Source organism: Pleurodeles waltl, chromosome 6, assembly GCF_031143425.1.
Source record: "Pleurodeles waltl isolate 20211129_DDA chromosome 6, aPleWal1.hap1.20221129, whole genome shotgun sequence".
Taxonomy (NCBI): domain Eukaryota; kingdom Metazoa; phylum Chordata; class Amphibia; order Caudata; family Salamandridae; genus Pleurodeles; species Pleurodeles waltl.
Window position 1 is genome coordinate 661959003 of NC_090445.1, and position 72089 is coordinate 662031091.

Genomic DNA, 72089 nt, shown 5'->3' on the forward strand with positions numbered 1-72089 from the left:
GTGGTGGTAAGAAAGGCTTGGCATGATGCGATTAAGTTGTTTGGGTGATGGGAGAGATTTTCAGTAATGACACTCCAATTGCCCCAGCTGACTCAACTCAAGGGATTCCGACAATGGGATATGATAACCAAGCTAGGGGGTGTGATGAAGGGAGTGACCTTGAAGTCCTTTATCATGTTGCAGGTGGTTTGACCTCTACCATAATTCAATTTTAGGTACCTCCAGTTGTGTCACACCCTGACGCCTTTCAGGCTGCCAGACTTCAATCCACTTAAGGCTAAAATACTGGTGGATGATCTCTGAGATCATATAATCTCTCAAATTATTATGTCACTAGTGATTAAAACTCTTGATTCTTTCCCCCAGTTATAGGATTAATGTGGAAGGCTGACATGGAGCCTCTCACAGACTATGACTGGAGAGAGACCTTTGCCTCATCAAGAGATGCTGTGGTGGCGGAACAATTCCAACTTATTCGCACTGTGTTCACTGCACATACTTCATGAGATACAGTTACGGAGAACTAGGAGTTGGTGGCCTTTTCACGCTGCCAGTGTTGCTTAGAGGAGGGAGGGGACCTGCTACATAAGGTGTGGGATAGTATGGTCCTGGTCCCTTTCTAGGAGTAGGTTCTTTCAATAATTAGTGACATCTTTGCATGCTGGATCCCATGGGACTGAGGGCTGACCTTTTTACTCATAGAGGTGGATCTAGATAGTAGCAGATATAGGGTGGACGTTTTGTGGATTGCTCTCCTGGTTGCAAACAGGAATATTGCTCAAAGTTGGAAAAGTAAATGGATCCCTTCATGAGTATGGAAGGCCAAATATATATGGGAATGGGTTGCCCACACAAATCTTTGAGGAGATGAGGAGACTGGGTCCAATTTAGAGGAATTCTGAATGAACCCTGCAGGTGCTCACTGTGGAATTTGGACAAGGAAATGTGATCCTTTTTGGCCAACTGTTAATTATTATTATGTATGTAAGAACTGCAGAGGGGTGGGAAAGACACAGGGAGAGCATTGATAGATGCAAGGTTGCAGATTGCATACTCATTGGGATGGGAAATGTGTTTGTCTTTGATGTACGTTCTGGAGAAAACTAAAAAAAAATTATTTAAAAAAAGACAAAAACATTCGACATATGCTTACATGAAGATTTTAATTGATTAAATTAACTAAAACTGTTCAGATACATCGCATGGCGAACATAGAGGTCGATGGGTGTAATGAAAAAGAGAAGGAGAACTTTTGCTAGAGTGGGAGAGACTGAATAAGAGGGGAATAGAAAGTGAGCTGGGTGAAAGACAAAGAAGGGCTGATTCAAAGTCTATTGATTTTCTGTTGGCTGCTACAATTGATTTGCCCTCCTCTGCCAAACCAATAGTGGAATGTCACCACATTTTTAGTTTTCAGCCTTAGCAACAAACATTTCTTCACCAAAGTGCCTCCATTTGCCATGGGAGAATCCACTTCATAGAGAGAACATCTGGCAGATAATTGACCATTGACTGTTGCTGAAGGCTGAATGTCCACCACCAAATGCTGGCACTGAAATTGACCCTCAAAGTATGGGTTAATTACTCACTTGTCTGTTCTTCCTAACAAGCCTAGGTGGGGACCGTACGGGTTCATGGACACCTGGCTAACTTCCCCTGGCAGTGTTTCGCCACCAAACTTGGTGGTGTACTACTGACCCTAGATTTGCTATTTAAGTTGACTAAAACCTTGGTGGAGTCAGAGGAGCCTCTGTTGGTGGATATTTTTACATCTATGAAACATTAAATAGGGTTGTCAGACCTTAAGATGGCAGAGGACAAGATGTGAAAGGTAAAGAATGTGTGACAGAAGAAACAGTGGAGAAGAGCGAGAAAGTCAAAGACAGAGACAGGAACATGAGAAGTTGGGAATGGGCATTGACACCTACTAGGGGACACCAGGTAACTTGTGTTACTGCTAGCTTTCCTTTTGGTACTCCTGACACAGCATTTGCAACCTCTGGTCTAAACTGATTGTTGAGGCAGTGACACGAAAATAAGGTAAAAGGGACTCTGATGAGCCCTATTTACTTTCTGTATTTCCACTGCTTGCCTTTCCACTAGTCTCTCAGCAGTAAATAGGAAGTTATTGTGGGAGTAAGTAAGGGAGAAGGGTACAATCCTGTGATATGATCAGTGGTCAAGTAGTTTGTGATGTCACATTCTCCATCTCTGGCGTTTTGGTGAATCGAAGTTAAAGAAACATAGTTGTATAGAGGTGAGGGGTAAAAAGTGAGCTTCTGTGTGAAAAACAGCATTTGATAGTAGAATAGAGTCAAAGAAATAGGGAGAGGCCTAGTAACAGCAAACAGTGACACAGTAAAGAGAGTGACTGCACAATAGTAGAGGATGCTTAATTATTGAAATGATCCGGAGAAGGACAGTAATCCAGTCTGTGCCTGAAACAGATCTGCTGTGGTTGAGCTGGTGAGCGCTCCTGTGCTTTACAGTTTGCATCTGAGGATCATCTGGTCCTTGGTGAGGATCCAAAGCAGGCCCAGGTCGTATGACAGGTGACTAAACTTATGGGATTTGTACTGCAGCTGGCTCCAAGATGTTCCAATCGGGTTGCTTGAGGTTATCCCATTTCTACAATAAAGTTGGGAGGAATTTTAGTTCAGATTTTCAGCTGACACAAATTCTGATTTCAAAACATTGAAAGCTGCAAGAGAAAGTATTATTGTACTTATCTTTAAGATTGTTACTGACCACTTTACTACAGTAAAGAGAAGTGACCAATCAAATAGCATTTGTATGGTGCACAGTAAGGGCTTAAACATGTGAAGGCACTTGGGCTTCAGTGCCCTTAAAATGCAGTGTACGGAAGCTGCTGTCAGCTATGAGTATGCATGGTCAGGCCGGGTATCGCACATTAAAACTTACTCGCCCCACACTGCCATGCGAGCCAAGGTGCTGACAGTTCGCCCTATGCCTGAATCACAAACTGTTGTCTATGAATTCATAAAACATATTCTTGAATTTAAAGAATTACACCTGTGTGGTTTGTGCCTACTCTCTTTCTTTATGCCCAAAATAATTCACCCTCTCTTTCCATGTGTGCCAAGGACCCCACCATGTCAGTCCCTCCCATTTCCCTCCTGATGTTTATGTTGGAGGATTCCTTGTAGATGCCATTGAAAGGTGCAATGTAAATGTCGTTTTGAACAGCCATCTTTGGAGTTGCCCGTCACAACACAACTCAAAGAGAAAATTGGAAGAACAAAGAGCCAATGAAGAGAAATGGTTCACGGATAATAGAAAGGAAGCCATGGAACAGAAGTAAGATTGAATGTGGCTCAATAATCTGCTTGAACCTTGGGGCCAGCAGCAGTCCTATGTTCCATTTTCCATTGGAGTACCAATATTAGTTTTAGTATCGAATTGTTCGATAGATTAATGGAATTATAAAAAGTAACTAGATATAGCCTCATAATCTTGGTGACAAAATAAAGACCAATAGGTGCAATTAGAGATCGCTCCCTTTGATGAAGTAAGTCTGTGTTGTTTTACACAATAAGAGACTTGTGAAAAACAGGAACGTGGAAGTGAAGTTCCCGGAAGAGCGAGGGCTTCATGATTCCTTTTCCAGCTGCAGAGGCTCAGTTTATTTAATCAATCACACTCTAGATCTACTGCGTTTCCAGTAATTAACATACCAAAGTTTTATTAGGGACTCTCCAGTAACCTAGACAGACGTCCAGTGTGCGTGTTGATTTATTCAAATGTATCAAAGGATACCCCTACTAATAATTTAAGGAGAGACCAGGTATTTTGCATTGTTCCAGATTTCCTCCTGCCGGAGCGCATTTCCCACTGCTTCGATGGGACGAGGTCGGGAAACTGCGACACGTGTAATACCACTCTACGGCATTTGTTTTTCTTTCCCTCTGATTCCCTTTGATTTCTTTCACAGTGTGTGACAATAAGGGGCTTCATCCCCTCGCCCAGACCAGGGGCCAGCTGCCCTTAAAGTTTAAGGTAAGAGAGAATAAAAGTCCTTTTTTCTTAACAGATGCAGTGGATATAATAAATAATATTCTTAGGCACTGCGTCCACAACAATGAATAATTGCATGGTTGTGATACCACTATTGACATGCGTTTTGGCACTTTGTTCGCAGTGGTTTGCTATGGTTATGTGATAGATGTGTTCACGTATTTATAGCCTTTGTGCATGCCAAGTTTTAATTTTTCTTCCTCCTGTTTTTTTTTACTTAGGACTACCAGATTTGAGTAGACACTCAGGTAGGCCCTGAGTGTATTATATATGAGCCTTTCACCATTCATTTAGGAGAGGCTTTCTCTTCACACTACAATTAGGAGGGATCCCAGGCCCTGAAGAATACCCCAGACCAGTAAAGGCTAGATGTGTGGGCAGAAACATGTTGGCCGTTAGGATCAGAACGACATTAAGAGTCATTATATTCAATATTGTCCCTATTTTTTTATTTTTTTACCAGCAAACCATTAGTAAAGGTGTGATCCACATTTGTGATCTGCTAGGTAATTTTATTCGTACAACTGGATCCCTGTATTTTCCAGAAAAACATTATTCCAGCACTCCCTCTGGGTTCATTTAACCACAAGGTTAAGTCCGCCCAAGTGGTATTGTCCTACCCGGGTGGGGAAAGGTGACCAAATGATGAAGCATGACACTATAATGTGTGTGAGACCACCTATTCTGTAAGGTGGAGCCCCTGAGATAGGTCCCCAATACACGGTTATCACAATCATGTGTTATTTTTACTGGATCACGGAAAAGAGTGGTCCTCTCACAGGTTGCACAGGTCCTGTGGGTCTGTTCTTTGGCTCCCCCTCATACGTTTTGTGTACATGATCCTTATTTTGTACCCAATGGCAGCTTTGAAGTGTCAGAAACGTCTGAGGTTCTTCCCCTACAGAGCTGTCTGGAATTTCCTGCCTCTCTGCCCTGGTCCCCGTCTGTCTGCAGTAACAATGGGCTAGTTGGAAGTTCCTTGTGTGTGAGCTGGGGCACTGTCCTTAAAGTCATCTCCTGTATGGTCCATTCTGCCTACACCCAGTACTATTGTGTGACTGTGTGGGAGGAATACACAAAGACCAACTACCAACTATACTTAATCATGGGACCTAGGAAACAGGCTGGAGGCACCACGCGCCTGATTTATACTTTTTTAGCCCCACATTTGCATCATTTTTTGATGCAAAAGCGGTGCAAACTTACAAAATATAATTGAATTTTGTAAGTTTGCGCCACTTTTGCGTCAAAAAAAGACGCAAATGCAATGCTAAAAAAGTATAAATTAGGCCCAAAATGTTTAGGACAAGAAAATGACAACTTTCTTAATGTGCCATTTTCAGAACTGTGACTTAAGATCTGACTTTATCATTAAAAAGGATTTTAAATTACCATTATCTAGACACCACGCATGACATTTGAAATTACGATTCCTTAAACACCACACATGAAATTCTACCTAAACTCATAAACATTGCATTTGGTGTAAGATTTATGTTACTGTACTTCTCTCCCAGGCAGGCACACTCTCCAGCCCTTTTTGGGACACTGACCAGGTTGGTTGTCAAAGCGAATGCTGAGTCTTTTGGTTCTAGCATGAAAATGACAACATTATGTGTATTGCAATGTAGCGTCTACATAGTGTTACATATCCCTGACAAGGCCACAAAGTGCTCAACGAGTTTACATTTTATTAATCTATTAATGAGTGATTACTATTATGACTATTACTTAAGAATGTAGATCCAGTATCTCCAACCAGTCAACCGCGAGCTACCAGTAGCTCCCAGATACTTTGAGCAGCTCACAGCCTTGAGTTCATTTTTAAATAAGCAAATGGTCATACATTTCTTTTAAAGTTAAGAGAAGGTTGTGTTTATTTTATATTATTATCATCAGGCTGTAGATAGCAGGCCCTGATAATGAGCAGTGCTCATTCAGATTTATGACCCAAGCTGGGACTGGGGCACAGAGGTGAACAACTGAGGCACTGAGGTATTTAATTCTTAAATAAAATTCCTTGTCAACTCAATATTAAAGTTGTGAACAAAATTATGTTTCTGAATGCTTTTAAAATGGAGAAAATGTAATACAAAGTTACCTTAGTGATTAGGTTAAGTCTTCATTTTAGTTTTCTTCCATTTCAAAGTTTTACAAACAAGATGCCTCTTTGTCCCAGTGACCAGAAGACACTGTGCTATAAGTATAACTACAATCTTTTTTTTAAAATGAAAGAAATTTAAAGTGCAGAAAAATGTTCCATGCTATGAATATTTTTGGAGAACATTTATCTGCATTTTAAATGTCTCTCATTTAAAAAAAAAAGATTCCTTGTTTGTGTTATACATGCACCAGTGCAACATATAGGGAAATGTATGTTCTGGATGAAAGTACACATGGCACAGGCTCTGTCACCCATACAAATATTTACTATTAATATTCACACATGTTCAGACATCCCCCAAAGACCACACTCGCACTCACCCACATGTCGAGCCTGCATAGTGCACAAGTCAAAGTATTTTGTTCAAATTAGAGTATCTGGTTCTTTGGACATTAGGCATAAAGTCAATCAAGCTGGGCATGGGGATGTATGGTAACAGTGCACGAGTTGTTTAGTCTTTAGTAGTTCCTAAGGGTTTTCACTGATCAGATGTAGCTCTCACTACAAAAAAAGGTTGGAGACCCCTGCTTTAGAGGAAGGGCTAGTCAGGGTAGCAGATTTGAAGCACAGTGGACCAATACAGAGGGGGATGGTCTCCCTGAGGAAGAGGATGGAAGAGATGAAAAGAAGGGTTGTGAAAGGCTGAGGATGCTGCATGTTCTGACTGGACTGTGTTTCATGTTAATGAGAGCAGACCAAACACTAGAGTCTGATGAGACTTGAGAATACATGGGGTAGCAGACTTTCATGGGCCTGAAGAACAAAGAAAGAACAACATACTTTCATGGAACAGAGGAACTAACTGAGGCAGCAGACGTTCATGGGCCTGAAGAACAAAGAATGGGCAGCAGACTTTAATGGGATGGAGAACTGACAAAGGCAGAAGACTTCCATGGGACTAACGAACAAAGATGGGGAAGCAGACTAATGAGGCAAAGGGCCTAACAGAGGCAGCAGGCTTCCATGGGACTGAAGAACAAAGAGGGGGCAGCAGACTTTAATGGGAAAGGGACTAACGGAGGCAGCAGATTTTGGGGCGTCAGGGACATGGGAATGAAAACGGTCATGGGAACGAAGAAAGCTGTGTAACAGACTTGTGACTGCAAACAACAGAATCAGCAGCAGAGTGGCATGCTAGCAGAGATGGACATCCGACTATCGAAGACTAAGAAAATCACAGGTGACCACACATGCTCATGGAACTTAAAAGAGCAGAGAGAGGGGACCTGACTGCCAATGCATTAAGGAATGCGTAGTGAACAACAGAATTTCAGGGGGACAAGGAATAGACAGGGCAGAGCAGACTTTCATTGTTTTGAAAAGAATGCAGAAAGGGCTTCAAGCACAGTGAGCATTTTATGGGACTCACAGGAACAAAGTGTACAGAAAGAAACATGCAAATACTAAGGTACAGACTGTCGGGGGACTGAGGAATACGCAACAGTAAGATATTATCAGGTGCTTAAACAGACATTTCATTTCACCCTCATGTGTAGGATGCCACCTGCTTTGGGTTTCCTTTCTCATAGAAATGGTCACCCGTCTTCTTCAAATTGCCCCAAAAATATTCTCTTCCTTTGAGTTTAATGGAATCTTTTCACCCACCAAAAACATTGACTTTACAATACTTGGAGAAAATGCTGAGATGTTTGACTGATAATACACGGATGGGGCAGCAAGTTGTCATCAGACTGAGGAACAAATATGGGCTGAAGAATTTAAGGACTGAGAGCAACACAAATACTTCTATGTGCGCAATTACATTAAGTCATTCCTCCTTGCTGGTGGTGATTTCAGCTTTAAAGCGTTAAAAGGCTGGTTACCCAGCATTATATATTTCATATGCCAGCAGATCACGCAATCCAATTTTCAAACAAAACCACAATAAAAACTTACCATAGTTGGATTATATATTGTTCTGATAACATTTTTATAAAGGGGGTACATTTTCCAAGAAGCAGTGACCTCCCTTTGTTATAAAACATGCATGATTGATGTGCCAAGCAGTGCACTGCCTTTACCGTAAAACAGGTGTTTGCTGTCTGTGCCACTTTCGCCACAAAGCCAAATTAAGACCTCAGCATTCCACCAGAGGTGGAATAGCTAGTAGAGAGATACAACAATACCATTAAACACATTTGCACAGAAGAAATTATGGAAGGTTGGAAGAATCGTGGAGGTAAATGCTGAAAGTCTAGTGGTGGCATCTGGTTTCTGCCTTATGGTAGACCTGGCACTGCAGTTGCTTCCCCTGGCCTCTAGAGGGGGCCATGAATGCACCAGCAGGAACAAAAGTAAACAGGGTCCTAGGGTCCCTTTATTTCTGCAGTTACCACACTTTCTTTTTCCTCTAACACCTCAAATAGGAGGCTGTTGAGGGTAAAGGACTGGAGAAGGAGTCAACCCTGTGATGCCATCACGAGACAAAGGGTGTATGACGTCCGTTCCACTAACCATGGCGTTTTGGCAAATCGACATTTATGTGAAGTACTGTTCTCTGCCTCTAGCTTTCATCAAGCGTCCACAGGTTTTTCTCTTTATTGGTATCTGGCAGACAAGTCAGAAATTGTGGAGACGCAGCCAAGAAGAAAAGGAAAAATAACGTCTAACTGAACTGCCGCTCTTGGATCCTGCTGACGTTTCACCACCAGTAGGTTATTTCCTGGCCTCACAACACCATGCAAATATATACCAAAGGAAAAACAGATTACAGTGCACCATGCAAATATACACCAAAAGGAAAAACAGATAGCAGTGCACCATGCAAATATACACCAAAAGGAAAAGCAGATAGCAGTGCACCATGCAAATATACACCAAAAGGAAAAACAGATAGCAGTGCACCATGCAAATATACACCGAACGGAAAAACAGATTGCAGTGCACCATGCAAATATACACTAAAAGGAAAAACAGATAGCGGTGCACCATGCAAATATACACCAAAAGGAAAAACAGATAGCAGTGCACCATGCAAATATATACCAAAGGAAAAACAGATTGCAGTGCACCATGCAAATATACACCAAAAGGAAAAACAGATAGCAGTGCACCATGCAAATATATACCAAAGGAAAAACCGATTACAGGGCACCATGCAAATATACACCAAAAGGAAAAACAGGTTACAGTCCACCATGCAAATATACACCAAAGGAAAAACAGATAGCAGTGCACCATGCAGATATACACCAAAAGGAAAAACAGATAGCAGTGCACCATGCAAATATATACCAAAGGAAAAACAGATTACAGGGCACCATGCAAATATATACCAAAGGAAAAACAGATTACAGGGCACCATGCAAATATACACCAAAAGGAAAAACAGGTAACAGTCCACCATGCAAATATACACCAAAGGAAAAACAGATAGCAGTGCACCATGCAAATATATACCAAAAGGAAAAACAGATAGCAGTGCACCATGCAAATTTATACCAAAGGAAAAACAGATTACAGGGCACCAAGCAAATATTCACCAAAAGGAAAAACAGATAGCAGTGAAGAAAAGGAGAGGCTCCTCCTTATTCAAAAATAAAAAGCTGGATGCAAAAGGACCCAACAATGTAAAATAATAATAATAATAATAGGAAATAAAAACACGCGGGTAGGTCCATCAGAATGGACAGCAGATTCAATTCTGTTTCCATTTCTCGTATGTGGTATGCAACCTTGGCTGTCGAGCCTGCCTCTGTGGTACCGCTCACAGAAATGTATTTTACAAATTGATACTTAATATGTGAGTCAGAGAGGAATGCTGTCTCAGTTAGATAAAGAGTGGAAGGCCAGGTACTGCCTTTTAGCAAGCAGCTTTTACATTGAGAGGCACATATTGATGGAACTGAACAGGAACGGCCAAGGATCCTATGGGCTCATTATATTTGTGCTTCTAACTTAATTTATTTATTGACCACACTTCTCTTGTTACAATCATTTGTGAGGGTTTAACAATTTGTAGAAAGGTGTGTGCGACTGGGACAGGATGCTGGTTACACTGCATCCCTGCAGAGCACCCGCAGGGACCCTGGTAAGTGACATAGTGGGGTGTGGTAGCAATGCACGTCTCAGGAGATGTGATGTCATCTTTCTGTGACGTTGTTTGTACCGCTGCACTACTGTACTGCCCATTTACTCCAAAGAATCGAGAGAGTGTTGTATCCAGATCAGCACTGACAATTCAAGCTCTAATTCTGAAGTAAATGACCAGCATGTGCAAACCTTCTTGCAGTGTCTGCACAAGGACTGAACCCAGCATTGCACTGCAGAGTCAACACTGAAGTGAGGCTCGGGTATGGATGCAGTGAGCCCCGCAGTACTGCACTGACATTTCAGCTTCTAGTTTCAAAGACACAGGTTCAAGAGAATAAACACTCGAAGTGAGAGCTTTTCGAGGCGAACAATCATCACAATAAGAGACCATAATAAATGTTTCCTGTTATACCTGCGATATGCATCCCCCACACTGTTGACTCCAAACACAGAGCCGTCGCTGCCCACTTCAATCATGGCGAGCTTGCCTTCCACTTGCTGCCACCTGGAGCCGCTGCAGGAACTTGGCGTTACGGAAAATCGGTAAAAGATGTCATCAGCCGAGTTCACTCCCCAGCAGTTATTAGTGTTACAGCTGTAGTACTTCAGCTTCCCTGCAATATTGTTCCAGGGAAGGGCCGACCCATCCTTAGCTGACACTGTTGCCTGATCAGGCAAGCAAAAAATGTCATCATTCATGTTAGCACCAGAGATAAACTGGGCTCCACCGGCATCAATCTGCTTTAGAAGCCCTGGAAATAAAATGAAGAACAAAAGATGTGAGGTCAACTGAAAATAATAGACAGAAAAACTCCCCCCCCCCACTAAACATTATGGGGCAGATGTAAGAGCCCCTAGCGCCCCCTTGTGAAACATTAGCAGCATTTTTTCTTACGCTAATGTGGCCCAGCGAGGCCAAAATCACCACACCAAATTTACAAAGTAGTGCAATGCATGCATTGCTCTACTTTGTAACCCTTTGCGCTACATTATGCCTGTCCCAGGCATAATGTATGCAAAGGTGGTGTTACCCCATGAGGGGGGGCGAAAAAATGGCGCAAAGAAATCAAAGGGATTTCTTTGTGTCATCTTATTTCAGCACTTTTAAAGCCTGCTCAGAGCAGGCGTTAAAAGGATGAACACCATTGTTTACAATGGGCCTCAATGGGCTTTGCAGGATTAGCGTCAACATTTTTTATGCTAATCATGCAAAGCTCAGAACTAGCATAAAAAATTCTGACGCTAGTTCCCTAACTACTGCCATGATGCGCCTTATCGTAGATACGGTGCACACATTGTGGCGTTAAGGGGGCGCTTAAGGACGCAAGAAAAGTGGACCGGAACTGGGTGCAGCACCTCTTTTGTTAAATCAGGCCCTGGCTGTATTCATCGGAATGGTTTTGAGATGAGTGATAGACAATGTTAGACTTGTCCACTGTTGCAGTGGCATACCTCTCCGCCAGAGAAAGAATGGACTGGCTGACTTACCTTCGCCCTCCATCCTTTGATGACATTTTCCTCTCTGAAGAAGTGTGCTTTGCTCCCTGTTGGCCCGTATGTGTGTAGATTTGCTACACAGAGCCCTTGTAACTGTTTCTGCACCCCCCAACCCAAATGCTCGGCATTTCATAATGAGTGTTCTAGCCCATTTTGCATGCAGTGCATGCCCTCTGGCCTGGCCATGTACTCCACACTCCTGGAATGAGTTGGCATGGAGTTCAGCCATGCCCAGCATTATCTGTCATATGTAAGGTCATGTGCAGTAAGTTGGGTGGGAGAAGAGGAGAAGTAAATGGTTCCCTTCCTGGTGCATTTTCGTGTTTTAAGATTTGAGTCATAACCATACTGTCTCTTCAATTGCCGATCTTTTGTTAAGATAAATTTCTACTTTTTTAACCAATGCTATTTGTCTTCTAATTACATTACCATACATTCTACTTAACAAAGTTTTTTCAGTGAAATTTTGGGGATTAATATAAATAGATTCTATCATTTGGCTGTAAGATTTTGTCACTGGGTGCACTGAGTGGTCCTTTGGTGGTGTTCAGTTTCACTCTGGACCTACAATATTTTTAATTAGTGGCTCTTTTATTGGATCTGCAAATATGGAATGGTCGAGACAGTCATGGTTCTCTGGATTCGACAGTGCCACCTATGGACCTTTGGAACCCACTCTGTTTTTTTTTTATGTAGGCTCTTCATTTTCTTGAAGTGTCTTTGCCCCGATGCACTCTTTCTGGAGTCTCTTCCTTTCAACATTTTTTCTAGTGATTCAATCAGATCTGCTGATATCATGATAAAAAAAATGCAATTTTTAAAGGCAGCATCTGACTCTCTGGCATCTCCATGTAATTTCTGGAGCTAAATAATGTTCTCTGTGAACCCTTTAATTCTATTCAAATTTTGTAACTTCGACACAAGATCCATGACTGTCCGCCGATCTTTTTCTAGCACATGTGCAGCAGAAGAAAAGCTCCCTTGTCCAATCAGATTTGTTTTGTTTTGTTTTTTAGATTTTTCTCTCTGCATCGGGGTCCGGAAATAATTTGGAAATTAGCTATCAATATATAGGTAAAAGTACCCTGTCAAACCAAACCCAGTAACGTTCTGTAAAACGAATATTTCTAAAACTACAGGAATGATTTACATAAAAACACAGACAGGGCATTTGCCCTGTAACGTCTTAACTCCATGCCAAAGTTGGTTTCATTCTATTCAGTAGTTTTGCCTGTAGCAAAATCATGTCTTACTTAAATTGAAAACTATTATTACTTTTCTGACCCACGACCCTTTAGTTTAGCCCCTTGGGAGACCTGCACAATACTTGATATAATACTAAGCTGAAAGAACGTATTTTCTGCAAAGTTGATGCAGATCTGTCAAACGCCCAAGGTTGCTAACCAAAATGTTTTGAATTCTCGCTAATTTTGTCCCACTCTCACAGATTTGCACACACTGGGCTGGCCACAAAGCCTAGCCATATGCCAAGCCCTATGGTCACTTCCACTGCTCGGCCCACATGCAGCTGTGGTTGGCTGCTCTGTGGGTTGGCTAGGCCATGACACAGCTCCTGTCGCTCACCGCTGAAGGGCAGTGACTGAGTGTACAGGTGATGGGTGTGCTCCAGCCCTGACACACTTTGATAAGTGATGTCAACAGTGATTGCCGCAGATGATGACATTTAGGATGTCATCTTTGACAGGAGTGAAGACGTTATGATTTGCACAGTAAGACACAAGGGGCCAATTTCAGTAGTTTTCATGTTGTTTTTTTACCATAATGTTTTCAACTGTGGTTTTGAGTGGGAATTAGTGTTTTTGTAAACCTTTGTTAGTATACATACATACACATCGATTCAGACACACATATATAATTTCTGATGGATACTTCTACCTGCAGATTCTTCCCCTGTAGAATTGTCCTGGGTACCAGATGGTTTCTGGAAACTTCAGAGCTACCATGTTACCAACAGGTGATGATGGCTTTATGTTAACACCAGAAATGAGAGCAGACGACCTCACCAAATCCTTGTAGTGCTCACCTCAGCCTAAAACATCAGTTCCCTTTATTCCGCGCCTTCAATGCAGATCAGGAGCCCATTCTTCAAAGCTGAAAGTTTTCTTTTTAAAGAAAACCAAATTGCAGTACAATGTTGGCACCCAAGCACTTGGGTTGTAAGCAGTGCAGGGACTGTGAGGGACAGATATCCCCACTCAAATTGTCTCTTGTGACTCACGACTCTGTGAATCAAAGAGTGTCAGGCCAAAGTTTTTTTAGCTAGCGTCAAAGACGGCAGGTGCATTCATAGTCAGTCTGATCCTCGCTCCAGGTCCCCTATATAGTCTTCGATTGCATTGCCCAGAACATCTTTGACCAGTAGGGCACTGCTCAGGTGGACTTGTTTAGTTTCTTGGGAAATACTCAATGCCCAAAGTACTGTGCTCTCCAGTATCCATTGAGAGGAGTCTTGGAGGAGGTGTTGCAGTTGAAGTATAACTTTCAGCTGTATTACATATCCCCCCATGTCCCTGATTCCTTCTTCTGAAGATTCGCCAAGACCGGGTCCAAGTCATTCTCATTGCCCAGATTGGCCAAGGAGGGTGTTTATGCAGACCATCTGCACTTCTCCCATTTGTCTTCCATTCAAGCTGCCATTCAAACTGCAGGCCTCCACCTCCATGCCTGGAGATTGAGTGTGGACATCTGAACCCCTCTCAGCTGCCACCGGAGGTGATGGATGTCATATTTTCAGCGTGTCACCCCTCGACCAAGTCTGCTTATTCGGGAAGATGTAATAAGTGGTGCTTGGTGCGTGGACAACAACGTGGACCCTTACAGGCTAAACTGTCCCAGGTCTTGCAGTCTGCACTTTATCTTGCTTAGCTGGGTTGTGCAGCAGACACTGTCAAGAGGTATTCGGCTGTGGTGTCAGCGTTCCTCTGACTTCCAGATAACTCTTAGTTGTTCATGTCTCCAACTGTGATATGTTTTTTAAATGGTATGATAAATCTGCATCCTCCAACCCACATTGTTGTGCCTTAATGGAACCTTAATTTAGTAATTTCTCATGGGGACTCCATGTGAGCCCCTGCATAGTTTTCCCTTAAGGATGTTGACTCTGAAAACAGTGTGTTTAGTGGATATTATATTGGCCAGACATGTGAGGGCACTAGAAGACCTTAGTTTCCGTCGACCATTCACCTTCTTATATCTAGACAGGTTGGTGTTGCGAACCAGGCCTGCTTTCCTGATAAAAGTGGTGACTCATTTCCATCTGAATCAGTCCATCATCCACCCCTTGTATGCCCTGTTCCAGCTCACTAAAGAGGAGGAAGTTGGATCCTAGGAGGGCGGTAAGCTTCTACCCAGTCCACACCAAAGACACATGACTGAATGGTTAGTTCTTTATGGAATACTTTGTGGCAAGAAAGGCAAAGCAATGCAGAAAATGACCCTTTCCCAGTGGATCGTCCTCTACATTAGTACCTGCTATCCTTTAGCCATATAGAAACCTCCAGAAGGGATCAGCGACCATTCCACCAGGGCTGAACCCACCACTTAAACTATTGCAAGAAGAGGGCCAATTGCAGAGATATGCAAGACAGCTATGTGGACATCTACACACCTTCTCCAAATACTAATGCCTAGATTAGGAAGTGCACACGGATTGTCACTTCACTAAACCTGTTTTACAGGATTGCCTTGTATAACCATTCATCATCTCTCATCCTAAAGTAAGTTATGGCTTTTTAATCTATTCTACAGGTAAGAAATCTGCATGTAGAAGTATCCATCAGAAGAAAAAGTTACTTACCATTGGTAATGATATTTCTGGTGGATACTCCAGCGCCCTGTAAATTCCTCACTTGTAGAGTTATCCCAGTTGCCAGACTGGATCCAGAACATTCAAAGCTCTCAAGCACAGTATGCTTCTGTGCAACCTCCATGCTCCACTTTCTTGTACATGTGCTTCTGCTTTTTATATATATAATGCCCAAATTATGCCCGATGGCACTTGAGCACTTTATGTGAGCACCAGTTGCATTACACAAGATCACACTCATTTATAAGAGACAGATAGATTAAGTGATGTGCCCAGGATCACAGAATGTTGAACCAAAGTTTGGTCTTGAACCTAGCTGTTTTCTTAGTTCTAAGTTGGCAGTCCTGGCCCTAACACCACATCATTTATAGTGGCCTGAAGAACAAGTAGGTTATTTAAAGGTGCAAAGATATCCATGCAAAGCTTATTGGAGCAGTAAGCATTGTGTAGAAAAGGATGGTGCCTGGCTGACTAATCACTACACAAGGAAGGAATCAGTCATTTACATGAGATGCTACAAAATGTCGATCAGTGCTCTGGAGTGTTTATCTTTGCTGATGGAATGGCACCATGAGCTTACACCAGAGCTACCAGCAGAAACAAAACTGATTCAAACCAAATAGCTGTGAACATTGAGAAGATTAAGTGCTTCATTTTATAAAGAAACTGAAAAACCACGAGGCACCAGAAAGAGATGGAATAATTAACTAGGCAATCTAGATGCTGTCTGATAGACAGTGGATCATCTTGCTCAGATCTTTAACACATGTATCCATCATCCGTGCTTCCCTAAAGCTTCAAAAGAAGCACGAGTTATCATATTTCCAAAGCCTGGGAAATCATTAAAAGACCCTGCAAACTACTGTGCAATAAGTCTAATATATGGCCTATCAAAGCTCTTCAAAAGGTTTATTCTTGCCGGTCTCTGCAACTTTGCATCTACAAAAAACCTTCTCTAAAAGAGAAGAGCATTCAAGAAATCATCATCGTCTCAGAGGGCTGGACATTATAAGTCATGGATTTAACGTCAAGAGATCAACTGCAGTCGTGTTTTTGGATGTAGCCAAAGCATTTGACAGAGTATGGCACTCAGGACCGATGTACAACTTCATTAAGCTCACGTTTCCAAGCTACCTGGTAAACCTGCTGACTAGCTACCTGGCAGAACACACCTTTCATGTGATGATATGAGAGGAGTGTTAAACAGTATGTCCTATTCTTCCTGGAGTTCCTCAGGGACGATCATTTCTTGGCCCATTTATCTTCAATCTATTTACATATGACATTTCCACAGACTTAAAGAAGACAGACTTTCTATTTACACTGTTGATGTTGCAGTCATCTTCTAGTCTTTCAGTGAAAAGGGAGTGGTTAAGAACCGAGAAACATACCTCATCAGAATCTCTGGAAGGTATAGCGAATGGCAGATGTTGTAATGAGCTTGTATTCAATTAGCTAATATAGTTTGTGTGTTGTTTATGTTTAACTGAGAAACTGTCTCCACCGTTCCTTATTAGAAAGCATGATATTTAAATTAATTTCTCTTTTGATTGCTTGGATAAAAGCAGATGCTGTGCTGCACTGATAAAGAGCTGTCAACTTTATCCTGGATTTTATTACCTTGCAAAAATTGGCAAAGATTCGTAGAGGTGTGTCTGTCATCACAGAGACACAAGAACAATAACAATACCATTCCTTTATATGGACTCATCTTCGATTTCAACATATGACTATGGTTGCATGTGTATACCTCCATGGAACCTTTTGGGGATAACAGTAGATCAAATGCCACCTTAAGCTGTTTTGGAATCACTTGAGAGCAAAGAGTTACCGGCTCAAGCACACTGTTTAATTGGCAAGAAGAACATTTACAAGCGTGTCACCTGCAGCATGATTGTGAGCACAGAGACCGGCTCGAGCATACCACTTCCTATGTGGCGTCAGCAGATGTGCATTTTCATGGGATGACTGTTCAAGAGCACGGAAGGACTGGTTTGAGTGTATCGTGCACTCTGATTGGTGGAAACTATGACCTACTCTATTGGATGTCGGACGGCAGAGGAATAAACTACAGTTCTATTGCAAAAATGATGGTCCTTGGACAAGATTTCCAGCATCTTGTTTTTTTTTTTAAAACAGATTGGCTGTACTGGGGAATAAGTCTATTGGACATCATTTTACAATTGTTTTTGGGCTGTAGCCGTTCCAGCTCATTTTCTTTAGCTTATATGTATCTGGGTGCCTGGATTCTGACGGTATTTTCTTCCTCTATTTCTTTGTGTAGTGAAATATACTACATCATGCAGTTTAAGCCTCCTATGACATTTTTACAGAATGAGGGAGACACTGCCATTCAATGGTCAAGATGGGAGGAAGAATTTGGATCACAAACTAAGATTGTATGTGGATTTGAGAGCACTGAATGCTAATATTGTAGTAGATTGCCACCCCTTACCTAATATCATTGAAGTGGCTTGTATGCTTGAAGGTGCTAAAACATTTTCCACATTAGATTTCAGATCTGGCTATCACCAGATTGAACTTACGGAAGACTTGAAAAGTTTAACTGCATTCCTTACATCGCATGTTACATCAATGTTTGATTGATTAATCAATCAATTAGCCAAGCAAAAATGTTCAGAGAGCATGGCAAATCACTCATGAGAGTCTTGAGAGGCTGGAGCTGTATGCTGCTGCATGGAGGAAAGATAATTCAAAGATCCAGGTCTTTAGTTCTCTTCTGAATTGCTCGAGTGATGGTGCGGTCCTGAAGTCCAGGGGGAGGTTGTTCCAAGCCTTGGCTGCCAGGTGCGAAAAGGAGCGTCCTCTTCTGTTGGCTCCATGGATCCGTGTGGTGTCTGCAAGGGAGAGGAAACCTGATCAGATGTGTCTGGTCGCTGGTGGAAGGGCAGGCGCTGTGGAAGTTAGGTCTTGTGGTGGAGGGATCTTCAGACAGTGAGAGGATGAACTATGTTTCATCGGTGTGAAAGATGATGTTGAGTTGATGTGATCTGACGGTGACAGCCACGAGGGGTCATGTAGGTGTTGGAAGGGTCAGGCTGAGGGATTGTCCTTGGGGGACTCCACAGATGATCTTCTTGGGCTCTGAGGTGAACGGTGGTAGACTAATCCTTTGGGTTCTGCTGGTGAGGTACAAGGCGACCCATTGAGAGTAATTCCTTGAATCCCAATGTGGTGGAGTCTGTTGATTAGGATGTGGTGGGAGACGGTGTCAAACGCGGCAGACAGGTCCAGAAGGATGAGGGCAGCTGTTTCCTCATGGTCAGGCAGGGCTCAGATGTCATCTGTGGCTGCATTCAGGGCTATCTCAGTGCTATAGGTAACTCAAAATCCAGATTGGGATCGGTCCAGGAGGCTTTGGTCTTCTAGGTGTTGGGTGAGTTGCTAGTTGATCACTTTCTTGAGGACTTTTGTCGGGCAGGGGAGCAGAGAGATGGGCCAGTAGTTCTTCAGTTTGGCTGTGTCTGTGATTTTTTTTTTCAGGAGGGGCCTCACTTCAGTGTGTTTCCAGCCCTCCAGGAAGGAGGTAGCGGTAATGGAGGTCTGTGTTCCAAAGGGCTACATTTTATGTTTTCAAGGATGTTGACAACTTTGTGAAGTTTTTCCAAGATTATATTTTGATGTTTCCAAAGTATGAACAAGAATATATAGAACATATTAATGGAGTATGTGGAGGGCTTGAAAAACATGGTCTGACTCTAAAGAGATCCAATGCAAATTGTTCCGCAATTCCATGGATTATTTAGGACATTCTTTGCCTGGTAACCAAGTTGTGCCCAAGAAATCTATTGTAGATACTATCGTCAGTGCTCCTGCACAGGAAAATAGCAAGCAAGTCCTCTCATTCACAAGGTTGTGTGAGTATTATAGCAAATTCATTAGGAATTTTGCCACCAAAACAAAACATTCAAGGGAATTGACAAGGAAAAATGTGGAATTTGTTGGTTTGAAAAACAGCAACATGCATTTCAGTAAGTTAAGAAAGATATTGTGAAAGCACCTCAGTTGAAGCCTTTCATTTAAACAAAGAATGTATCATTACTGTGGAAACTACCATATTTGTAGTTGATTGTGTGTTATCACAGAGACGTGGTAAAGAAGAGTGAAATGTAGCTTTAGCATCCAGGACCTGAAAGGAGGTATGCATGATTGGAAAAGAGTTGTGGGCTTGCATGTGGGCTCTTGAACATTTCGGAAACTATGTGTGGGGAAGTCGATTCACATCAAGGACAGATCACATACCACTGGTGAACATAGTGGGGTGTGGAACGCCACAGCACGCATTGCCAGATTAACTACAAGGCTACAAGTGTATTGTTTTAAAGCTGAATTTGTTTCTGGAAAGTGCAGCGTAATGACTGATTGCCTATCAAGACTACCCAGCCGGTAGGAGGATATGAATGTATGTGTGAGTAAAACAGATATGATTGCTACCATAAAAGATGTAGTTGCAGGGAAATTGTGATGCCATTACAGAGAAGAAGTGGGCAGGGAGTGAAACAAGGGATATGTAATGGCAACAGGTAAGGAATTGTGTAATGGAAAGTATCTCCAGAGTTATTACCATTTTGGAAGGTTTCACGAGAAATGAACGTGGAAGGTGGATAATTAGTCAAAGAAGTCAAGAAGCGTGTTCCTCCATTTGATATGCAAAAAGTGATTTTCTTTCTGGCTTGTGGGGAGAATAGTGCCATATCTACTATGAAGAGGCTTATCAGACCATGATGGCAGACAGGGAAGTAAGAGTGTGATCAATGTGTTAATGGTGAGAAAATCTTGAAGGTTACCCTTTCACCTTTGAAACCTGTTGCATAGCCAACATTCCTGTGGAGAAAAATATCCTTTGACATTTCTGATCCATTTTCTTCTTTACCTCAAGAAGCTAGGTTTGCGTTAGTGATGATAGATCATCACTCCAAGTGGCCAGAAGTAAAATTTGTTAAATCACCACTCAAGTAGTAATTGAGTTTAAGGAGGCTTTAGTTAGAGAAGGATGTCCTAATGTTTTAATTATGGATAGTGAAACTAAAGTTGAGAGAAGTGGAGAGTTTTCTCTAACAGTGTGCAATATAGTATGTCACTACCACATTATATGAACCTTTCAGAAATGGATTAGTAGAGAAAATCAACTGTGTTTTAAAGGATTATGTGGTTGAGGCACATAAGAGTGATTGTCAATGGAGGAATGTGTTAAGGGAAAATTGTGAATGTCCCATATTACACCTCATCATCTTGCAGACGTTAGTCTATTCTAGTTACTTAAAGGAAGAGATCCTATTTCCAAGTTGTTCCCATGGCGGTTCTGGAAAAGACGTGGTAATAGCAGATGAGAGTACAATGGGATAGTATGAGCAGGAGTGTGGAAGAGAAACAGAGGGAGACTAAAGAGTGGTATGGTGTCAAATGGAATGTTAAATAACCCATGTCTGTTGTGGAAGATTGGGTGAGGATTCACAAAGCTGGTATACTCCACAAAATGAACCCAAGTATGGCAAGGCGATGAAGGTCATTAAGGTGTTTACTAATAGCGTTGTTACACAAGATTCTAAAGTGTGGAATGTTAGAAGGGTTACTAAATGCAAAAATATGTCAAATTTTGATCAGATGGATTGTGTGCAGAGAGGTGATGAAAATGACAGATTTTTTCAAAAGGTTGACAAAATTGTATCAAAGGGGGGAGTTGTGAATGCTTCTGGTGATGAGAACAGTAGAGTGGACACTGGAGTTGAAGGACACAACAGCGTGTTGGTGGAAATGAAGTTTTGGGACAGCAAAATGAGGGTGAAGTGGCAAGTAAGCAGGGTAATGGCTGTAGTGAGCATGTGTGTGCTTCAGTGGCCTAGAGGCAAAGAACAGGAGTAGGAACATTCTCCCAACAAATATGGAGATTTCATCGATATCTGTTACGATATAACTTGTCAAAGTTATTTTCTGTCCTGTATTTTAAGGGGAAAGGTGTGATGTAATGAGCTTACATCCAATTAGCTATTGTTTATGTTTAACTGAGGAACTGTCGCCATGGTTCCCTATTAGAATGTCGAATGTTTATTCATTTCTCTTTTAGCTGCCTTGCTGAAAGCAAATGCTGTGCTGCACTGATAAAAGAGCTGTCAACTTTATCCTCGATTGTATTACTTTGCAACAGCAGATAAACCTCAACACCAGTAAAAACACATAAAACACATCAATATTATTCATGTGGCATTTTTCTGGAACGTACCCCATTTTTACTTTTTTTTGTGCTTTCTGACTTCTAGCAGTTTGTGACAGAAATGGATGTGAAACCAATGCTGGATACCAGGCAGCTAAAGATTTCTGAAAAGTAGGCAAACAAAGGGAATTCGCTTTACGATCGGGCTGCAGAAAAGCTCAGAAAGACATCAAAGAAAAGGAAAGGCCTTTCCTTTCCTTTGATGCCTCTCTGCCGTCCCCACCCCCAATTGGAAGAGAAATGCTTAGCATTTCTCACGATGGGGGCATCCTCTGATGAGATCAGCACGCAATTGCGCACTGACATCATCAGGTGTCACTAGGGGTGGTGGGGAGGCCGGGGGTGGAAGGGGAAGAGATTCCCCTTCCATCCCTGCCATGGGGGGATAGGTGGAAGGCTCATGGGGGGAGCGCTACCCATGGGCCAGGTGCAGGATGTAATGGTTATGTCCTTGGCTCCCAAGCGAAGGTGTTAAAAGTAATAGGCATGTAAAGGTGGATTGGTATTATACAGTGTTAAAGCCTGAAAACAGATATTTTCTTACATTCAATCTCACAATTTACTAGAGTAGGCACAGATTTTGATATTGTTTACACCCTTTTACAAATCCTTGGGGTAGACTTACAGTGTGAGAGTATTTGTTAGACACTTGTGTGAGCGTTTGTGTATTGTTTTGGCAAATGTAATTGTGTGCATTTGTAATTTTATGACTGCATGCTTGATTGTATTCTTGTGGAAAAACATGTGCTCAATGAACAGACCTAAGATGGTTATAGTGACAAGCTAATGACAAAGGCACTAAGCTTGATGGGTTCAAAGGGAAACTTAGGCCCATATTTATACTGTTTTAGTGCTGCATTTGTGGCAGTTTTTGATGCCAAAGCAGAGCAAACTTACAAAATACAATTATATTTTGTAAGTTCACTCCACTTTTGCGTCACAAAATGACTCAAATGCAGCACTAACAAAGTATAAATATTGGCCTTAATGTCAGTTGACATAGGTCTGATCTGTGTATTACCAAAAGGTACAACATAGGCAGTAGGTCTAATTTGTGAAAAAAACATGCTAAATGTATTTAAGGGTGGATTGGTATTACACTGTATTTGATTTACTTGTAAGCCCCTTGTAAAGTGGTATACCACATACTCAGGGCCTGTATGTTAAATGCTATTAGTGGTCCTGCAGCACTGATGGTAACACCCACAGGAGTAGCCTTTCAAACCTGTCTCAGGCCTGCTACTGCAGTACATGTGTGTGCAGTTTACTGACACTTTAACTTGGCATTTAAAACTACTTGCCAAGCCTTAGACTCCCCTTTTCATACACATGTCACCCCTACGGTAGGCCTTAAGTAGTCCTTAGGGCAGGGTGCTATGTAAGTAAAAGGCAGGCCATGTACTTTTATGTTTTACATGTCCTGGTTATGACAACCTCCTAAAGTCATTTTTCATTACTATGAGGCCTGCTCCTCTCATAGGTTAGCATTGGGAATTCTCTTATTCCCTTTAAGTGGTAATACCTGATCAGAAACAGTAGCTTTGTCATGTTTGGTATGTTTAGAATAGTAGTGACAAATCCTACTTACTGGTGTAATTGGATTTTACATTACTTTTTTAGAAATGCAAACTGGGGTGGTGTGGTGAGCAAATAAACAATGGATTAAACCCAGATCTTTGTGACTGGGGGTGAATGTTTGATTTGCTCTGCATTCCGTCCATCATCTGTTCTTTTTGCATTTGTTGCCCCAAGTGCGAAGGGTATGCCCAGACGTGGGTCCCGTGCTCACTGCACCACTGGATTCAAGCTAGCCTAGCTGATGAAGGGTGATACCCTGAAACTGGTCCTAGGATGCTTGTTTCTGGTCCAGGGAGGACCTGGCTTGGCAGTTCGGGTTGGACTGTTCCCATGAGGAACAGGGTCAAGACTGATTTGTATATGGCTGGGTTGTAACTGAGGTGGTGTGGTGAGCAAAAAAACGATGGATTAAACCCAGATCTTTGTGAGTGGGGGTGAATGTTTGATTTGCTCTGCATTCCGTCCATCATCTGTTCTTTTTGCATTTGTTGCCCCAAGTGGGTAGGGTATGCCCAGACGTGGGTCCCGTGCTCACTGCACCACTGGATTCAAGCTAGCCTAGCTGATGAAGGGTGACACCCTGAAACTGGTCCTAGGATGCTTGTTTCTGGTCCAGGGAGGACCTGGCTTGGCAGTTCGGGGCTGGACTGTTCCCATGAGGAACAGGGTCAAGACTGACTTGCATATGGCTGGGTCGAAACTGAGGTGGTGTGGTGAGCAAAAAAAGACTGGATTAAACCCAGATCTTTGGGAGTGGGGGTGAATGTTTGATTTGCTCTGCATTCCGTCCATCATCTGTTCTTTTTGCATTTGTTGCCCCAAGTGGGAAGGGTATGCCCAGACATGGGTCACGTGCTCACTGCACCACTGGATTCAATCTAGCCCAGCTGATGAAGGGTGATACCCTGAAACTGGTCCAAGGATGCTTGTTTCTGGTCCAGGGAGGACCTGGCTTGGCAGTTCGGGCTGGACTGTTCTCATGAGGAACAGGGTCAAGACTGATTTTTGCATATGGCTGGGTCCAAACTGGGTTGGTGTGGTAAGCAAAAAAACTATGGATTAAACCCAGATCTTTGGGAGTGGGGGTCAATGTCTGATTTGCTCTGCATTCCATCCATCATCTGTTCTTTTTGCATTTGTTGCCCCAAGTGGGAAGGGTATGCCCAGACGTGGGTCCCGTGCTCACTGCACCACTGGATTCAAGCTAGCCTAGCTGATGAAGGGTGATACCCTGAAACTGGTCCTAGGATGCTTGTTTCTGGTCCAGGGAGGACCTGGCTTGGCAGTTCGGGCTGGACTGTTCTCATGAGGAACAGGGTCAAGACCAATTTGCATATGGCTGTGTCCAAACTGGGGTGGTGTGGTGAGCAAAAAAACGATGGATTAAACCCAGATCTTTGTGACTGGGGGTGAATGTTTGATTTGCTCTCCATTCTGTCCATCATCTGTTCTTTTTGCATTTTAGAAAGTGGGCATTTCTCGGTGCTTATACCTCTTGTGCTTATAGCCTGTGTTCACTACACGTCTAGGGCTGGGTGACACCTACACTTACATATTTTCTAGACAGGCACAACAGAGGAAGGGCTGGGTGTGACATGGGATACATCTCCACTCATCTGCATACTAATAGTCTTCCTGGGCTGGGAGGGAGTGATGGCTAACACATGTCAATAGGTTGTGGCCTGTCCTCACACAAAGGGCTGATTTACCACTTACTGGTCGTCTGGAGCCAGGGCTGGACTGAAAGGAATTGTTGTGCACTTATGAAGGCTCCTTTGAACTCACCCCTTCATTAAAGACATTTTTTACTATAAAGTACTGAGGCTGTGACCCCATGATTTTAGACACTCCGTGGGTCTTGTACCCAGGCACTGCTGGCTCTGTATGGTATGTATCACATTGCCAGAGAACTGCTGTACTGCCAGGCGGAAACACTATTTGAACCACTTGCTTTGTTGTGCTGGCCTGCAGCTTTTTAGGCTGCTGGAGAGACTGCCACCGTGCATTTAGACTTGTGCTGGCCTGCCTTCCTGCGCCTCACATTTTTCCCCAATGTTCTCCAAGGGCTTGTTGGCTTGCTCCTTGTTCTCCCTGAGGTCTTAGGAACATCCAAGACCTAGGAATCTGCCTCATTGCCAGCTGGGGCTGCTGGGGTTTCAGCACGGTGCTCATTTGCAGCTCATCGCACCATCTTTCGAATGCCAGTGCTCCACTTTGAGGGAGCATTCCAGATTGCTAGCTGGTGCTGCTGGGGACCGAGCACGGTGCTATGTTGCAGCTCATCACGCTGTTCTACTTGTGTAATTGCTCCTCTCTGTGAGAGCGTGATGCTCTGCCCAGGGAGAGCCCTGCAGCCAGGGGACTCAGTGCATTTCTTTACACCGCCACCCCCAATGATCAGTCTGTGCAATGAGGATATGTATCCAGAGGAAACTCAACGCCAGGCTGGGGGTGTGGTGGTGACGTCAACGCCGCCTACGCTTTCCTGCCGCAAGAGGGCTCCCAGCTCCGATCCTCCCATCAGAGGCCCCTGCCGAGAACACCTGATGCAGCAGGGTCCAACAGAGAGGCCTGGAGCTGTGCTACAACTTGTCTAGAGTCCCCCCCGTGGGTGTTCCTCTCAGGTACTGCGAGTGGAGTGTGAAAGGGCTGGGGCCCATTATTAACGCCATATAGCCGTCCCGCACTAGCTCCACAGGTGGGCTGCTTTCTTCCCAGAAGATGCCACCCAGTGGCCACGGAGGGCTCCAGGTTCGCCAACAATTAGGGGGCAAGATTCTGGCCTCAACTTGAGAAAATTAATGCTTGGGGGGCACTTAGTCTGTTGTGGGCAGCACAGTGCAGAACCTCGAAATAGGCCCCCAGGCGAGACATCGAATCACCACTAACAACTTGCTTCATTAAGAAAACTGTGGATTACCATATTACAAGTAGTAGGTGCACAGACACTTCTGTGCCTACATTGGGAAACCTGATAACCATATAACGTTTAGTAGGAGCGCAAGTGCGCTGTGACCTATGTGCTTATGGTGATAATTGGTTATTATGTGCTTTTTTTTCTAATTTACTGGCATTACATGCAATAATTTGATGATATATGTCATTTTGATATTTCCCTTGTTTAAGGATAAAGGGTACCATCTCAGTAACTGCACAGTGTGCACAAAATGTATGGTTCATGTTGTTTTGGTCTGATTTTATGTACAAGATAATAAAGTTATATATTTTGATATAATTCTGTATGTAGTCTCTTTTGTGGTGTATCCATTGTGTTGCTGTATTGTGCACTCTGATGATAAGCCTGCCTGCCTGCTCTGTGCCAAGCTACGAGTTGGTGAGCACAGTTTATCTTTGGTATGTAACTTACGTCCCCTAACTAAACTGGTGTCCTCTGCCTGGCTTAGGTGCATACCCTAGCCAACAAGAAACCCCATCTGACGTATGTATAAAAAGGATGGTTTGGGCCTGGCAAAAGGTTTATTTTGCCAGGTTGATATGGTAGTTCAAAACAGCATGCACAGGGTCCAAAAGCAGGCCTGAGATGTTTGAATGGCTACTTAAGTGGGTGGCACAATCAGTGCTGCAGGCCCTCTAGTAGCATTTAATTTTTCAGGCCATAGGCACATGAAGTACCACTTTACTAGGGACTTACAAGTAAATTAAAAAAGCCAAATGGGGAGAAAACAATGTTACCCTTTTTAAGATGTGAGCACACACACTTTAGCACTGGTTGGCAGTGATATAGTGCACAAAGCTCTAAGTTCATCGAAAACGAGTTCAGAAAAGTACAGAGGAGTAGGCAAGTGGGTGGATGAGTGGATGACATGCTATCTGTGTGATGGCTTAAGTGCCTAAATTCATCAGTGACTGAAGATGCACTTTCAATGATAAGCCAGAGCAAGTGGGGGAAACAGCCATTACAACATGTTAAAAACCACACATTATTATTACCTTCAATCCATTACCACGCATATGCCTTTACCACGCATGCCTTTACAAAGATTTCATTGCAAAGGCATGAATGGTAAAGACATATGCATGGTGAAAAATTTACAGGTAAGTATTAAGTGATTTATTTATGTAAAGGCATGAATGGTAAAGGCTTATGCGTAGTTAAGGTTTACAGGTAATTATTACGTGTTTTATATATATATATATATATATATATATATATATATATATATATATCTGTGTATTAAGTGTTATATATATATATATATATATATATATATATATATATATTCCTGTTACCAAGTTCACCGAGAGCTGCTGTGCTCCAACCCAGAGTGCAAACTAAGTCAGCGCACTTCGTAATATTGTCCCAAATCCTTTGTTTTTTGTACACAAATGTTCCAACGCCTTTCTTCATGCTCAGAAAAGTCTTTTTTCAGTCCCTACTGTCAAACGGGTTTTGGTCGCCGCCGCAACCTTGATCCCTGACAAAAAGGGATAGATCTTGTCACCCTTTAACACATACACATAACCTGTGATTTACACAATGAAACTGTGAAAAGGCTTAAAGTGACTGTGCCGATAAATATCTACTATTTACAAAAGAAAACAGATGTGACAGTACTTATATTTATATTGCATTAATCATTAATCCTCTGTGATCTTTATGGTTTATCCTGTATTACTTAAATCATTACATTAAAACCATTGTTATTGCTACCATAAGGAACATGTTGTCTCTCTTCCTTAGCGCTTACTTGAAATCAACTTTATCATCTGCTTTACATTTAACTGGATTCCTGTGACTTAAATTTCTTTCATCTTCATGCTAAAAATGTGTTATTTGATATAACAAGAAATTATAACAACGCTAAGAGGTTAAATATACATGTAGTTGACAGTCACGCCCAAGTGGGCTAAATATCCTGTATGTACTCTTCCTATGGTAACAAAATTACAGTAGATGACCACATTACATATACCTAATAGTGCGGAAGGAGCTAAGCATATATTTATATACACAAGTACATTCCTATCACAAAATTAATGTATTCTCTGAATCACTTTTAACTACTTCCCAGCTTGTGCACCTAAACATAACACCTACACTAAAGACAAAATTACCTAACTAGTGAAACTATAAGCTATCTTAATATAAAAAAATAAAACAATACAGTTACTAATAATAAGAGCACTTTATTGAAACTATCCCTCATGAGGTCTTGTGTGCATGCAAGCTTCTCACTATAAATGTGTGTGAAGATATTCTTCACTAGTCAACCAGAGGGGCTCTTCGTATTAAGTTCTACTATGTACCTTGATTCCATTCTTCTAAGGGCCCTTTCCCTGTCACCTCCGCTTGTGCTGACAGACAAGGAATCAATCACATAATATACCAGTCCCTCAAAGTTCCCATGGTGACATGTCTCAAAGTGTCAGGCTACTGGGTACATCTGATCGTTATTCCTGATGGCACATACATGTTGGAGTATTCTCTTTTGCACAGACCTTATAGTACTGCCTATGTACATTAGAATACATGAGCATTGTAGCACATATATTACATAATTGGTCTTAGAAATGATATTCTACCTTCATTTTGTATTTTCTGTATATGAGTGCAGAGCTGTTCCTTTCATAGATACAAGCCTTACACTTTCCACATTTCATAAAACCTGGATGTTGACTGATCCCTTTGTTTTTCCTTTCTAGCAATCTCAGGGCTACTTTTAATTAAAGAGTCTCTCATAGAACTTGCACTCTTGAAAGTTATACCCAATCTAACTGGAACCAAATTGCCTATCACTGGGTTGTTCTTAATTAAGTGCCAATGTTTATTCAAAATGGAGCATATTGCCCCTACTTGCTTACTATGATTGTTCCTAAATCTATTACTGGAATCAAATTTAATCCATTTATTCTTTTTCTGACCGAACAAAATGGTATCTCATGGTTTTACTTTCACCTTGTGAACTGCTTCATCAATACAATTATCAGGGTAACCCCTTTACAAAAACGTCATGGGTAGCTCTTGAAAGGCATGCCCTTCCTCTACCTTCTCACCGCAGTGACATCTCACTCTAAGTGTTTCTCCATGCAGAATGCTATAAATCAATTTTTTGGGTTGAAAACTACTAGCATGTAAAAGTGTGTTACTTGAAGTAGGTTTTCTATACAGTTTTGTGTGCAATTTATTATCTCTTACATACACTGTTAAATAAAGGAATTGGACCTCAGTTGGATGGATTATACTTATGAATTTCAAATTGAGGGTGTTCTAAGAGATCTTACTAACAAACTTTTCTGCACTTTCTTGTGTATCTTTCCATATTATAAAAAAGATCATCAATGTATCTACTCCAGTGAATAATGTAATCCTCCCATTCTGAGTGGAACTCACTCCAGATTACCTGCTCCTCCCACCAGTCCATATGCAAATTTGCATAGCGGGGGCGAAGCAGGTACCCATAGCTGTCCCCCTGATTTGATGGAAGAGTTAACACCCCCCCTCAACAAGTATAGCCCCGGGGATGTAGTGGTCCTGGGGCTACAGGAGGTCTGAAACAGACCTCCAATAATTATTTCTAATATAGCTCGACCCATAATGGTTAACTGCCTGAGGGAGGAGTGGTCCCCGTGGTGTAGGGGTGGGCTGTGCGGCCATCTCACATATTTTAATATACCACCCTGGGGAGGTGGTGGTCCCCAGGGCTGTAGAGGGGATGACCCTCACATTATAAATGCATTTTGCCCCAGGTGATGGTGGTGCCCAGGGCACGGGGAGGCTGCGCAGCCACCTGCACAAATTTCATATTTTTCTCCACGGAGGTGGTGGTCCCCTGAGCTATGGGAGGGCCAGGCAGTCCCCCCCACAAAGTGGGACCTGACCCACCCAGGGGCTTATGTTAAAACACAAGAGCCCACACATTTTATTTCTTTATTTTTACTGCAGGATCGCACCCCAGCATTATTTCATGGCAAAAAAATGTAAAAAATGCTTTTTACCCATGTGAGGGTCCCTTTGGAACCCCAGCACCAGAGCTCAGGGGTCAGGGTGTTCCTACCCTTCCCCCTTTTGTATTTTTTATTCTTTCTATCTGGGACTCGGCTTCAGTCAAGTCCCAAGATGGCTGCCAACACTTCCTTTTTGAGTGTTGCCAGCCAATCAGATCTCAGCACGAAATCGGGAGGTGGTCATGAATCCTCTGCGTCCCTAAATGTACAAATGTGGATTTCCTTAAATTTCTCAAAAACTACTGAATGGATTTACACCAAATAGCAAACAAGCATTTGCAATGCAATGGGTCTCGCGGGTGCTTGAGTTAGAGTTATTAGCATTGTAAATTCCTAACTGGACTTCTCTAGCTATAAATTGAAAATGAACAGTATAACAGTTGACACAAGCGAGCAGATTCAAAGCGCCATCGCCTCCATGAGCATGAGCGTGTAAGAGAGACACAAATTGGAAAAAGAGGTTTTCTCTCAGTCAAACATATCAGCAAAAGTGCAATTATTCATGTGTCTGGGTTGATGGCCAAGGTGGTAATAAAACCGCCACAAGGAAGAATTTTTGAAAGGCAACTCCATGAATGAGTGATAGTGGTGAGCGTAGTTAAAAGCCTGGAGATAGAGTACAACAGGCCAGAGAGCTTGCACGTTCATCCTAAAAAGGGCTCTTTCTGGACCAAGAGCTACATTTCTGCCAAATGTGTAATTCCATCCAGTGGTTTTTGTGCTATCGCTGTTCAGTTTTTCCTACAGTAATTAACATTGAACTGGTCTAAATTTCACCCCCTTTATCTCGGCCCCCGCTTGATGGATCTGCCCAAAACTTTCCAGACAGCAGCTCACATGGCTGTCAATTTGTTTTGGAACATTTTGTTAAGATTCGTCAAGCGGCGCCAAAGTTATAGGCTAGCAAAAAACTGCTTTTTCTATAGAAACTATGTCCTAACTAAAACTTTCAAGTGGCGATGGCATTACAAAAGCATTGGCAATGCTACTAGCGATTGCATGACAGAACCACGCATGTCTTTACTATGGAGTCAATACAACACATGCATCTTTGCCACGCATGCCTTTAACAAGACAACTTTTACCATGCAGAACCACGCATGGCATTACCACTCATGTCTTTACAATGGAGTCAATACAATACATGCATCTTTGCCACGCACGCCTTTAACAAGACAACTTTTACCATGCATGCCTTTACAATTAAAATTTGGTAAAAGGCTTACGCATGGTAAAAATTTAAGAGGTAAGTATAATCCATATATATATATATATATGTATATATATATTTATATATATATATATATATATATATATATATATATATATATGGATTATACTTATACTTATATATATGTATATATATCTATATATGTTTATATACATATATATATATATATATATATATATATATATATATATGGATTATACTTACCTCTTAAATTTTTACCATGTGGATGCCTTTTACTATCCATGCCTTTACAACAAACTTTTAATTGTAAAGGCATGCATGGTAAAAGTTGTCTAGTTAAAGGCATGCGTGGCAAAGATGCATGTGTTGTATTGACTCCATTGGAAAGACATGCGTGGTAATGCCATGCGTGGTTCTGTCATGCAACCGCTAGTAGCATTGCCAATGCTTGTTTCACATTCAGCCAACATCAAAAGGGTGCCCTGTTTGTCAGTTAGTAAACTGGTGCAGAATGCATGACCAGTTTTTTAAAAAGGTCTTTGTCGAGGTCAAGTGGAGGGATTTAAAACACATTTATAGATTATGTTGATGAGTTAAAAGATGGCTTTTATAAAGTTGTAATCAGGAATTTTTGTAATGGTTATGATTTAGTGCACACCGTAGTGGGCGGAAAACAGGAAGGGAAGCAAATGTGTAACATTTTAGTTGGCAAAGTATCTTTGGCAACTTTTGACTCGTCTAAAAATGTTATGTCTGATTAACCACAGTGAGAATATTGGGACTTGTAAAATGTAGAGCATCGGATATGAATCCAACAACATTTGAGAGAAACAAAGATATGTTTGGATATTTTCAGGATTTTACTGTTTACAGTGGAAGTAAAATATTTAAGAAAATATGTTGCAAGGAAGGTCAAAGGCTCACAGCATAAGTGGATGGAGAGACAAGGGTAAGTTATGGATTATTTTAACTCAAGAACATCCATGTCTGTGTTTGCTGGAAGTGTTGTTGCGAAATCTTATGACGTTCTTGTACATCTTGTGGTGCTCACTGATAGACTTGGTCATGTAAAGATTTTAAACATAGGTTCATAATGTTGGACTCAATGTAAGACGTTATCTGGAGTTGTACTTGGAGTAATTTCATATACATGAGGTTATCAAAAGGGTTATCTCAGTGAAATGTGTTGGACCCACGGGTATTGGCTGGACAAAAATCAGAAGCATCAGCTGGACAAAAATATTTTCATAGATTTTGCCACCATTACACAGGAGTCATGAAATGTTTGCCGAGCTAAGTATTTACAAGTATTTCATGTTTGCTCCATTGAAGGCAGTTTACCCCCAGATAAGGCTACGGTATGATCATAGGGAACTGCCTACATGTATCAGTTGGTAAACATACACACATTGGAAGATGTCCACTGTACAAATAACAGCTGCATATGTCAATCCTATGGACCTCTTCAGGCTCCCTCTGATGTGCCTTTCCTAAAGTGGCCCTTCTTTTTCATTCAAGACTTTCCCCAAAGGCATTTTAAGAATACAGAAGTAACCTCTGCATTGAATACCCCTGTCTCCGTCTTCATTTGTAGCTGCAAGGATTCACGGAACAAATCCTGCCTCATGATTATTACTGAGGCTGGATTTCTGTAAACACTTGCAACCAGACAGTCTATGCTGTGCCTGACTGATACATGTAATATTTGACAGATACCTGCCCAGGTAACCTCTCCGATGTACAAACACCGCACTGTAATGCAACCTGGCCTGGTAACCTCTCCGATGTACAAACACTGCACTGTAATGCAACCTGGCCTATAAAACATTTAGGCACATATTTATACTTCTTTAGCGCTGCATTTGCATCACTTTTTGATGCAAAAGCAGCGCAAACTTACAAAATGCAATTATATTTTGTAAGTTTGTAAGTTTGCGCCACTTTTGCGTCAAAAAAAGATGCAAATGCGGCGATAAAAAAGTATAAATCTGGGCCTTGGTCTGATAAGTTTCCATAAACATCCTCTTGCAGTATCCCCTTCCCGATCCTTTTGTTAGGGGATAGTTCACTCTGGAATCAAGGGCAAGTAAAACCTGAAGGTATGCATTTTTCACTGAGCAACATCCATCCTGAAACTGTAGAGTTTCTAAGCAAAAGCTTTGACAGATCTCACAAATCTATGCAGTGTCTATTTAACTCAAAGGTGCTGGACGTAGGAGTGCAGAGGAGCTGCAGCACCCAAAAAATAACCACGCTGGAACTCAGAAATTGAATTGGTGAGTTTTTATCTCCTCACAGTTGGTGTGCTTAAAAGACAGAGGTCAAATGTCAGGTTATGTCTCTGACAAACTGCTGCTTTTTCTTTCAACATAGAGATTAGTGTTTACTTTCCCTGACTGCAACATGAGAGAATTTTGTGAAGTAAATTGTGTGAAAATATTGTATAGGGAGTGTGAAAGGAAACATTGTAGAGTGTCATTTTTTTCTAATATAGAACAACATTTCAATATCTGTAAATGAACTGTATAAATATTTCATAATATATCAGCAGTTAGGAAAGCACAAATAAAGCACGTTTTTTGTCATTCTAAAGTATGATGTAAACAAAGATTATCAATGGATCAAATCAAGACACCTAATGATGCGCAAATGATAAATGTTTGCTGAAACTCAGTTTCCACACATTGTTTGGGTGCAATATAGTTTTATCCATAACACTGTGGGGGTCATTCTGACCCTGACGGGCGGCGGAGGCCGCCCGCCAGAGTTCCCCCCTCCGAAATACCGCTCCGCGGTCGAAAGACCGCGGAGGGTATTCTAAGTTTATCCCTGGGCTGGCGGGCGGTCGCCAAAAGACCGCCCGCCAGCCCAGGGAAAAACTCCCTTCCCACGAGGATGCCGGCTCGTAATCGAGCCGGCGGAGTGGGAAGGTGCGACGGGTGCTGTTGCACCCGTCGCGTATTTCACTGTCTGCCAAGCAGACAGTGAAATACTTGTAGGGGCCCTCTTACGGGGGCCCCTGCAGTGCCCATGCCAGTGGCATGGGCACTGCAGGGGCCCTCTTACGGGGGCCCCGCGACCCCCCCTACCGCCATCCGGTTCCCGGCGGGCGGACCGCCGGGAACTGGATGGCGGTAGGGGGGGTCGGAATCCCCTCGGCGGCGCAGCTAGCTGCGCCGCCTTGGAGGATTCCAAAGGGCGGCGGTACACTGGCGGGAGACCGCCAGTGTTGCCGGTCCGACCGCGGCTTTACCGCCGCGGTCGGAATGCCCTTGGGAGCACCGCCGGCCTGTCGGCGGTGCTCCCGCGGTCCTCCAACCCGGCGGTCATTGACCGCCAGGGTTGGAATGACCCCCTGTATGTCTGTGCAAATTTAGTGACCATTTAATGGACAGTGTGATGTCTCTTAATGACAGTGTGCTATCAGTCCATGTTTTAGTAATATATTTGCAACAGTGTGCTCCCAAATGCAACACCATCTACACAGCACACCCTTACCACTCTCATGCCAAATGGGCCTGATTTATGTGCTATATTCGTTCTTCATGTTACAATTCGTTCTACATGTTATCAGTGTCACACCTTTATAGTGTGACACTGATGCAACAACCCCACTTTGAAAATTGATCCGGCACCACTGCTTTAATTGTGACATTATCTAGAGGTATACAGAAATCTCTATCTTATTTCTGGATAATATGGCAAGTAAACTATAGGAAAGTCCAGCCACTTAAGAGTGTAAGGGAGACAAAGCACTAAACACAGGCACACACTTGAATATCTACAAAGTACACAAAGCCCTGTGGCCCTTGATTAAGTGATGCAACATAGATGTCATGTGAGATACAAACAGTGGAATATATGCACATTCTGACTGGCAAAACCCCACTTTTTAGCTGAACAGATTCTAAGTAAAAGCTCTACTCAACAAAATGTTATTCCACATATGGTGAAGGACAGATGTCTTTCAAAGATGCATTTAATCCTTGTTGGAACTGGCACTTTTTGCGGTTTATCCCCAAGCCTTTTGCTTTTGACCTCCTGTTTTGGACCTGTGCTTCATTTTGTTTTTGCTGACTTTAGGACTTTGTGCACTTTACCACTGCTGACCAGTGCTAAAGTGCAAGTGTGTTCTGTCTAAATAGTACTGGTGATTGGTTTACCCATAATTGGCATATTTGATTTACCAGTAAGTCCCTAGTAATGTGCACTATGTGTGACCGGGGTCTGTAAATCAAATGGTACTAGTAGGCCTGAATAGGGCTGTGCCTGTCCTTACACAAAGCAATCGCCAACCCCCTGGAGAGTCTCTAGGATCAGGGCAGGAAAGGCAGGGTCTTGTGCACTTACAAGACTTTCCTTTGAAGTTTGCCTACTTCAAAGGCAGAACTGAGTACAAAGTATTTGACCGCTGAGACCATAACTAAAGAACACTTCTGGACTGAGGGCATTCTGCCAGGAAGAAGACCTAGAAGCCATAGGAGGGACTGTCACTCAGCCTGTTGCTTTGCTGTGCTGGCCTGCTGCTTGCTGCTTCTGGCCTGGGAGTGAAAGGACTGGTCTGTGCTTCCTAAATCCTGCTTCAAAAAGGTTCTCCAAGGTCTTGGGCTGAGCTTGCCTTCTGTTGGAAGTCTCAGAGACATCAAAGGCTTCATCTGCCGGCACCTGGGCTCTCTTCCTGAGAGTCATGACTCGCCCAGTGGCGCCAAATCCAGTTCCCGGACCCCTGGGAATGAGTTCTAGTGTGACACAGAAGAAACTAAATGCCTCAACTCCAGAGCGACTTCAGAACCAGTGCATTGTCCGACTCTGTGCTGCTGCCTGCACCAAGGCCGTGGTCCCCGCTCAGTGCAACGATTGCAACTCACGCCGCAGGCCCGATTATGCCACGGCATCTCTGAAATCCCACCACAGTGTGAGTCCTGAGTGCTGTATCACTGACATCCGTGACATCCAACTCCGTCGCAACACCTGTGGCCCTGTGGTATGATTGCGATACAGCAAAGTCAACACAAGTTGTGACCTATGGGTTTTTTAGACAATCAACCTCGTGTCTAGCAGAAAAAAGAAATAAAAGTCTACCAGTTTTTTGAGACCAGAACCATTATTAGACACCAATTGTTTGTTCCAAGATGGCAACTGGAATCATCTGATTATTATTTTTACATGTCAATTCTCTAGACCCATGAGTGCATGTGGTACGTAGACAGTCTGCCTTAGTCTGCCTTACCCTGCCTTATTCAGTAGCAGGCAACCATGGCCTGGCTTCAGGGTCGAAGTGGGATGCAAAAGCATCCTTAGAGTAAATTTCATGCAAGTGGGGAAGAGTAGCAAGTGAGCCTGACTCGTCGTAGGAGGATCTGCTAGGAATTTTCAAACCTATTGACTAAAAAGACATAAGGTTTTACAAGCATCCTGATACTGGGCCTGATGGTACATTTTAACCCTTAAAAACATGCCACAGTACCCAGGACCAAACCCTCTCTGCAGCAGCAAATCAAGTGAGTGCTGATAATCAAATTGTTTACCTGGAATGGAAAACGATATACACAGCAGACAAACATAAATCCTGCAAGGAGAAATCTAGCCACCTTTAAATACAATACAAGGCTAAAAACAAAAATAGCATCGGAATTGATCCCAGAGTCTGCATTGTATGCTACGACATTACCAATATTTATCGGATTGGATTGCTGCTTAAAAATGTCAGAGAGCGGCTAATGGATGAAAATGGCGTCTCAATTAGTCCAGGGTCATTCTATTACTATGATTTAAATACACCAACCTGCCTAGGCTGTTGCTCGGATACTGCATAGCCCTTCTCGATTTGCCAGGCTCTCAGGGTGACCACTGGCGTTCATACAGGCTGCAGCTATTCACCATGGCTCGTGGCCAGGGGGCATCTCAGGGTGCCTGGACTATTGCTCAGGTTGCTACAATTGAATCAGTTTATTTGTCACTCTCAATTACACAGCAGAGCAATCCACTACCTTAGAGACAGTGCATGATGTCAGTATACACACGTTCTGATTTTCCCTGAAGGTTTATGAAACATCATTGTCATTCAGTTACCCTAAAGGTGTGTGAACTACTATTTTCATGTCACTTTCCAAATGTTCTCCAGTGTCTGCTCCTCTACCCAGGCACTAGTAGGTGCAGCGTTCTTTCTGCAAATGGACATTTCGCCGTTTTCACTGCAGCGCATAATTAAATAGCATTACAGTTGTAGGTGGTGAAATGCCTGTCAACAGCTTGGGAAGGGGAGAAGATGTATGGGGGGGCACTCTCCTCTAAAATGACACAAAAGAAAACAGCAATCACCGTAGGTCAAACACCGGCATTGAGAGAGTGATAGTGTTTTCATTGTGGTGAGAAATCCACAAATCACACAAGTAGCCTTTATAATATACGAACACATGCACATGAGTCGAAGCAGTCAGCGGTCAGTCAGGAAGGCAGGTGAACTCTCATTCATGGGTAGAGGCGGCTCCTAGAATAGGCACTTTAAGAAATTGACAGGCTGAGTGCATCAAGCTGTGAAATTACACATTGCAGCTATTTGGTGCATTTCCTGGTGTCTGCTAAACCCAGCGGTCTCTGTGTGGCGGTGGGAGGGGCTGACCAATCCCTCTGAGGCAACTGCAGTTTGACTACAGTGAGCAGACTTGTCAGATTTATGAAATGACCTGGACAATTACAACTCTCACGCTCCTAGGATGGGTAGGTTCGGCCTTTCAAACGTATTACATGCTGATGACCTTGTGCTAATTAGTCGAACTCCGGTTGGCCTTCAGCTCTTGCTCGAACCTACCCAGAACTATTCTGTAAAAAAACGGGCTGAAGATAAACTTGGGTAAATCGAAAGCCCTGCAGTTAAATCAAAGAAAGGCCAACCGAAAGCATTACTGGCATCCGGCAGGGCAAAAGCTAGAAATATTTAATGAATACAAATACTTGGGGGGTCATAATAGACAAGAAAGGAACATTCACGCTCATAAAGAGACACTAAAAAAGAAGAGGACTGGCTATAACGGGTGCACTGAAAAATCTTAAGAAAATAATTTCAGGACCAAGGCTTACCCGCTCTTTCGGGTGATACAGACAAAACTCATCCCAGCTATCACCCACGGGAGCAAATGCATGAGGGGGAGGGACGCTAGCACATTGAATGGCAGAATAACTAAAGCTCTGCAGAGGATTTTCAATCTACCAAATTATATCCCACCAGTGCAAATAAGACTAGAATTTGGCATGCAGTCACAACAGTTTGCACTCAGGGGCTCTTACGTCAAAGTTGGTATAAAATCAAGAGTGCCGGGTCTGGGTCTTTAAATGCTCACTTATGGGATGAAACATTGGGCAGAGACACAGGTGCAGCAAACGGATACCTACAAGAGTCAGTGGTGGTCCTGGGCCTTTGGGATCTCTGCGATACCTAGGGGACATATAGCAGCTTTAAAAAGCTCGTCAATAAAGCCGTCAAAAGGGTCTCTGTAGTAGAAGACAAAGCAGTATTGGCAGGAAGGGCACATGGATGGTTCACTTTGCAGAGCTACCTTAATGCTGCTCCATAATCCCAACTAGGAGCCGGATTCACTATGAAACTTAAAGACAAATATATCCAGCACCAGCTCGGCATCCTTCCTGCTTTGCCTCATCTTCCTTCACGGAAACACACTCAGGCATTTATCAGCTGCCGACTCCGGGGCAGCGAAAGAGGATGTGCTGCACTTGATATGTATATGTGGAGAACTCAGAGAGGAACACAGACTACTCGAGGCCCCTCTTTAATTCACCGGGAAAAAGAACATGGCGGCAGTGAAAGCATGTTTTGCTGGTGGAGACACCCAGCTGGGCTGCCGCCTTGTACGATTCTTGAGCATTACCGAACAGAAATTACAATCCAACAGTTCACTGCCCCTGTGCTAAATTGCATAGGTTACTGTAACTTATAAAGCGCTTACATTAATACAACTGGCGCTATTCTAGACTGCTTTCACTTGTTAGCTGTGTAATGTATTAGACGCTGCTGGCTTTGTTCTTCGCCCTGCTAACTGTTCAATGTGGGCTTTGCTCCCGCCTTGTGCTCCACAGCGGTCATTATGATCCTGTGGCACTTTCATTTCAATAATGAAGCTGCTAAAAGTAGATTTTATTTTGATAACCTTTTTATTGATGTTGCTGGTACGTTTTTAGTATGATCAAGATTGACTTTTGACATAATGTTCATTTATGGCGGATTAATTTGTCTTAACAGAATTCTTTCTTTCTAATTTTTACTTTATTGCAATGGTTTTAATTAATCATGCAAATAAAAGATTATTTGCTTACAGTGAGCAGGGGTGGGCAGAGGAGACTTTTGCAAGTACTCTACAAAAGTCCTCCTGGGAAGACGAAGCACAAGATATAACCCACCTCTTAGGTGCACGACACGTCACTACTGTAGGGATATCAACGAGAGAAAGTAACAAGCATTTTCAATGCAACGGGTCTTGCATTTGCTCGAGTTAGAGCTATTAGCGCTGTAAAGAGAAAAAAAACGCAGCGCTGTGTAAAATGCAGCGCGATCGCGTGGAAAATAAACAGATAAATAGTCCGGACCCCAGGCTGAAAGCCTCGTATGTTTTTAGTAGTTTACCGGTGCTGTGTAGGTGGGCTAAACACCAGAAAAGGCATGACGTATGCATGCCTTTCACAAATGAAAGCAAGCGGATTTGAAAAGGCAAGCCCACGAACCAATGTAAGAGACTGACGTGACATGGGCGTGGTTTGAAGCCCAAAAAGAGATTACAGAATGGATGCAGCGCTTTGCGCTCGCCCATAGAAAGGGCAGGTAGGACTCCATATCTCCATTTCGAGAAGGGGTGTTATTGCAGACAGCGGGACTAAAGAAAAAGAGGACTTGTGCCAACAAGGCCACAGAGCAGGAACATCTTTAGTGCACTAACTAACCCTGACTAAGGACAGAAAATGTAATAGGCAGGATAGATGTTCCATAAAGTTCTGAGATGTATTCATAAAAGGCACTCGGTAATGCTACCTAAGTGCGGTTTATCAGTTGCAGGCATGAAGTTGGCAGTACACAAGAAGGTCATTTCTAGCTGGATTGCTCACCTCTGCCTGATCCTCAGGATCATAATGGCACAACTGGAGGCATACCACTGTGCTGCTTGTACCATTTTATGGTACGGATCACTTACTTTTCCTACAACATCCTGTGTGAACAAGCTCTTTAATGTCCAGAATCAGCATTGGGATTTTCCCCAAAAATTTTAATGCGACCCCTAGAGCTACTGCCTGTTGTCAGAAATGGTCTGCATTACTTCATAATTACTAGCATACTTGTGTCTTTGGTGTTAAAACCATTGGTTTGTGACTTCTTCTGTAACAGAGAATACAGCAAGGGATATAGACTAGAATTAAAATGTATTGTTGCTCAGACAAGGGACTTGTATCAGGAACTACACACTGTGCTGGCTATTTTCTCTAATTTCTGGTCAGTTCGCACTGCCTTCAATAATATAATTTGTGAAGCTGTTTGTATACAACTTTGGGACATTACCTTTTTTTGCATAAAAGGACTTTACCTTTTTGGACTGGTCTGCTTCCCTTCATATAAGGAAGTGGGTTGAGGCTTTGCAGGTTATAGGGATATGTGAGGCAGCCACTCAAGTTAATTTATTTATTCATTCACTAGCAGTAAGCTTGACTTATACCTACCGTCAGTCTGGACCCAGTCTGCGCCCACAAGTTTGTAGATGTTGTTGTTTCTGTTCACGCCCCAGAGTCCACCAGGGCCCACTGAGATGTGTGAGAGAGAACCGGGGATCTGCGTCCAGCGGCCACTGTACAGGGTATAAATGTTCTCGTTTGCATTCACTCCGACCACCTGTCCGTTGCCAGCATCGATCTGCTTGAGTGCCCCAGGCACCTGATCACAGTTCAGCTGAACAGTTTGACCTAGAGGTGAGAGTGCAAGAGACAAAGGTTTTACACAAGGTCAATGGTGCTGATTTTATTGGAAGATTTCTGCATGCCATTTATTAATTCACCCTTGTTACTCGTTTGTGGAAGATCTTTGATTGACTTTAATGTTCATGAAAGTTTCAAGGATGACCATTTGAAGTCAGCCACTACCGGTTCTCTAACTATAACAAGTGAATTTCTATGGTTTTGTATACTTAAATTGTAAGACTAACTATAATGTCCCTGTAAACGTTGGTCTTTAAGTGAATTGTTATGTTCTTTTTAATTCTATTTCCTAACTATAACATCCGTGTAACGTTTGGTTTGTTCAGTGAATTTCTATGTTTTGTTTAATGTAAAGTAATTTTCATTACTATACATTAATCCAACCACTGCCGCGCACGGCCTTTGCCCAAATGTGGCAAACCCCCTATCACCACCCAACCCAGAGACATAGAGAGAAAGTGAGAGATTAATAAAGAGAGTGATTTAGAGAAAGATTTCACAGAGAGAAATTGAGAGAGAGAGAGAGACAGAGAGACAGAGAGACAGAGAGACAGAGAGGTAGAGTTTTTTAGGCTTTAATGATTGATATACTTAGAATGAGATATTTCTGGACAAATTGAAAAGGAAAATATTTTTGTCAATTAAAAAGAGCAATATCACCTTTCAGTTTGTAATTCAAATATTTATAGTTGAAAAGAAACTGAAGCAGAAAATGACCAGAGACTCACCTAGGTTGGAACTCTTAAACTTCAATGTGCATATCTGAGACCTTACCCACTAGGTCAGAGGTGACTCCTTACTGTGCAATGTCTAGACTTAGCTATGACATTCAACCACCATATTTTGAGTGGAAAAAGACTTCAGTGTTTCATTACTGGGAATGTTTAACCGTCAAAACAGTAGAAAAATAACAGAAACATTGTCATGATATATTAGGATTTGAACCTTCAACCTACTGACAGTCCAAGAGCTTTAGCCTTAGGCCAGAAGTGACTCTGGCCTGCTGTCCATTAAAATGTAAGGATACTATCTGCGACACACATCTTGCTAGTTTGACGGTTTGAAGTCATTGCACGGAGAGACCATTGCAAAAACAATCCTTCTCTCTCTTTCATCCCATTATGAGATAGAAGAGAGAGAGAGAGCGTGACAGGACTGCTGGGGAAGCCTCAAGGCCTCCACAGTCTTAGCTGGCTCCCACATCCTGCGGGAGCCAGCACTGCTTCCACAAGTAGGGAGCTGCTTTAAATAGCAGCTCCCTACTTGCAGGAGCAATGTTTTCATCTGTTTCCCAGCACCCATATTTGCAAGCAGGGAAACAGTGGAAAACTCCACTTTCTGTAAGTGTGACCTGCTTGACAGCTGTCACTTGCAGAAAGCAAAGTGTTTGCTCGGGCTTGGCGGGAGCTGTCAAAGCCCCCACCAAGTCAGAGCAAACAGCTATGTCCTAGAGCTGGGCCCTTTCCAAGGCAGGGCCTCTTGACTCCGGAGAAAGACTTTCTAGTATCCCTAGTTGCTCCTTGACTATATTAACCATCATCTCCAGGCCCTTTAGGTGTTTATTAACCCATCCCCACCTGATGACATTCCCATTACTACAATGCACAACATCCCCGACTTGTGCACCACTATGGGCTTGGGGGGCGTTTGCCAGAGTACCAAGTATCGACAGACTAAGGGCATTATGACCGATGTCGGTCCAATCGATGACTGCCATGTCATGCACAAATGGCCAACCCTTTAAGCTGATTGGAAAATAATTGATCGGGCTAGTATGACGTGACCTATTAAAAGTATGTCTGATCTCAGTATGAGATAAAAGTCTCCCATTTGCAGCTCTGAGATCAAACTTTACTGTTACTACAAACAGTTGTGCTGCCCTCTGAGACAATTTCACTGTGGGAACATCTAGAGGAGGAATTTTCCATCTTGCATCCTGTTCAGCTAATATATTCAGTTCTTTTGAAACAATTGACTCAAAAGTGGAATTGTGGTCACCAGCTAATAAAATCTCCCCTTTGCCATTGTAGTGTGTAAGGAAGTCCTTCTGTATGTGTATTGTTTTTGTTTCCGCATTCCAGTCATCAACACAGTTATTTACAGTGAATAACACCACGGAGTAAACACCATAGAAATCCATCCTTATGGCCAACACATCCAGAGATTTAACTGTTAGAACCCTTATTTAGCATTGCAATTATGTCCTTATCCATATCCAAAAGTCTTCCTCTGGGTGGCTGGGTTGCATTAATGCAAAATGAGGTATACTAATTCCTGATGGCCAGCCTTGTGCTCCAGGTCTCCTGAAAGAGGCAGATGCCATATTCATCTCTAAACTCTCCTCAATATGTGTACCCCAACTTTGGCCTAATCCCAGTCACGTTCCAAGACAAAATTGTAATTAAGTTATTGGCACGATCTAAAGATATTTCCTGGTCACATAGAACAGGTACCCTATCCAATATATAGAGTCTTTTTAGTCTGCATGTAGTCAACTGGGAGCTAGGCCTCGCACTAACCTCCAGAGAGCCAATCATATCAATCCTGTTGCATTACAGAGATCACTGACTGTTGAGGGCCTCACTCTTTCCATGAGCACAGTTTCATCAAACAGCTTCTTTCTCACTGAGTGGGTAATCTTTCGTCTTCTCCCAGTTAGAGAAAGTGACCAAACAATCGGTTTCATCCAGCCTACTGCACCAATGTATGTTCATGCCTACCAGCCTTGGGGCATAATGGAAATCTAATTTGTCACTATATTTAATCTGAATTTGGGTGTTAGAAATATCAATTCTGTGTGCATCCATGGGCAAAAGACCCTCCATCAAAGCTTGGTCCTTCAGAACCACTTTAATCAGATCACAGGGTTCGCTATTGGTCGCAAAGCCCTCAGTTCTAATAATATCACTCCTAATGATCGAATAGCACTTCTTTACATTCTGGAGCCAGTCGATAACTTTGTTAGTTAGGGAATCCTGACCTTCCCTAGACCCATAAGTGACTTTGGGGACTTTGGTTAGAAAGATCTGGCCCTGGTTAAAAGAGGGTGTGGGAAAGTGCCTGACTTGACTGAGAGTGCGCTGGGACCCTGCTAACCAGGCCCCAGCGCCAGTGTTCCTTCCCAAAACCGTACCTTGTTTCCACAATTGACACACCCTTGACACAGAACTATGTCCCTTGTAAAAGGTGCCAATAGTACCAAGGGCTCTGTGGCCAGGGATGGTCACTAAGTGCTGCAGCATGTATTGTACCACCCTAAAAGACCCCTTACCAAAAACATGCACAATACCATTGCAGCTTGTGTGGGCTGCTGAGGAGAAAAAGATAAAGTCAACATGGCATCCTTCCAGGGTGCCATGCCCACAAGCCACTGTCAGTGGCGTAGATAAGTCACCCCTCTAGCAAGTCTTACAGCCCTAAGACAGGGTGCACTATTCCACAGGTGAGGGCAGAGCTGCATGAGCAATATGCACCTACAGTGTCTAAGTCCATTCTTAGACATTGTAAGTGCAGTGTGGCCATATTGAGTACATGGGCTGGGAGTCTGTCATTACGAACTTCACAGCTCCATGATGGCTTCACTGAATTCTGGGAAGTTTGGTATCAGCACAAAAAACCCACACTGATGCCAATGTTGGGATTATTGTAAACTGCACACAAATGATGCCCCCTGTATTTTACCCAACTCTTTAGTGCAGGGTTGACCAGTCTTTGCCAGCCTGCCACGAACAAACAAGTTTCTGACCCCATGGGGTAAGAGCTTTGTGCTGTCTGGGGTCAGAAACAAAGCCTGCTCTGGGTGGAGGTGCTTTACACAACTTCCCCCTGCAGGAACTGTAACACTTGCCAGTGAGCCTCAAAGGCTCAGGCCTCCTGTTACAGTGCCCTAGGGCATTCCAGCTAGTGGAGCTGTGTGCCCCCACGGACCAAGTCCCACTTTTGGTGGCAGGTTTGGCAGGAAAATTAGGTAAAACCGGGGGGAGTGACCACTGCAGCTAGGACCACCACTAAGGTGTCCAGAGCAGAAGTGATCCCTTCCTTCTTGTTTTGGAGGGTAGGGACCAGTAGGGGTAGGGATCTACCCCCTCCCCAAAGGGAGTGGGCACTGGAAGGTTGTAGACACCCTCAGGAACAGTAGCCATTGGCTACTGCCCTCTGGCCCGTGTAACACCCTAAATTTGTATTTAGGGGCTGCCCTGAACCGCACTCACCAGATTCCTGGTGACCCCAGAAGAAAGAAGCAAGAAAAGGGACTGCTAAGCTGATCCCACCAGTGAAGACTCCAGACGACAACTGACTTGTCCCCAGCCCTACCGGCCTGTCTGCAGCTTCAAAGAAGCCTGAGGCAGCACATCCTGCAGGACCAGCGACCTCTACAAACCCCCAGAGGACTACCTGCCCAGCAGAGGACTTAGAATTCCTGAGGACAGCGGCCTGTCCAAAAAGAAGTCACAATGGGACTCTAGAACCACCCTGGATCCGCAAGCCCTCTCCACTCTGCACCTGATGCCCATGGCTCAAGTCAGGTAGCCCACCGGTCCAGAGAAGGTCCGCAGATGATTCTAACCTCAAGTCCATCCAGGGTTGACCTCTCCTGGCTACCAGGACGATGCCTGTAGCCTGAATCTGGAGGCACCCCTGACCATGACTGGATCTGACAAAGATTCCTGACTCCTAAAGGTACTCCTGCATCTGCAGCCCCCTGGCCTTGGGGAATCAGAACAGATCCAATGGATCCAGCAAGCAGCTTTCTTGCCCCCGGGGTTCCCTTGTTGAAAAGCATTATTTGCATCCTGCACCCGGCTGCCCCTGTGCCGCTGAGAGTGTGTGTTTGGTGCTGACTTTTGCCACCCCCCCCCGCCAGTGCTGACCTCAACCCCCCCATGCCTATGTCCCGAAACCATGGGTATTTATCTGCAATCTCTTTTCTACTAAGTCCCCCCAGCCCTCATAGGATTCCATTCCAAACCCTACACCAACTTTGACCTCTGCTCACGGCTGGCCCCATGTTGCCGGTGATACACTTTGGGGGTCAACTTGAGCTTTGACCTGTTGACATCCTAACCCCTTAAGACTGGAATCGTAAGTTGTGTACTTAACTGTTTTCTGTACTAACACTTTTCCCCCATAGGACTCTATTGACCCCTATGAAAAATTGCACTGTATCAACTTTTGAAACTGACAAGTGTTACTTGTAAGCTGCTTTACCTACAAAATCCAAACAAAGTACATTTGATACAAATGCTTGATACCTACTTACAATTGTACTTACTTGTGACAAAGATCTGGTGGTTCTCATAGTAAAGTAACAAAATATAGTTTGGCTATATAAAAACAACTGGGCTGGAGTTAGTCATTGAGTGTGTTCCTCATTGCTTGACTGTGTCTGTGCAACAAATGCGTTGCGCTTCCCTCTTAGAGGTGTAACTGCTTGACCACACTACTACAAAAAAGAGCATTAGTATTATCTTCTTTAGCCCCTGTTAAGCCTATTGGGAACTCCTGAACTATATACACACCATACCATATTTTGGTACAGTATATACAGAGCCATAGTCCTACAGAGGGTAACCTGAATGTCTGGCTAGTCTTGAGCATTGGCCCTCTCAGTGGATGATGGTGGGGGAATCTCCCAAGGACACTGCATTCACTATTTAGTACCCTACTATGTATATCTCTGCCCCTTCAAGTGACACAACTTGGGTCATATCTATTCACATCCATACAACCCGTCCCCCTCCCTTCTTGATGGGGCGTTGGCATATGTGGTATCTCCCTCAGTCTCCCAGTATTTGAGGACAAAGAGGTTAACTGGGACACAGGGCTCGGTGATGGAAGAGGCATGTGGGATCCTAAGGGCCTTTGCATCTGTACTGGAGGAGGGAGGTCAGATCTTGGGAGTATATCCATCCCACGATCCCCATCAATGTGCCCAATCTGGGTAGAACTCTTCAACAATATGATCTCATTTATTTTTCCTTTCAGGGATTTTATAACCTACTTTAGGGCCTGGACCTCTTCCCTCAGCCCGGTTATAATGTCCCCTAATTTGTGAACATTTAAAGAAGCACTGGGCTGAATTAAATATCCATTTGTTACCTTCTCCTCCCCGCCAATCTCACCATCACCTGGGGTACAAAGAATGAAAAACCTTTTTCACATTGGACTTCAGGGTTGACCAAAACCAAAGAATAATTCCTCGGACCCTTGTCAAAAGTATATAGGTTCTGCTAGATCTTTGTTGAAAGTAAACAAGGGGTGGAGACAGGAAGCTGCTCCCTAGTAAACATATCAGGACCTTCCTCTTTGATCTTCTCTTCTTTGCAGGGCAAGGGGATGTCTACGGAGAGCCTGTTTGGTCAAGTGCAGTGGGAGGGTTTAGTAGCTCCTGTACTTCCTCCAAAAGATCTTCAATTCTGTCCATGCCACAGTGCCCACCTGGTATTGTAGAGCCTTTCTTCAGTATTGGGCAGGGGGTGAGTGGCTGTATCCATTGAAAGTTTCACAGAGGTTATTCAAAATCAATTTAAAATGAATACAATAACACAAAACCTCACTCAGTTGATTCAAAAGAACATTGCACTGAATGTATAATATGTACATGTTTCCAGTTGGAAATTCTCATATCACCAAATTTTGGAGCATAAATGTGCTAGTATGCTTGCTGTGATGTAAAGCTTAGCAGCTGTTGCAGGATCCCTCACACCCAGCCATGAGGAGAGATTCCTGCATCCACTTCATCTGTCAGAAGTTGCTCTGCATGAACTTGGGTCTCATCAAAGCCACATTTGGAGTACTGGCTATAGTCCTCAACAGGTGTCAGAGTCATTTTTAGGTTTCACTTGCACAGAGTTTGCGCTGTGGCGAAATCTTTTGTATTTGAAAACAAATTGTAAAAATGGGCTTGCAGCCCACCCACAGCCTTCCCATTGCTTACCATTAGTAGGCTTCCCTGATCACTCCCCTTTTCTTGCTTTTCATTGGGCAGCAGCAGCTTGTGACTACAGATATACTATGAAGTGCTGCCAGCGTATTCATGTAAATAGTGTATTTGTTGATTTCTCCCCTTACAATTCATTCATATGCCATCAATTGGTTTGGGTTTTTTGTTTTGGTTCAATTATATAGCAAGACATCTATTTCCTTTAACATTCTTATGCATTCTGAGAGTTGTAGGCCTTGTTCATTTAACTCGATCAAACTCAACTAACAGTAAATATTTGTTTGTAGAATCATAAACTTGGTGGTATGATGTCATGTGGTAAGCTTAGTAATGATTTCATGTATATAGTTTCTTGGTTATAAAACATTTTCCATTACTCTTCGTAAGAAGTGTGTTTTCTTATGAAAACACAGTAAATAGAAGTTACAGCACTTGGTTTGTGAGTGAGAAATGGTTTACAGCATTCGCTATTAACTAAACCGCTTCGTGGCACTGTGTGATCTGTCTCCGTCCGTACTTTGCTTGAATTGTGGCTTCCGCATGAGGGGCGCCGGTTGTCTGTACATTTTCAAGGAGCAACTGCGTCTCTCTGTATCATAGTGAGTTCACTCCGGGTAACTTTTTCCAATCCTACGTGCTCTTTCACGTGTTTTCGAGGTACCTCCAGCCTCGTGGTTTGACATTCATTTTCATTGTGTTTTGTGTAGAACCCTTAAAAACGTCCCTCCTGTGCTCCCCCCCAGTTTATGTATTCTATGGTCGCCTGGATATGTTGTACCATCTGTGTTATGTATTGTGCAACTCTTGTGACAAAGATCACGTTCCTGTCAATTAATTTATACAAATATATTGTGAAGTGCTGTCAGTGTAGTCATGTGAATAGTGTATTCCTGGTTTATCTCCTTATGATTCATGCATACTCCATCAAAAACAAGTAAGTGTGCTATTAAGATTGCCTAACCACGCCCTCTTAGAGGACACATATTAATTTTAACGAGATCCCTCAGTGCCACAGAGAGTTTGTACTTTTGCTCTGTGCAGTAGTAGAGTTTCAATTTCACATCTTACCAAAATATCCATGAACGTGTTTAATGTGCTTAAATAACTCTGAATTAACTTTTGGTTACAGAGTGCATTTTGGACGAAACGTCGTTGAATGCACCTTCTTTTACAAACATTTGCATTGAGGTATTAATAGAAACAAAAGCCACTTTCCGAGTGCACCTGAAAAAGTGTATAGTCACCTATGGCTTGGTTGGGACGGGGAAAGGGTTGAGGGCATTGTCCTGAAGAGGAGCACTTTTTATATATATGTACACCTTATTAACTAAGCCACTAACATTCTACCTTTATAAAGTACTAAATCTAAAGCATGCTGGTTTTTGTTTTACATTCCATATAAGTTCATATAATTACTTGAGCTAACACCGGCATGGAACAACAGAGAATAACTGTGTAAGGGGCAGAAAAGGAACACCTTGGCGCTCTACATAACACCTACAAAAACAGATGATTGCAAACAGTAGTTACGCGGGTTTACAGGAAGAAATGTTCAGAATCACGGATTTTGAGAACGGAAAATACATATAACGACCGCCAAATTTATGTTCTCAAGCTGGTCTGCCTCAAAATTTAGCATTATCGCTATTTAATTATTTAATGAAGGGAAGCTATATCTCTAGCTCGCACGGTAAAAGCTGTTGTCTCCCCCTCTACGAAAGCTGTCTGGGGAGTTCACGATTGTCTGTCATTGCGCTTTTTTCTTTTTTCTTTTAACTTTAACTGCTCTGCAATATGTAAAAAAAAAACATTGACAAAGTCAGTAGAATTTGCACAGGCACAACCTATTGGCTTTGCCAATGCTTGTTGTGTGTGTGAGTGCGCTACCAGACCCCCCTACATGTGTAAGGCTTCCTCATGGTGAGTGAGGCTTGAGGTCTGGAAAACACACACAGGAGGTTAAGGGGTTACATACTCATAACGTGTCAGGGGCAACACACATTGGAGGATCTGGCAGAGATTACAAGCTGGGTGTGTACATGGGAAGGCTATGAGGAGATGCACCTTCTTGGAGCTAAGGAGGCCGGTATACAGGAATGTGATAGCGAGCAACGCAAGAGTCTATTGGGATGGCGAGGGATGGAAGTGCTGAGAAAAGACAAAAAGGCAAGAAGGCTTGGGGAATGGACACATGGAGGGGGTATAAGACAGAGCCACACCCAATAGTGCTTTGAGGGGACACAACATTAGCTAAGGGAAGATACAAATGAGGGAGATATGGGTTGGTGGACATTCTAGGAGGGGGGGGGGGATACAGAAGTGCCAAGAGATAAATAGGCCAATGAAGTGCTTAGTTGAAAAAGACACAAAGGCAAACATAGAAGTGCTTGGGAGAAATGTATATGTTGGACTTGCTAGATAAAGACAGAAAAGGTTCCCTCAGGGAGGTAGATGTGCTGCTCTTAGCGAGATAGTCACCAGAGTGGCTTAAGCCAGAAACTAGCACAATGTCAGTGAGACAAACTTTAGAAGAGCTTAGGCACACAGGCGGATCTGGGGAAGGTGGCCCTCAGGAGAACTGAGAGGAGAGGGAAACCGAGGATACCTTTTGCAGGATGGTCACATAGCAGGCAGTGAAAAAAGATGCGAAATAGGAACAAAGTATGGGAAGCATCTACACTCATGTTCAAAATGTACACAAAACCAAAACATGCACTGTTTCGTGTACAATGCCTAATAGTAACAGATGTAAATACTACAGAACACTTTCTAGCTAGATTAGAAAACATTCCTATGGGTTTACAAAAGATCAGAGGCCACTCGTGTGGAAGATGCTGTAATATTCGGGTGAATCATGAAGAAATGCGGGGTCCCTTTCACATTAGACTCTGGCTGGCACTCTAAGACTGTATTACATTATCTAAGCCTTAGAGTCAACTCCCTATGTTTCTTGTGTGCACCATCAATTGATGGTGAGTGAGGGTCTCGTTGTAAGTCATTGTGTTTCTTGCTCCCGTTGCACAGTCCGACCCTTCCTCAGACTCTGCGGTAGGAGGCGCTGTACTTTATAGCAGACCCCTGCTTATACCTGCCTTGTGTTTATTGTTCTCGCTGTCTGGTCTATGCCTGCTCCCAGTTAGATTCTGCTGTCTCTGCGGCGCAGTACACCTGTACGCCTTCCCCCTCACTGTGCTCTCGGTTTAATGCCTCCTTATTCAATAATATGTATCGTCCCTGAGGAACCCACCCCCACACGTCATTCCGAGGTTCAAGGCTCACTATTCTCACAATGACCCTTTCTCCACACTGTGCCGCATGAACATGACTTTTCTGTTTTTGAGAGCGTTTTCTAGTCTCTTTTCTACTTTAAGGCCGTTGTGCTGTTGTCATTGTGCTTTCTGCGAGGATGACCTGAATCTCTCACCAACCTTCTGTTTATATGGTGTGCTCTGCAATTTTACTTACCTTTACAACTATTAAGACCTCTTTGGCACAATTTTAAAATCTGTGTTATGCCAGCGCATTGCAATCAAAATTGATCAACGTGTATGCCTTGTTCTTTCGCACAGTTCAGCGCTCTGAAACCCGATCGGTTGGAGTTGGCACTGTATAAGACAACAAATAAAGGTATACATAAAACCGGTGTCCATCATACCTGAACAGAGTCCCAACAGGGGCAGAAACAAGAGGACACCGGAGATGCTCATCTTCGAGTTTTCTTTGAGTTCTTCCCTCACTGCAGAGTCCACTAGTAAGAGTAACGCCGGCGCGCGGACTTAAATACTCAACGCAGGAGGGAGAGAGGGAAGATTAAGGAAGGTGTTTGAAATGTGATCCTGTTTGCCTGGGATTAATGCATCCAAGCAAGAGCGGCCTGCTCCGTTTAGGGCGGGGGTGAAATGTGGTTTTCGAAAAAGCCGCTTTGTTCCAGGCCATTAGCTCCAGAAAGAACAGAAAAGATCCCTGTAAATACCCTTCCGTCAGCCGCTTGCTGTTGAAGACGTCAACAGTAACACTCGAGGAAAGAGCCAGTAATCAATAATACCCCACACTCGGACTGCACCTGTCAGGGGCGAATTCGGCCACCCGTGCAAGATTTCAGAGGGGGTAATGGTGCTGAGGGGGTGCTCTCCTCCTCCCTTTAAATGTCACAAATCGGCAACTCCACTCGTCCCTACTACACCAGGGGCAACTGCAGGGAGGAGTCTAGTGCCGAGGGGGCTGCAGGACATATCACGTCTCCCAAAGCAAAGATCTCTCCCAGTCCTAACCTAGTGAAGGGTATAGATGACCAAGCTAAGAGATTCAGTCATCCCTCTCCTACAGCGTTCAACTCCCCAAAGGGAGGATATAATCCTCCCATCACATGTAGGAGGATACAAGAGCCCCTGCATGAGGAATTAGCTCTAGCCCTCACCTGGAGGAGGCTACAACATCCTCAAAGGTGAGATTAATCCCATCCCTCATCTAGAGAAAGGTACAGCATCCCCAAGGGAAGGACTCAGCCAAGCTGTCACCTAGAGGATGATGCAGTACTTCTAAATGAATGATTAAGCCTAAATCACATTTAAAGGCAGCACACCCTCGAAGGATTGATTCACTTCAATCCTCGCTCGAAGAATGAGAGCTTTGATTTTCGCATTTTCCCATATTATCAGGAAAGATAAAGTGGGAGTGTTCGGGTCTACTCTCTCATTACAGGAGCACTAAACTGAACCTTGCCTATACCTTGTCCATGCCATTGCCAGGTCACGAGTATTCCAAGTCTACAGAGAAGATGAAAATTGTTTTTTACTTTAAATGTATTTCATCAATAAATAGCTTTCTATGCCTCACAGAAATAAACCAGCCACGGGATGTGGAGTAAAGCTGCCTTTTCAGCACCTATACGGATCTGCGCGATGTCTGTGCCAGCCAGACCATAGAAGTAGCAAGGTTGGTTTCCCCAGAACAATATCTGCCAGTACAGGTCTTTAGAGTAACTCAGCACAAGGGCAGGAGTATGTCCCTTGTATGGCCATAGCATTCTTAGCCTATGCAGGGGTATTTGCCCATAGGGGGATCATTGTAAGTCCCCAGATGACCCTTCCTTGGCAATGATCTACTGGCAGGAAAGGCGCAGGGAGGGCTGTCTGCCAGGGGTTCCCAAAATCAGTGATTCCTAGCGGTACTGTCCCTAAATGGAGGGCCAAATGAAGAGTAAGAGGTGGATGCCATCCACAGTGGGAGGACCAGAGGGGCAGGGGATACCTGCTCTGAGAGGAGAGCACCCCAAAACAGTCTCTGTAAGGCCACTTCTGACCTGAAGGTGCTGCCTGCGCTATCTCAGAGACAGGGGACAGGAGGCGTGCAGGCAGACCCATACATGACATTGCCGCTGTGTGTAACCCTTGAGGGCGGCTGTGTGTTTGCCCAGGAAAACCTCGACTACCAGCCACATGTTCAGTCTCTGGGTAAAGACTTTGAGCTAAGGAGACAGTTTTAGGGTGTTGCCTCTAAGATGCTGGAAATAAGAGTGGCGGGAGGGTATCTGCAACCTCAAGTTGTAGCCCTCCTATTCGGGGAAACCTAAGAGGTCAAATAGACCTCAGGAGAAAGTGGGGGACTCATGCAAACAACACAGCGGGAAGTGAGGCCTACCCAAGGCCTTAGGTTGGAGCCTCCACCTGGCAGGTGAAGGCAAGGGACCTGGTTCTTGATGCTGCTGTTAGTGGCTTCTCTTTGTTGTTAGCCTTTTGGGCAGAGTGTGCCCTGAGTCGAGGACAGAAGTTTGACCTTGGGGCAGATTGGGAGACATAACCTTGTTGGTCATGGGGTACTGTCCTCCTACTACGATTCATCTGTGAGCTAGCTAGGGTAGGTGCCTCAAAAGTGAGGTCTGCAGATAAAGAGGAGGTGTCCTCATGGACAGTGTTAGTGTCTAGGGAATATGGTGACAGGGGAGTGTAGGTTTAGAGGTGCATTGAACAGACAGTTGCTACTGCAAAAGCAGTGAAGCTTCCACGTTCTCTTGCCCGAGCAGGGAAATCCACCAAGAGATTGATTAGTCTGCCCTAGCAATTGCTTGTGGGCGGCCTGTGTAGGAAATCCACCTTTTCTGTGGGGTCACAGCAGATTATTTTTGCATTTTGTCAGACCCTATGTTTTTGCTTGATTTATAACTCTGTGCACTGTATCCCCGCTAAGCAGTGGTGAATTGCCTGTGCTTTCCTTTAAACATGGTTGAATTGGCTAAGTCCTTAATGACACATTTAACTTATCTATAAGTCCCTGGTATATGGTGCGGAAAGTGCACTCAGGGAGTGTAAGTTAAGTGCCACCAGTCGACTGCAGCACCTATTGCATTATCCACTGCAGTGCAAGGTAAACATGACGTTAAGCCTACACTTTGTAGCCTGACTTCTGTAAACTTTGTTTTATCAAAATAAACCTTCTGAAGGATATTTTAAACCACAGATTTCTCACCATCTGAACAGCTCCAGGAGCCAGACTGAATCTGGAGAATCGTCTTTGGCAATTTCCTCACACATCATTATGTGGCATTGTGCTGCTCAGTGTCAGATCTGTCTGCCTCGGATGTTACGTAGGGGCCCCTACATAGCCGACCTCCTTCACATGCTAACATCAGTTCCTTCCTTTCTGTTCCTTCTGGATTTGGAGCTAGTTTCCTCAAATTCATTATTCCTGAAAGACTTGTTTCTCACGCATTTTTCTAGTGTACAAGGGACACAATACTAAAAAGATTCAATAATGTGTGATAAGTGAACGAAGATGAATCAAAAGGCCGCCCAGGATCTCAAAGTCAAATTATATGTGCACAACACCAATGAAAAGTTAGGAAGGCCCAATCCAGTTCAAATTTTATGACACTGATGCATTCTCATTCCCAAGGCCAATCTCACGCCCAATCCTCTTCATGCTGTAAGCCATTAGGTAAGTTAGAAGCATAGGAAGCCCAAGCACAGCTCCTCTTCGTCCCATCACTTCTACCAAATTAAGTTGTGCAGTGCCCCAAGTACCTTTAGGCAGCAAACTCAGTCTCTGTGTTCGTAACCGGTTCCAGTCCTCGTTACAATGCAACCCCCATTTCTGGGTCCATCTGCAATGCCGAAACAGATCAAGAAATTCAGGGATGCCATATTGGGGCTTTCCTGAACTCTATCAGATGTCTGTGGAGCACCTAGGGCCCCTAAAGGTCCATGTGGTCCTCCAGTCAGGTTAGGGCACGAAAACAGATGCCAGAATGCCATATGTCATCACATGGCCTCAAAAACCAGAGTCGATAATCCTTTCAGACTTGGAAATAACTTCAGAAACTCTTTTTCCCCAGTATGACCTGCCTGAGCCCAATGGTGATGAGAGTCATGTTTATGATGACGAAAACCTCTTCCTGGTCCTAAAATTGCCAGCGGGCTCAATACCTCATCTGACACCGGCCTTCAATCCCTTACTCCAGCTACAGCCACTGAAGAGTCTGCATTCTTTGTAAATGTTATTAGGCGGGCAGCAGAGGTCTTTGACTTAATTTCCCACTTCTGAGTTCAAAACCAATGTCCTTACAGGGGTCCTACAGCCAGGACAGACAACACAGGAGTCTCTCCCGCCATTTAATGAAGCTTTGACTGACAAACTGCTCAGCACTAGTTAAAACCAGACTCTTGCCTGAGGTGAGGTGACACAGACCTGCTACAGAAGATCCTGCCTCTCTCCTCCGACTCCCAACACCAGAAAGCCTGGTAGTTCGAGCATCTATGAGCAGGCTGAACACAAAAGCATTTCTGATCACCCCACTGGATACTGGCAAAATTCATGAAAACATTGGTGAAACACATGTTCTCCTCCACTAGCCTCGTCCTTCGTTCACTGAACTCGAGCATCCTGAGAAATGCTTGCATGCGCTGTGGGACATGGTGTGGAGATGTTGGCAGAAATCCCAGAAGATCTCAGGGCCAACCTCCAGTGTGTCATTCAGGGTGGACATGATGCTGGGAAGTAAGTAATTCACCCGGGCCTGGACACTACTGATTTCTTGGGTGTGGCAGTCGGAACAAGTGTGGTGCTTCAGCACCATATTTGGATCAGTTTGACAGAATTTTCTAGTGACCGCCAACAATCCCTGATGGATATGCTATTTGATGGTATATGCATCTTCGGAGACAAGTGGACTATGCCCTGGAACTCTTCAAGGAGTGAAAAGCAACAGCTCACTCTCTTGGGCTTGCACCACTTGTATGTTAACTTTCACAACAATTTAAACCCCAACACAGAGTGCTTCATACTTTCCCAGCAACAACAGGTGTCCCAAATAATTTGAGGCAAAGGCCGGAGATCTGGCTGCCAGTGTCCAGGCCCTCAGGGGCAACACACTATCCAAACCCCTGCCCTCACCCTTTGCAGTTGCCTTAAAGTTGCATTTGTTGCCTTTTGCGCCACACGATTTCCTGGTAGGAGTTCACTTCAGCTTTTACTTCCAAATAGATGAATGCTCCAACGAGTACAAAATAAATACACCCTCCCCTTCCTCTCCACTCCTCCAAATATGACTCATACACTGCAATACCCCTCAGAAGACTACCCATCCGTTCAGTGATAGAAATTTCAGGTTCTCTTGGAAAATGTTCAAGAGAGGGTTCCAGCATGAGAGGTTGTGTCTGATTGTTATTCCCATCACTTCTTGGTCCTGAAGGATGGAGGACTCCATCCTATTCTCAACATTCACCCTCTGAAGTTTTCCTCAAGAACAACAAGCGCAAAATTCTCACCCTAGCCCAAGTTCTATCTGCAGTGGATCCATGAGACCGGATGGTGGTGTTGGATCTGCTGGATATTTATTTCTATATCTCTGCCCTAAAGCCTCAGAGTCATTACCTGTGATTTCAGGTCAGACACTAACACTTTCATTTTTCATTGCTCCTGGGCACCACAGGTGTTCATTAAAGTGATGGTGGTAGTTGCTACCCACCTACATACGATGGAAATTCCAGTCTTCCTATATGTCAATGACTGGCTGTTGAAGGAGAGCTGGCCTTAGACAAATGTGGGTCACCTCCAGACAAAAGCCATCCTGTTGACATTGCTGGGATTTTTCATCAATGTGCCAAAGTCAAACATGATTCCTTCACAGAGACTGTCCCTCATTGGAGACAGCCTAGACATGATGCTCTAGCAAGCCGTCTTGCTGACTCAAAAAATCCAGGACATTTGGGCTACGACTCCAATGTTTCAACCTTTGACCTGGGTCTCAGTGAGAGTGACTCTGAGGCTTCTTGGCCTTTTGTCTTCTGGCATCACGCCAAGTGACACATATGGGAACTAGATCTGAAGTCTCAGTGAACTCAGCATCAGGGGATTCTTTCAGAATCCATCCAGTTGTCGGAGGGGACTGCAAAATACCTGCAGTGCTGGCTGCTGGGCCTCAATTGGACAGTGGCAGATCACTCTCCCTACCCCAACCCAGACCAAATGCTCATGAAAGATGCATTGTTGCTAGTTTGGGGAAGTCACCTGGGATATATGAGATCAGAGGATTCTGGTCTCCTGCGGAAACACACCTACAAATCAACTTGCTGGGGATGCCAGCGATTCTGGCAGGGAAAGCATTCCTCACTTCCATCAAGGGAGATGGGTACAGGTTCTCACAAAAACACTACAGCCAGGTGATAATGTCACAAACAGGGTGGATAGGGTCATGGGTCTTGTCCCAAGAGGCCCCTGTGCATTTGGAACTGGATGAATAGTCAGGGTATCTCCCTGGTTTTTGAACACCTGGCAGGATCTTTAAATGCCAGGGCAGACAAAAATTAGATGATGTTGTCTAACAGGTCATGAATGGTAGCTGCAAACAGAGTTGTCACAGGGTGTCTTCCAGCAATGGGGAGAACCCTGACTCAATCTTCCTGCCACCGCACAGAATGTATAGTGTCCAAGCTTTTCTACATTGGTGTTCCTAAGGTTGTTCTCACTCTTTTCACTTGGATTGGAGTTTGGGATTCCTGTACGCCTTCCTGCTTCTAACTCTCCTACCTAAACTTCTTAAGAAGATCAGGAATGATTAGGCTCAAGCCTTCCTATTGGCACCACATTTGGCCAATTGAGTGCAGTATCCAGAACTTATGGCCAAGATCTATTGTTCTCTAATCCAGCTACCTCCTAGGGAGGATCTTCTGCCACAGCAGCAGGACAGGGTCCTGAACAACTCACACATTACAGGGGCCAGCACAACTTACACCTCCATGTTTGAAGATTGAGTGGTGAGAGTTGAAGGCTTTTGATGTCCCTTACGAAGTAGACAGGCATATGGGCAGCCAGGCATTCTTCGACTAAAACAATCTATTTGGGACTGTCAAATGGGTTTGTTTCACGGTGTTCCTCCCAAATATATCAAACCTTTACAGGCTTTTTTGCTTACTGTACCCCAGGAAAGCCTTGCTGGGGCAACCGTTGAAAATTTCTGTTGACTTTTTCAGTCGTTACATTTGCCTGATCTCTTTGGATAACCTACCTATTGTGATGTGTTCACTCAAAGGGCTGACCCATATTTTCCTTCAAACACAGATTTTGATGCCCAAGTGTGACCTCAATCTGGTTCTTACCTTCCTCATGTGCACTGCATTTGAGCCAGTGCACAGCTGCAGACTGCGTTCTTCATAGCGATAACGTCAGCTTGTCACATAAGTAAATTCACAGCGATATCTATACAGAAACCATGCAGCAACTTCTACCCAGAGAAACTAGTTCCATGTGCAAAAGCTGCATTCCTAACGAATGTTGGCTTGTGTTTCCACATAGGCCAGTCTATCATCCCACCTAATTCAACCAAGATGGAAGAAAGTCCACGTAGGTGAGACATGGACTAGACCCAAAGAGAGCTTTTGCATCAATTGTGCCAGGGAACATCGGGTAGATGATAATTTTTTTGTAGGTGTCTGTGGGGTACTGAAGGAAAGAGCTGTGCATAAATGAATAATCTCTAGATGGATTGTTTCGTGCATTCAAACTTGGTATGTATTGGCCAAGAAACAGCCCCCAGAGCAAAGACTTACTAGAGCGGTGGCGCATAAACTGCTAGTCTTGGGCATTAGCCGGGTCGCTCCGTGGGTGTCAGTTCACAGAGAACTGCTAACTGGATAATTAGGTTGGCCGGGAAGGGAATTTCACCCATTCTATCCTACAGAATGTTATGGCCTGAGTCATTCTACAGACCTACCACCACAGGGTGTGAGGGGGCATTGGTTTCTGCTTTCTTATCTATTCACAAGGCGTGGAATCTGCAGTTAGAAGCATCCATCCGAAGAACTAGTTACTTACCTTCGGCAGTGCTCTTCCTGGTAGAAACTCTGTCTAACCACAGATTTCTCACTGACCTAATTACCTCCCTGTTTTGTGGAATTTACTTTTTGGGTTTGTGATAATAAGATTCCATTTCAGAAATATGCACACTGGTACAATCTGATTACAAAGACTTTGTGTCCACTGGTACAGGCATTTGTCAGAAAGAAACCACATATTGTTGTCTACTTCTAGGCACAGAGGAGGTCAGCCAACTGACCTTTGGAGTGCACTTTTTTCCTGGTGCAAGAGGGAGCAGGTCTAATCCTTCAAGGCCCCTATTTAGGTCACAAACTGCAGGTCCAGCCCTCTTCTGATCTTCCACAGATCGAGAAAGTGTTGTGTATGAGTGACTGGAGGTGCAACAATTATGCATGGAACCAGCTAGTGAAGTGTGATGGTTTCTAGCCATGCCCTAACCAATGGAGTAAAAAGCTAACAGGGTTAACCATATACTCTTGGGGGCATTTTCCAGACAGGAGAATGGTAGGACAAAAGCAGGGTCCTCCATCAACCAAACAGTGGATACAAAAGTACAGTCTTGGCACCCTGTTCTCCGCCTTTCAAATGTGTTCCAAGTGTTGAATGTTGCTCAACAGACCTGACAAGCAGGATTTGACCCTGTAAAGTAAAAAAGGATGCCAACAGTCAACACCCTGCATATTCTGTGAATTTCAGAGGAGTTATCTCTGCCCATTCAGGTAAGCATATTTGCTCAGGGGGAAGGGGGCATATCACACCTATTCAAGGGAGTCACTGTCTGGGAGAAGCTGGTGAGCCAATGCACATTAGCTTCCAGGAACTTCCAGGAACATCAGGCAGGAAAAGGCAACTTGCTAAATGTTATTTTGACTGAACATTTATTAACAATCTGATTTCACCATTGAATTGTAATTGTAATATATATTTAAAAAGGTTGTTTTTTTCGAAATTGCTCTTTTTGCAGGTTTGTCGCCAAACGTTTTGCTTTGTTCCTCCTATTGTTTTCAGATCTGTTTTGCTGGTTTATTGTCTCTGCGCACTTTACCACTGCAGTTCAGTGCTACAGCGCAAGTTCTCCCTATGCAAATTGAATTGGTTATTGGTTTATACAAGATTCGTATATTTGATTTACTAGTAAGTCCCCAGTAAAGTGCACTATATATGCCCAGGGCCTGTAAATCAAATGCTACTAGTAGGCCTGCAGCACTGATTGTGCCACCAACCTGTCTCAGTCCTGCCACTGCAGTGTCTTTGTGTAGTTTTAAACTGCCAATTCCATGTTGCCAGGCCCAAATCTTACCTTTTACTACATGTAAGTAACCCCTAAGGTAGGCAAGGTTCATTGCATTTAAGAGGTAGGACATATACTGGTGTGTTTTACATGTCCTGATAGTGAAATACTGCCAAATGTGGTGTTCACTGTTGGTGGGGAGTGCAAGGCCACAGTCTCTGAGGTGGGAAACTTGCCCTCTGGTTCTGGAGGGGGCTCCATGCACATCTGTCTTTGGTGGGGAGTGCCAGACCACTGTCTCTGAAGTGGGGAACTTGCTCACTGGTTCTGGAGGTGGCTCCTTGCACAACAATCCCTGGTGGGTGGCCTACATGCCCTCTGCTGGAGGTGAGCGCTGCTGTGCCTGTGCTGGAGGTGAGGGCTCCTGTGCCTCAGCTGGAGGTGAGGGCTGCCTATCACTCTCATAGGTTCGCATGGTGTAGGAAGATGGCTCTGTATATACTATATCAAAATGAGATCTTTGTGGTCATCATGACATTGGCGGTGACTGTTAAAGTGGCGGTAGTACCACCAACAGGCTGGCAGTAATTACTGCCAAATTATGACCATGGCAGGTGATCCCTCCCATAGACAGCCAACGTGCCACGCCAACCGCCAGGGCGTTAACACCACTGACCACAGCAGTAGCCACCAACAGCCAGGCTGAAGACAAGGTGCCTCCCACCACATTATGACACAGCAAACCGCCAGGATTTCTGGGGCGGTACCAACGACATCAAAAGCCTGGCGGAAAAAGAACACAGAAAACGAAAGGCTCACCAACAAGTACACAGAACTCTCTGCTGCCGCCATGGAACCGGAACTTCAAGTCTTCCTGATGCTAATCTACACTATGGCCCTCCTGGAACACCAACACCGACTAAGACGATGATGCAGAGTACAGCCATCTAGCACACAAGGGAGGGAGGGAGGAAAAGGAGAGTGACACACACACGAACGACACACACCATTCACACACACACCATACACAAAACCAGCTGCAGAGTTAAACCAATGTCACAGGACACGTTAAAATGAAGCAAGGACCACAATGATTATCATCAAACACTGTAATTTGATGCCAACCACCACCATATTGTCCATTCAAATATAAATGCAGGTGACTATGTCCAGAATAGGCCAATGGCCAGTACAAAGTACAAAAGGGCCACATGGCCACATGGCACAGTCCAAGGCCTAACTTGACTCCTGACACACTTCTGAATCCACTGTTCAAGGGCATCATATTGGAAATAGGCAGGCACCTCAGGGGAGTAAGGGGGAAGTATAGGGGTACCTCAGCTGAAGTGGAGGTTCCATGCCCATCTGTCTTTGGTGGGGAGTGCAAGGCCACAGTCTATGAAGTGGGGAACATGCCCACTGGTTCTGGAGGGGCCTCCATGCCCATCTGTCCTTGGTGGGGAGTGCAAGGCCACAGTCTCTGAAGTGGGGAACTTGCCCACTGGTTCTGGAGGGGGCTCCATGCCCATCTGTCCTTGGTGGTGAGTGCAAGGCCACTGTCTCTGAAGTGGGGAACTTGCCCACTGGTTCTGGAGGGGGCTCCTTTTACAACAGTCCCTTGTGGGTGGCCCAAATGCCTTCTGCTGGACGTGAGTGCTGCTGTGCCTGTGCTGGAGGTGAGGGCTGCTGTGCCTGTGCTGGAGGTGAGGGCTTCTGTGCCTCAGCTGGAGGTGAGGGCTGCTGTGCCTGTGCTGGAGGTGAGGGCTTCTGTGCCTCAGCTGGAGGTGAGGGCTGCTGTGCCTGTGCTGGAGGTGAGGGCTCCTGTGCCTCAGCCAGAGGTTAGGGCTGCTGTGCCTATGCTAGAGGTGAGGGCTCCTGTGCCTTAGCTGGAGGTGGGGGCAGCTGTGCCTCAGCTGGAGGTGAGGGCTGCTGTGCCTCAGCTGGAGGTGAGGGCTGCTGTTCCTGTGCTGGAGGTAAGGGCTCCTGTGCCTCAGCTGGAGGTGAGGGCTGATGTCCCTGTGCTGCAGGTGAGGGCTCCTGTGCCTCACCTGGAGGTTTGGGCTCCTGTGCCTCAGCTGGAGGGAGGGCTGCGATGCCCGTGTAGGAGGTGAGGGCTCCTGTGCCTCAGCTGGAGGTGAGGGCTGCTGTATCTGTGCTGGAGGTGAGGGCTCCTGTGCCTTAGCTGGAGGTGGGGACAGCTGTGCCTCAGCTGGAGGTGAGGGCTGCTGTACCTGTGTTGGAGGTGAGGGTTCCTGTGTCTCAGCTGGGGGTGAGGGCTGCTGTGTCTGTGGTGGAGGTGAGGGCTCATGTCCTCTGCTGGCGGAGTGGGCCTCTTGCATTTCATTGGTGGTTGAGTGGGAACCTTCTCTTTCATTGGTGGTTGAATGGGAACCTTCCCTTTCTTTGCTGGTGAGGAGGATTTTTGGCAATCTTTGGTGGTGGAAAGGGATCCATGTGTCCCCTCTTGTGACGGGTCCCCTTGGCCTTTGAGATGTCACTTGTGTGCTTGCCTCCAGGACTAGGAGTTGCCTCCACTGTCTCCGTCTCCTGTCCCTTGCTTTTCACCACCCTAGTCCTTCCTTTCTGAGCAGGAGGTGTGCTCTCAGTAGGAGTGGCAGGTGGCACACTCTGGGACCCCTTTGTGCCAGTAGCTGATGATTTGATGGGAGCAGTGGCAGATTGTTTGGCTGAGGTTCTGTACTGGGTCGTTGGAACCCTTGTCATACTGGTGGGGTGGAGGGGCAGGGAGGAGGTCAAGACGTGCAAGGAAAAGCTTCTTAGGAGCGTTGCGGTGGGAGGTGGAAGGACGGATGGAAGTGGAGGTTGAGGGAGTGGTTTTCGGAAGTGTACATCTGCTGGACTTGGGTGCAGTTGCATGGACAGTGTGCGTGTGTGAGGTGGATGCCTGTTGGGTGTCTGAGTGCGTGCGTTTGTGTCCCTTGTGTGAGTGCTTTTGACCTGAAGTGTGCTGCCTGTGTTTGACTGTGCTACTCTTCTGTGATGTTTTGTGTGCATGTTTGTCTGTATCTGTGCCTGGGACGGGTTGGCTTTAAGGAGACTGGGAAGTAGTAGCTGTAGGGTGGATGGTAGAAACAGGTACACTGGCTGCCACCAGAGAGGAGACCAGAGCCTAAAACAATCTCTGTAGGGCTGCCAACCCACCGTGGATGACCTCCAGGTATGCACTGCATTGCTGCATCTGGGATGCCAGCCCCTGGATGGCATTCACAATGGTAGAGTGCCCTACAGAAATGGATCTCAGGAGGTAAATAGCCTCCTCACTGAGGGCAGCAGGGCTCACTGGGGCAGGGCCTGAGGTGCCTGGGGCAAAGCAGATGCCCACCCTCCTGGATGAGTGGGCACTGGCAACTTGGTGGGGGGCTACTGGGAGGGCGGTGCGGGTACAGGGGGTTGATGGCTGTACCTGTAGTTGGGGTGGTTCCAGAGGTGTCCACCACCACCAGGGAGCTTCTATCAGAGGAGGAATCAGAGTGAGTGTTGTCACCTCCTGTCTCCGCCGTGCTGCTCCCCTCGCCCTCTGTCCCACTGGTCCCCTCGGCTGACTCTGCCTATTGGGTCCTGTAGGATGCAACTCTCTCAGTAGCTGGTGCCCCTGCTCCTCCACCAGATTATGCTAATACACACATGGACAGAATGACAGAAGGAAAAAGGGGGGGGGGAACAGAAAAGGGTAGCACTGGGTCAATTACAGCACCAACACCACAGTTGGCATACACATTACCATCACACACAGGGATCATGATTGTGCACTGTGCACTGTGCATCACACTGGCATTCCATTGGCTAGATGTCACAGCAAGATGAGAGCCAACCACCGCCAACGGCACCCCTCCTGGGACCCACTAAGCCCTGTCTGACATGGAATGCAACCTATCTAGGTTACTAGATTTTGCTATACACCCATTTACTTTGAGCTGGATCACGCAGCAATGGCTGAGCTTGCATCAAGGGGCACCCACTAACTGAAACCCACCATCAGGATCCCATGCCACCCAACAATAATTGTTGTCACGCTCACTGTACTCACCCCCTTGTGGCTGCTGTGCTGCCCTCAAGCACCCATCCAGCTCTCGGTAGGTCACTGCCAGTATGTGGGCCATCAGGGGGGTCAGGTTCCGACAGGCACACCGCCCTCGTTGGGAGGCCATGCCCAGCTGGGCCTCCGTGGTCTTCCAGGCCCGGCGTCTCAGGTCCTCCCACCTTTTCCTACAGTGGGTAATCTGCCTGGTATAGACCCCCAGGGTCCACACATCCTTGGCGATGGCACACCACAATCCCTTCTTCTGATGGGCGCTGACTTGCAGAAGTAATACAGACAGGAGGACACCATTAATCCAGCCTGTCTCACATGTGGACCACAATTTCCATCTCCATTGGCACACATATCACTCAGCGCCCACCATGTACACTACTACCAGACATACCCACCACCCAAATGACACGCTGCCAGCACACACATCTCCTTACAACATTGTCACATGCATCGTGCCCATGGTGTACTCACCTGTTGGTCTGGAGGCCAAAACAGCTGTCCATACAGGGGTAGGACCCCATCCACCAAGCGCTCTAGCTCCTCCGAAGTGAAGGCAGGGGCCCTTCCCCTGTCTCACGGGCCATGGCAGGATCCAGACACAGGTCACAGCAGCACACCCAATGGAGGTGTTGTCCTGTTGAAAGTCAGGAATCAAGTGAAGTTTTAGACAGAAAATGCCGGTCACAGCCACGGCGGTGTACACCGTCACCGCCACCAGTGATCCCCATTGGCCACTGTACTCCATAGAGCCCCATTTTAGCCAGTGAGGAATAGCACAGCAGTGCAGGACCGCCTTCCGCCATGACGCACAATGCTAGCGGAGTTACCTCACTTCCACCTGTCCATCTGTCCATACTTACAGGACAGGCGGCCGCCATTTTATGTTGGTAAACAACATTCAGAAATTAGAAACTGTGTTATTGCTGTAAATTGCACATACATTGCAATTCACATTGTCCCATCACATAAATGCTCTATGTACACTGAGGTGGTGGTTCCATTGTTCAATTTGTGACTCCCTGCTCACTCTTGTGTCCCTTAGATACCTACCACTGCTGAGGAATAGGAGGAGGAGACAAGACCCCGTGTACAGACCCCTTGTGGACTTGGCTACACTGGAGGACAGGCACATAGTACTCACCTATAGACTGGACAGGGCCACAATCACAGAGCTGTGTGCAGAATTGGAGCCTGATCTGATATCAGCTACCCTTAATCCCACTGTGATCCCCCCTCTTGTTGCAAGTTCTATCAGTGCTCCATTTCCTGACAATTGGTTCTTTCCAAGTGACAGTGGGCTTGGCAGCAGGAATGACACAGCCAATGTTCTCAATGGTGCTGGCAAGGGTTTTGTGTGCCTTGGTCAAACATGTGCAGCTACATCGCTTTCACCCAAGTTAAAGATTTGGCAATTGTGGAGGCAGGATTCTATGCAATGGGACATATACCAAATATTATTGGGGCAATTGATGAAACACATATTGGATTTGTCCCCCCGTCCTGGCACAATGAACAGGTGTTGAAATCGAAAGAGTTTCCACCCACTCAATGTGAAAACGGTGTGCCTGGCTAACGAGTACCTCTCCCATGTCACTGCCAAGTATCCTGGGTTGGTGCATGACGCCTTCGTCCTGAGGAATAGCAGCATCACGTATGTGATGGCACAACTACAGAAGCACAGGGGGTGGCTAATAGGTGAGCCATAGTCCCCACCCAATGTATGTCAGTGTATGCCTTCAGGAGTTATCCCCCATACCATTGTGTAAGGCTAATGTTTGTCCCTCAATACTTGCATGTGACTCTGGCTACCCAAACCTATTGTGGCTCCTGACCCCTGTGAGGAATGCCAGGACAGGAGCTGAGAATTGGTATAATGATGCACATGGGCGAATCAGGCGGATCATAGAACGTACCTTCAGCCTCCTGAAGGCCAGGTTCAGATGCCTCGATCTGGCAGGTGGATCCCTGCGCTACCTCCCTGAGAAGGTATGCCAGATAGTTGTAGCATGCTGCATGTTGCACAACCTGGCCATCAGATGACATGTGCCTTATCTGCAGGAGAAGGAGATTAGAAATGCCCCTGTTGCAGCAGTGGAACCCGAGGACAGTGAGGATGAGGAGGTAGAGGATGTGGCCAACGGAACATCAGTTAGATGTCAGTACTTCCAATGACACACAGGTGAGAGAGTGGAACTGACCATTCCTTTTCAATGCGGCTGTAGCAGGATGGCATTCACTTCCTTTGCATTTCAAATGACTGTCACCTGTGCCTTCTCATTTTGAGGATGTTGGTGTTATGACAATTATGTACTGATGTGATGACTACAGACATCTACAGGTCATGTAACTGCTACCATAATTGCACATTTACACCACATAAAGCATTATATTGAGCACTATCACTCAAGTTGTGTTCAAGGGTGTTTATTGTAGTGAAAGTTATAGACAGAATAGTGCAATGGAATGGGGGGTGATGGTAGAGGTAAGTCCAGGTATTAGTCCAGTCTGTTTGTAGCCAAGGCCCAGTGTCCAAGGTGCCATAGGAAGGGGAGCAAAGGCAGTTCAAAGTGGACAAGGTGACAGGGTGGGACACAAGCGGGACATTCAGGAGGGCCTCATTTCCTGCCAGTGGTTTTGGCTAGTGTCTTTGGCATCTGTCTGGGTCACAGGGAATGTTTGCGGGGTGGTTCACCTTCTGCAGGCAGACGGGTACTGGTGGCCTGTGGGTCCTGTGGTAGGGCCTCCTGTCCACTAGCTGCAGCACTTGTGGTGGGCTGTTCAGTTGACTGGCTAGTGGAAGGGGCTCGCTGGTTTGCCTTTAGGGAGGGGGGGACAAACCTAATCCTATTGGTCCCTGCCATCGAAACCAAGATGGAGGATTCTGCAGGGAGGGGGTCACCTCAGCTCTGGACACCTTCGGGGTGGTCCTGGCAAGGGTGGTCACTTCTCCTGGTTTTTCCTAATTTTCTGTCCGAACTTGCTGCCAAAAGTGGGACTTTGTCCGGGGGGCGGGCAGCTCCACTAGCCGGAGTACGCTTTGGGCACTATAATCCGAGGCTTGAGCCTTTGAGGCTCACCGCCAGGTGTTACAATTCTTGTGGGGGGAGGTGTGAAGTACCTCCACCCAGGACAGGCTTTGTTTCTGACCACAGAGTGCACAAAGGCACTCACCCCATGTGGTCAGAAACTTGTCTGAAAGTGGTAGGCTGGCACAGACCGGTCAGTCCTACACTGGCAGTTTGGCTAACATACAGGGGGCATCTCTAAGATGCCCTCTTTGTGCATTTTTCAATAAATCCCACACTGGCATCAGTATGGTTTTATTGTGCTGAGAAGTTTGATACCAAACTTCCCGTTATTCAGCGGAGCCCTTATGGAACTGTGGAGTTCGTAATGACAAACTCCCAGACCATATACTCAATATGCCTACACTACACTTACAATGTCTAAGAATGGACTTAGACACTGTAGGGGCATATTGCTCATGCAGCTATGCCCTCACCTGTGGTATTGTGCACCCTGTCTTAGGGCTGTAAGGCCTGCTAGAGGGGTGACTTACCTATGGCACAGGCAGTGGTTTGGGGGCATGGCACCCTGAGAGGGGTGCCATGTCGACTTTGTCTTTTTCTCCCCACCAGTACACACAGGCTGCAAGGCCATGTACATGTGCTGGATGAGGGGTCCCCTATGGTGGCATAGAACATGCTGCAGCCCTTAGAGACCTTCCCTGGCCACATGGCCCTTGGTACCTTTTACAAGGGACTTAACTGTGTGCCAGGGTTGTCCCAATTGTGGAAACAAAGATACCGTTTTTAGGAAAGAGCTCTGGTGCTGGGGCCTTGGTAGCAGGATCCCAGCACACTTTCAATCAGAGTTGGCATCATCACTAGGCAAAAGGCGGGGGGTAACCATGCTAACAGTGGCACTTTCCTACACATGGGGACTGCCTTTAAATATCTTTTAAGTGCGGTTTACCTTTGGAGCGGATAGGCATTTGGAGTTTGGGGTCTCTGAATTTACAATTTAAAAATACATCTTTTGGTAGGGTTGTTTTTTAGATTGTCTGTTTAAAAATGCCACTTTTAGAAAGTGGGTATTTTCTTGCTTAACCATTCTGTGCCTCTGCCTGCCTGTGGATTCCACGTCCGGGTCAGGCTGACAGTTGGGCTGTTTATTAATTTCCTCATGACACTAACACAAAGAGAGCAGAGGTGTGTCCTGCATATCCTGATGAGTCTCCTGGGATAGAGTGGGGAGGGAGGAGCTGACACCTGCACCTGAAAGGGCTGTGCCTGTCCTCACACGATGCCGTTTCCGACCCCCTGGAGAGCATCTAGAGCCAGGCCTGGGCAAGGCAGGATCTTGTGAACAACAGAGACTTTCCTTTGAATTTGGCCTTCTTCAAAGGCAGGAATGAGTATAAGTAGTAGACCCCAAACCCCAGAGAAGAGCTGAGGAGCTGGAGGAGGAGTACTGCCCCTTTGCTTTGCTGGGTTGGCCTACAGTTGGTGCTTCTGCCTTAAAGAGGACAAAGTCTGGACTTTGCTGAGTACCCTGCTTATGAAGTTTCTCCAAGAGCTTGGAGTAGAGCTTACCTCCTGTTGGAAGTCTCAGGGACACCATAGACTTCAGATTAATCTGCCTACAGTACTGGGAACTGTGTGTTTTGTGCTGCAACAAAATTAAAACCACCACGGCGCTGTCAACTATGCCGCTGCCTGCACCGTGACCTGGCGACACAGCATCTCGCACTGCCCTGCTTTGCACTGCAACCCTGGGCTCATTGATGCTGCCACCTGATGCCATCATCAAGCTGCTGCTTGCACTGTGACCAGTGGGCCCTGCACACCGCATAACCTTGCTCACACCACAGCTTTGGTATCCTGACCGACGACGACTCTCTACTCTGACACCAGCGCCGCTGGCTGCACCGTGGCCTGTGGACACCGCTACTGAGGTACATGAAGCACCATCTTGTCCTGCACAGCAGCCCCCACCCACCGACACCAGCACCAACGACTACAGTGACATCAACAGATGCCCCTGTCCACACCGTGACCTGTGGGCACCGCACGGAGCCTACCCCACATCGTACCGTTGCCATGGGCCTACAGACGACAGCGCTTCAGCAACGACAACCCCCCTACCTGCATCTTGACCTGGAGACACTGCACGCCGCCCCGCCCCACTTTACATGCAGCCCTGGTCTCACCTATGCTGCAGGATGACGTCACCGAGCCACTGTCTGCACCGTGACCTGTAGACATTGCATGTCTCATTGTCCAGCTTTGCCCGGCAGTCCCAACGCCATCAACACCAGCACTCATGACTTCGTCATCAGCCCAGAGTTCGATCTGCTCAAGGGTCCGATGACCACTGTACCGACCTCCGAAATGGAACGCCTGTCGACGCTTGCCAAAGCCCGCAACGCTGCACTCCCGATCTTATTGCGAGAATCACGATGCTCTGGATTTCCAAGGTAGTGTTTGCGGGCCTTCCCGACACCGTTGCTTACCCACGACCCCATGGTCGGCCTGAACTGTTGGATTTGTTGTTCACGATGCCGTTATAGCCTCAGTCGGAGCTATCGACTTCATGGAATTTATTTTTAAGTAATTCTTGCAAAATTCATATTTTTAAAACTGTATGTTGGATATTTCTTGTTTAGGTCTTGTTTTATAAAGATAAATATTGGCTATTTTTCTAAAGCTGGTGTGATGTCCTTTTGTAGTGTTCTCACTTTATTACTGAGTGTTAGGTGCAATTGCTTCTGAAATAAGCCTGACTGCTCATGTCAAGCTACCAAGGGGGTGAGCAGGAGTTATCTGAGCTGGGTATCACCCTTGCCCTGACTAGAGTGACGGTCCCTCATTGGACAGGGTGCAAACCGACTGCCAGCTAGAGACCCCATTTATAACAGTTATTGAATTATGTTTCTAGGTGGCCTCATTCCTAAGATACAGTATTGGTATTCAATATCTCTTCCCAGTGTTTCTCTATGGGCCAGCCAGCCTTTCTACAGTGAAAATAGCGTTTGGATGTTAGTCACTAATAATATTTAAAAAGGTGGTTTTCACCTGTAAATAGAGTTTATTTTGGCAGGTTGCTTTGTAGTTTTTGAAGTGCTACAGTCAGGCTACAATGGTAGGCCTGAAGCAGTGTTTGTACTGCCACTGTAGTAGGTGGCACTATAGGTGCTACAGTCCACTAGTGGCATTTAACTTCCATGCCCTGGGTAACTTTTGTACCATATACTAGGGAAGGCTAGGCAAGTCAAATATGCCAATTAGTAGTATGCAATTCAACAATGCTTAAAGAACACCAACCAGAAAAGGCAGATTTCTTACACATATGTTTAAGAATATTGGATTAAAACGCACCATCTGACCACATTAGTGCAAAAAAATTATTTGTCTACCATCTCATCTATCTCCTTTCCTCCCACAAGCACATTTTCGACTTGAAGATTTTTGTTAGTTTACTGTACTTTCTCCTTCAGTAACACCAGGACTTTTTTAGAACCCCTATAATGTTCATGAGCTGATGCCGCTTGGCAGCACCCCAAGTCAGATTTTTTTTTCTGCAACAGTGCAAAGGGGAAGATTAGCCAAGCGATTGGACACAAAGCAGACCTGCATTTAACTTTGGGTGACTTGTTAAACGTGGCAAAACTTTGGGATGCCTGAGAGTAAGCTGCATGATTTTGAAACTTCTAAGAAAGAAGTAATTTGTCATCTAACTATTGAATCTGATCACTGACTATGAAAAATGTGTGTGTTTTCATGCTTAACGCTCAGGGCAACCTCTGTCATTCAGCAGAGTCAGCCTCTACATTGTGGGATGGAAGGACCCTCTGTGTCTGCATTGGGCAATTAAATCATCCATCTCTCCCTAAGCCACATCATTAAGACTACTTCTCAGACCTTCCCAGGACTATCCCGAGAGTGGAGGCATAATGGCTGCCGCACAGATCTTCCACTTCTGTGTCTACCTTGTTTTCATTGATGGGCGGTCTTGCAGCGTCTTAAACATGATAATGAACCAAGAAGAGGTTCAT

At 44.7% G+C, this 72089-nt stretch overlaps 1 protein-coding gene across 1 annotated transcript; it reads right to left on the reverse strand.

Moving 5' to 3' along the window:
- Positions 1-1144: 1144 nt before the first annotated feature.
- Positions 1145-52246, reverse strand: LOC138300117 (fish-egg lectin-like). The gene is made up of 4 exons (XM_069239035.1): positions 52093-52246; positions 41243-41482; positions 10644-10983; positions 1145-2628 (listed from the first exon to the last, which is right to left on the reverse strand). Exons 1-4 carry the CDS (start codon positions 52142-52144, stop codon positions 2484-2486), a joined length of 777 nt encoding a protein of 258 aa, XP_069095136.1. The 5' UTR covers positions 52145-52246; the 3' UTR covers positions 1145-2483.
- Positions 52247-72089: the final 19843 nt, after the last annotated feature.

Excerpts from the sequence above, each read along its gene's own strand:
- LOC138300117 (XM_069239035.1), bottom strand. The coding sequence starts at position 52,144 with ATGAGCATCTCCGGTGTCCTCTTGTTTCTGCCCCTGTTGGGACTCTGT. Across the intron at positions 41,483-52,092 it reads CCTGTTGGGACTCTGTTCAG|GTCAAACTGTTCAGCTGAAC; the intron begins GTATGATGGACA and ends TCTCACCTCTAG. Across the intron at positions 10,984-41,242 it reads AGACTGGGTCCAGACTGACG|GGCTTCTAAAGCAGATTGAT; the intron begins GTAGGTATAAGT and ends TTTTATTTCCAG.